Raw genomic sequence first — 72,089 nt, 5'->3', positions numbered from 1 at the left:
ATACACACACACACAGTATATTTTTAATAAATTATTCATCATCCATAAAAGAGTTTTGGCTTGTAAAAAATTTATGAGATAAAAATTCTTGGTAAAAATGAAAAGCCCAACCGGGTATTGAAGTAAGGTCATTTGAAGTAGACCTACAAGTAATGTTGCTTGACCAATAGGTTACTTTTAAAAAGGAAGTTATACTTCCGGAGTAATATTATTTGGCTATTTGATTATTATAAACAAGTAAGAACATCTGTACTATAATCAAATAAGATTAACAAAGAACCCGGTAGGTTACATTTTTATAAAATTTATACTTTATTAAATTAGTTATTGTAAATATACATTTTTTTATTAATTTTGTTACATAACTTTGATTATTTTTTTTTGTCAGTGGGGGATTCAAACCCAAAACCATAATTCGTAAAATATAAAATTAACATTTTCTTGAAACTAGTCTTGAATAGTAATTGTATTATAATAAAACTTTAAAACATTTTTTTAATCATCATTAAAGGGCTTGTTCTGAATTCTGAAAATATTAGCAATCACAAAGGTCGAAAAAAATATTTATGATTTAAATAAAATATTTCGCATTGTTAATGTCACTTAACAGTTTTATTAGGGGAGGTTTTACCCACGTAGTTCATTGCACTAAAAATAAATAAAATTCCCGATTATTTTTGAAGAAGTTGTAACACAATTACAACTTGTAAGTTGTAATATAATTATAATGGTTATAATTATATAGAAAATTAGAACTTTTTTAACTACTGGAAAGGTTAATTTAATTATACAGAGATAATTTTTGCGACGGTTACGCTAGTGTACAGCTCATTACTGTTATGGTGTTTATTATTAAGACGTAATAGAAACCAGTTTGTGAGTGAGCGTACTTACTGATGATGTACGTTTCCATGGCAACGTGGACTCACAAATTTTTCGCTCTCAAGTTCCCAGCTCTTGAAGTTATTTCGGTATGAAATACTATTTATGTTCATTTTTTTTTGCTTTCCCATTCCTTTAAATTTTTTTTTATTTTGATAATAATTATTTATCATAGTTAAAACTATATTTTTCAATATTAAGATTCAAATTATGATATTTCAAAGTTATTAACATTGTTCATCTTAATGTTTTCCTGTGTTCCTCTTTTAATTTATTATTATAAATTGCTGAATTCCAAATTTTTCTCAAATTTCTTAACCTAAATTATATTAATAATGAAGGAAGTCTTACGTTTTGTTTGAATTATTTTTTCATTTGATAATTTTCTTATTTCATGCATTTTTAAAATTTAATTGAAAAATTATACCGTAGTTAAATATAAAATTTAAATAAACCTACGTTAAATTAAACTGTATTTAATGTAATTAATATTTCAATTAAATGCGGTAGCAAAAAGTATAAAACAGAAAAACAATTAATAAATCATTTATGGATAATAGTCGATTTAGAAGTAAAATTTAATGGTGTTTTGATTACTTTGGTTAACTATTTTAAAATTAATGATATTACACATTAAAAACTAATCCTATTCGTATAATTATTCACTAAAAAAATTTTTTTTTGTAGTTTTTAAAGTTTAAAATTCATCTTTATGTTAAATTTAACTTACATTTGTTTAACATTTCAAATGCATAATAATTTTCTTAAAAAAAAATAATTTAATAAAATACGAAGAAAATTTATAAAATATATTGCTTTTTGTTGTAATATGTATCATTATGTTGGCTACATACATACAACTTGACCAAAAAATAAAAAAAATCAATAAAAAACGACTAATAAAACCTCACTGTAAGTAAGCAATTACAGTTTGACCTTCGGTGAAGCACTGAACAAGTGCCCATAAATGCCATAGTTTACTCATTATGACCTGTGTTTATAAACTCAGTCTATAACGATATGGGAGTAAAGAAATAACACTAGTCTCTCATTGTTTTTGTACACTAACAACTGGTAAAAAAATACATTAAAAAAAAAATTATGAATGAAACAATGATAAATTATGTTGAACTATATTAGGATATCCATAATACCTACTAGTTAAGTATTGTTTGTTTTTCTTCATACGTCACTTTTAATACATTTTCTTCTAATTTTTATGAATGTACTTAACACAGTGACATTTATATAGGTAATTATTCTATCAATGAAAGGCGTTATTTCATTAAATTTCAGCCTTTAGAAGATTAATAAACAACTGCTTTTAATGCTATTCTTTTATTTACATGAATGGAATGTATTAATTTGTCGGCACACAAAATATATACATATATATATAATATAATAATTGATTGGTATATTTACATATATAATATACCTCACTTTTTGAATTAAATAAATTGAACTCGTTATCGAAACTGAATTAGTAAAATAAAAATCGAAATGAACTACAAACCCGGAATTATCGTAATTAATCATAATAATCTGTTTACCCAACGAAAAATGTCTTAATAAATTATCAGTATTCTACACTGTTTCCAGGGACGCCGTACATCACTAGAATAACAACTACCTAGCAGGTACTTCAAGTGTATATTTAAAAAATAAACGAAAAGCTATCTTTGGAAAAATTGATAAAAGTACGCTTATCTAAAACTAATATTTGTATATTAAAAGTAGTGATGGTGACAGAGACAAACTATAGGCTTAAAAATATAGTAAAGAGTGAAACAATAAAGTATCTAACCCGTAATCATTGAAAGAAATGTTTCATCAGCAGTACGTTCCATCTGTTTGTTACGACATTGATTAGGACACAACATGTTCAGTCTGTGGATAGTTGCCATTGCAGCTGAGGCTTCATGTTATAAATTTAAATCGTCACTCAGCTCTGCATCAACCTCTTGTTTAATAATAACATCCGGGATTTTAAAATTTACGATTTTTTGAAAAATTATAACATTTACGTTGTTTTGGCTAATACAAAGAAAACTTACTAATAAATTTCATAAAAATCGGAAACGTATTGAGAAAAGTAACTTCAAAAATGCAGTTAAAAACCAATAAAAATATCAGTTTGTTTCTTTCTCTGTTTATTTTTCTATAACAATATGATAACAATATTGTCTATGACAATATATATATATATATATTGTCAGCTTAGTGGTAAATGTGATCAAGTCCAGTTTTATCTTTTTTACAGTACAATAATTTTAGCCATGTTTACCTCTCAGCGGATTTGTTTATCAGGACTTGATCATTTCATAAAGCTCTGTAAGTTGACACAGTAACAAAGTAGGAATTGGACACTTTTACCACTAAAGGATAACTTCATTTACATTACATTTTAACAAAAAGTGCAATTTAAAAAAAAAATGGATTTTGTCAGTTTTATCAGTAAGCTAAGGATATATACAGATATATTTATTTGTCTTTTTTTCTTGGTACATTAATTCACCACAGTAGGTTACGTAGAAGTTTTTTTTGTGGAAATGGAATTTTGTAGCGTATGATAAACTCTATTCCTGATCGGGATTCGAACCCAGGACCTTCAGATTAAAGACCGAGACACTACTACTCCGCCATGGAGATCAGCAATTATATTTATCGGCATATTATCAATCTATATATATATATATATATATATATATATATATATATATATATATGTGCGTGTGGGGTGGGTTTTATATTTTTACTGATGAGTATGAAGCGTAATAGCTTGCTTCATTATAAGATTAAAACATTATAAATGGTATTTTATTCAATAGATTCTATTAATCTGTACAGTTTTATCTTATTAATAAAATTAAACAAAAATTAATATTATATTTAGAGATAAATAAAGAATATTACAATATTTTGCTTAAATATTGCAATATTTTGCTTAATATATCTAACATATTATGTATTTAATATATATATTTAATTTTTGCATGAATCTGATAAAAGTATATTAGAAAACTAAAGCTTTATATTAACTACTAATAAGTAACCTTTTATTATTGTTAATCTGAACGGTATTAGATGAAATTTTTTCCAGTTATGGGTTATTTTTTAAATAATAATTATTTCAGTCAGAAAGAAATTATTTAAAAAAAAAAAATACTATTTTCAACACACTCTAACCAATTTTCGGGTTAATGAGTCCCGCAAGCAAAAATTATATTATTTTCTTCTTCCTTTTTTGTTTTTAAATAATAAATATAATTTGTTCATTTTTTTTTATATAATAAAATATCTACACTTTGTTCTCTTGGAACAGTGAATAGATAATTGAATGTATAAAATTGACCTGAAAGAGAGAAAGTTAACTAAAACAACAATTAACTACTCTCTCACATTTCGTTTTATTTTGACGGAACCCTGCAACAGCTACCGATAGAGGTAATGAAATGAATTTTTTTGTATATTGTGTGAAAAAATGCCATGTTCGATCGGTACTCGAACCCAGAACCTCTGGATGAAAGGTAGAAAAACTATAACTCCACCACGGAGTCGGCATTCATATATTAAAAGAGGTGTTGATAAAATTTAGAGAAAAATAATATTACTGTAAGAAAACAAGTATAGAGGTAACAAAATACATTGCTTTTTAAAGGAATGCTCCTTGCATATCGTTCGATAAAAAAATAAAAATTATTATGCGTTTTCTTACAGGACGAAAATTAAATTTTCAGAACATGTATTTTTTGTCTTCACACACATTATTGTAGTACTAATTTAAAATACAATAATTTCGTTACATGTTACGTGTAAAAGATAAATTTATGTTGCCTTAACATTCATTGTTATATTGCTATTTATTCCGCGTACACTTAAATGAATATAGAACCTTTAATATACAAGTGAGTATATTATCAAGAAACATGCATTATGTTATTGTTTTAAAATAAACACTATATTTATATTACGATAAAACGTGTATTATTATTCAGTGAACGTAAAAGATATGTTTTTATTTTAGTATTACAGGTTATTGTAGTCACTTTAAATACATGATAAGTCCCGTTGTCCACTGAATTGAAAAATGTTAGTTTGGGAATGTTTAAAATCAATAAAATAACGTAGACATTATACAGTTATTGTAGTATGAGGTGAATAAGGTGCGAGAATACTGGTAAATAAAAAGATTTTTATTGAGACTAGTACGCGAGCGAACTTTTAGACGTACATTCTCCCTTCCCCAACAAGATATTTAAAAAAAAATGTAATAAAATAAAGAGAAGTTAATTCAAAATTGTAGAAATTATAATTTTTACTTCCTTGTTCGAAGTATAAAATGGTTTCAGATTGCGAAAAATTTCGGCTTTCATATTTCAACGGAAATATCCATTTTGACTAGCTTCGGCGTGACGTCTATACGTACGTATGTATGTGGGTAAATATGTATGAATCTCGCATAACTCAAAAACCATTAGCCATAGAATGTTGAAATTTTTGATTTAGGACTGTTGTAACATAAAAAGTTAACCTCCCCTTTTGATTGTAATCGACTGAACCAAAAGTCTCCAAAAATGCTAAAAATCCAAAAAAATAAGGATTTTGGAATATTTCTTAACTGAAGTAATAAGACCTCATTGAGAATTTTTCAACGATTCATAACTGGTTCTTATTTTCATCGGTTTTAGAGTTATAGCCAAATGAAAATTTAATTAATGAAATATTTGGATCTTACATATCGGTTTGAATTAGACTTCATCTCCTTTTTTTTTACCTTATTTTAATTTAACTATATTGATTTATTAGTGATTATTAACCTATGATTCTAAAAAAAATAACGATAAATAATAATTCAATAATAGCAATAAAAAAAATTGTGAAAAAATACCAGAAGTTGTTAATGAAATAAAATTTTACGTACATTTCATTTAACAAAAAAATGTGTGTATGTAATTTAATAGGCGTAAAAGGAAGTAATGTGGGATCCACATTAGATTTTTTATTTAGTTGAAGTTCATTACAAAAAATTAAATAAGAAAGTCAATACTTGGGAGGAACGTGAAATTAATTACGAATATAGTATGATATATATTTATTTAATTTAAACATTATTTATATTCATATTTTCACTCAATTTAAATTTATATTAATAATTAAATATGCAGGCTAATTTACCAATTGAATTAATTAAAACTTAGGTCGTTATCCATTCGCCTGTCAATATGATTACAAAATTTAATTAAGAAATTATAATATTATATTTCATGGTAACTGGTCAACGGGTAACGGGTTTTCCTGTTACACAACAAATTTTACAAATAGATGTGAAAAAAAACAATTTCACGTCAAAACATTTATTGCTCGGAATTTTATTATTTTGTTAGGTTTTAATTAAATATTATTTTTGTATTTATTATGTTTTTAAATTCCTTTATAAATATACAGAAGATGATTGTTTAACAATCAGAATGTGCATACAGCTTAAAATGTTTAATTTATTGAAAAGGCTTTTGAGGTATTTATAGACTAGTACTGAATTTTAAATTCATACTACTTATTTCTATTAATTTCTGTTGAACTTCGGCAGCCATGTCATCGATTCGTCTTTATACTGTGTCATTAGAAAATGGAATTTTTTTCATTTCTTTGCTTCTTCATCGCCTGTTAAAACACTGACTATATCAATTGTAGCAGACAATATGAGGTTTTCTGCAATTGTGTGGAGTTTGAACATCTTAGCTACTGTTAATGCTACGAGATAAGATGCTTCAACTGTACTTTTATCAGTACAGCTTGATTTACAAATAAAATGTTATTGATTTCGCAAAGTATATAATTTTCTTTCAAAAAATTCCAAGGGTTTGCTTTTATGATCCTGATGTTTAGTTTCCAAGTGTCAAATTAATTTTGATGGTTTCATGCTTTTATCGGAGAGCACTTGAAAGCAAACAACGCACTGTGGATTTCCATCCAGTGAGGTAACACCATAATTAATAACTGTCATTGTATTATCTTGTCTTTTTACCAATTGATTCATTGTATGTACATATACCCCTGACATCGTTTTTTCAAAAATTTATCCAGTTTGCATAAGAATCTAATCTAAAAATTTACACCGTTTGACCACACATAAAAAAACCGAAACCTCAATTATTATTACTTCAAATAAAACTACGCTTTTAACAACTTAAATTAAGGCACCAGACTTGCGCTTCGCATTCGAAAATTAACTGACGTTCTGCAATCTCTAAAGCCTCTTTTATACTGCTTAAAGCGCGACGTGTTCAAAACAATGTTCGAATCAATTTGTCATACTGATAACTAGCAATTAGTCATGACTGGTTAATATTTTTATTTTTTAACTTTATTTTATTATGATATTTTAATTTCCTGACGATGGTCGAAGGACTGAAAGATCTGAAGAATTTCAAAAATAATTGCTGGTAAGGTGGATTTACACTTTTTAATAACAATGATCAAACATGACGCTCTCAGAAAATATTATACAACCAGACCAATTTACAAGGAGCACGTGCACGTCAATTGGAATTTGTAAATTGCTCGTTTGTATACTTCATTTACGCATGTTCAAACGCTATGAACGCGCTAGTTTTAACTAGGTTCATTGCGTTGTGGTTGGAGGCATCGCGAAATATTCATTATATATATATATTTTTTTTTTACTTTGTGGAGGTCGTGGAGCTAAAAAGATTGAGAATCACTGTCTTAAAGGCTTGGTAATTATCCAGTTAGAATTATCACTATATTCCTATTGGAGGTTAAGATATTAAAGAAAAAAAATGTAATCCATTTACTTCATTGTATTTCTGCTACCATGCCAAAAGAAAAAGATTTCTGAGTTCAGATCTATATGCTTTTAAATATTTTATTATATTATTATTGTTGTAATTGGCTTAAATCAGCACATCTAGCGAACTTATGTGGGCTTAGATTATTTATTTTGGCTGTTGATGTTAGATTGTCAAAACTTAAAAAAATATCCTTCAACAAAGAGAATTGACCATTCTTATTATTCTAAGTCTGTTAAAAGAATGAAAGTGTCTCTGGTCGTCTGAAACAAATTAAATGAGTGATTCTCGGTTAGTTGCTGATCGAGATCGCTATGTCCAGACTCGAGCTAAAATAAATTTGCAACGCGAGTCGCAGTTAAATTCTTCACGAGTTCATATTCGTGTCATTCTAGGGCTACCGTGGTCACATAAGGATAGAAATGTCTTGAGCTATAATATACAGATTACGTACGCCGATCATGGATATATTGACGGCATGATAGAAGTATGTTCATATTGTCATGTTCGGAAATGGGAAAAGGGAACCAAAAGGGATATGTTTGTCGACAGCAAGAGCGTATCAGAACTTCTACGTCAAGAACGAGGGATAAATTGGAAAGTATGCTTACTTTTAATTTAACTGGGCTCCTGAATAATCTCACTACCATTAGTAAATATCTGTTTTGATATTTCAATTTCGCTCGTATTCCATTTGAAATGGATAACATAGGAATGTAATATTAATGTTACGGTTATTTTATTATAATATTAACTATTTATATTGATATATATTTTCTAATAGATAAAAAGCGTAGTTATTTTGAAAAATAGGTTGAAATTATAATCGAATTAGTGTAAATTTTTATTTTTTTATTTTTTTAAAGATATGTGTTATTTGCTACCGGAGGCTTATGAGGTATAATATTATCTCATAGTGTAACAGAGTCGTCAGGCATTTAATTTTGACAACGGTAATGATCTCATTAAATAACATGATATATTTTCATTGAAGGAAGCTTCTTTCTTATTACAGTTCATTTATCTCTGCCAGTTGATACAATTATACAAGTTATAGCTACCATATCGCTAATTTTCTCCCATCATAAATATATTAGTTAAAAAAAAACTATTCACCCTCTCACTTCTAACCGTTCACTCTCTTTCTCCTTCCCTATACTGTTGGAGATAATCACTTCATAAATAAAGGTGTATTTTCTAACAGGAATACCTCTTTTTTCTATAACTTCTATCTAAACATTATTTCGATGTAGATTAACACTATGCAACGTAACCAAATTGTATATTTTTCGACAGTCGAGGTCATATTTCTCATTGCATTATAGCCTACCACTTTTCAACTATATTGTTTTTAATTACAAACAGCATAATCTTAACAACTATTTTTTATTTTTTACCGTTCTAGTTTATATAGTATTTTTCTCCCCGGTTACGTTTATAATTTAGTATTATTATTTTAGTAGGCTATTTTTAACTATTTTACTAATTAAGTTACAGAATTATTAACGTATTATAAATATAGTTTGTATTTTAATGTAGTCTACACCTTTTTATGTACATATTTATTGTAGAGTTTATTTTTAAAATAATTACTATCATATTTCATACAAATGGCTTTTGTTTAGAAAGTTTTAATTGTATTTAATTATTATTTTTGTGTAGTTATAAAAATATGTTTTTAAAAAAAAAATAAAAAACATAATGTTTAGCGTGATTATTACTTTTCAGTCATAAACGGCTATAATAACTACATTAAAGGGGAAAATATGGTGATCATATCGAAATATGTGAAATAGAGTTTTTTTTGCAAATTTTATGTTTTATGGTCCAACTAGTTCATCTAGACAAAAAAAGTATGGTATTAATGTAGTAGGCGATCTATCGCTGTAGTAAGTTAGTTCTTAGATAGCGCCACTGAAACCCTATATTGAAATAAGAAAATAAATAAATAAAATTATAAATATAAATTAACCTACGCTCGCTTTTCTCGGTAACCTTCGCTCGCTGGTCAAGGTTAGCGAGCGAAGCGAGCGTAGGTAAAGTTTGGTGAGATTATATTTATAATCTTATTTATTTATTTTCTTATTTCAATATAGTGTTTCAGTGGCGCCATCTAAGAACTAACTAACAAACTACAGAGGTACTACATTAATATTAAAAGTATTTGTATGTATGTGTGTAAATGTAAAATTGCTTTTGACCTTATATTTCAGGATTGACCAAACCGATTTTCTTGAAATTGGGCTCAAATATTTCTATAGATGGGGCAGTAACACTGTTCTCTATATAACTGGATAGGGGATCCCATGTATTGGAATTGGTAAAATTAGAAACATAAACTAGCCCTACTAAATGAGTGGTAGAACTAAATAAAATGAAACGGCGCATGCGCAGAGGTAAGTGTAAAAGTAGAGATAAAACCACTTTTTAAACCGATACAGTAGAAGTGTTCTGCTTTTGTATTTTGAACACTAATCTCTATATAACTATATATCTGATCTCTATATAAATTTTCTATAAATGTCCGTAAATGTTTGCTTGTATTGCGAAAACGACCGTTCTTTTGGTTATCTGACTTGAGTAAAATAAACATCCCTGCCATCAGATTATAGTCGCGCAAGCGTACAATGGTTTTATTTAGTTCCCAACGTCTCATTTTGCGGCGCTAGAGTATGCTTCAATATTGAACACAATTGTATTTTATGTCCTAAGGATCCCCTATCCTGTTATGTAGAGATCAGTGCGGAGTGATCATATTCATTTTTTCTCAGATTTGTTGGGGTGGTAGGAGATATTGCAAAAAAACAAATTTCGATTTCCTTATGAGGGTTCTAATCTATTAAAGAAAGTTTATTACTTATAATGCACGTAAATAATAATAATATAATTTTTTTTTGTTTTTCTCTATACCCTTCGATTAAAAAGTTTTCCAAAGTTTGTACTTCATATATAGAGCGATTAAGAAACGTTTAAAAATTTTTTAATTTTAAATCCCGGACCTTGAATGTAAAAATATTTTTTTGAAAATCTTCTTTTTCTTATTTTAGCATTTATCGAACGGGGAGTATTAGAGTTAGAGAAAATAAGCAAATTTATAAAGCTTAGCCTATATATGAATATTTTTATAAAACTTTTTCGTAAAATTCATTCCACCCTCTAAAAAATATATATCCTTTTATGTTTGCTCTCTTTTAATATTTATTATTATTAATAGCTGGGAAAGTCATGCAATGCTTACTAGATTTTTTAAAATTTTTATTTAAGTTGAAAAATTTGTTTTTCATGACACTTTTATAAAATTATTTTTTATCTATTGATTTCTATCAATTACCTATTGTTTTAATTTTCCCATTAATTAAATAATCTTTAAATTTATTTTTATTAATATTTTCAGGATTGTTTCTGATAAATCATTAATTACATTTATATATATTTTAACGTTTTTTTAAATTACTCTACATGTTTAAAATTTGGTTTGAAACCTTGTATACATAAATTTGAAATAAACTTTTAATATTAATTCTTATTTAATACTGCAGGATTTTCAAAATTTTGATTTTTTGACTTCAAGAAACTCGTTCGATTTTTTTAAAATTCAAATTATTATGAACCAATCTTCAAAAACATCCCATTTAAAGAAAGTACCAGTTTTCCTAATTATTCAGATAACAAATATAAAAATATTAGTTTTTAGGTAGTGCTTAGCTTTATTAACCCGAAATTTGAAATATTTTTAAAATAAAGGTTGATAATTTATTTTAATTGCTTTTTTTTATACGAATATTCATTATATGTATCACGGCAAATCGTTAAATTTAACAATTACAAAAAAAAATGAATGGAAGGAAAAAAAAATTAAATTTTAATCTAATGAATTTTTTATTATATAAATTAAAAAATAAATAAAGCTTTTCCAAAATTTATACCTTTTATAATATTACTGCTAAATAACAATACTGGGTTGGTTGGATCTTGAAGTGCATAATAATTGGTGGAACGGCAATAGGTATAGAAAAACTGATTTTGTCGCCAGCCAATCGGTTTTAACTATTAAAGCACATCTCCATAGCAACTATTATTCTTACCAATGATTTTATTTTTCTATTTATTTCCTGCTCAATAACCTATATATATATATATATATATATATATAATATAGTAATTATGTGTAGTAAAGTCATTTCAATTTAAATGGTGTTAAAATCTTCATTATTTATGGCTAAATATAATCATCTATTTTTTTACTTTGTTGTTGTATCAAGTAACATCTTATATAAAAAAGAAAAGTATGTATATTAATGATAGGTTTTGGTTTTATATAAACATCGTTCTTTTTGAAAAAAAATTTAGTCGTTATATTCTGTAAGGTAATTATAAATTTTACACTATTTTTCATAAATATGCATGTAAATACCTGTTAATTTAAATTTAATAATGTATGAGTAAATGAAGAGAACAAAGAAATTTCATAATATTAATGTTGTTGTTTTACTATTTAAAATGTAGTTCTAGAAATTTGCATGGTAGAACGATTCAGTTGCCGTCTAGAAAATATAATGGATCATGGTTATTTAAAGATTTCTTGAAGAACCTTTCAGAGTACGGTGTCCGATTTGATTGATTGAAATGAGTATAACAACGGTTGGCATGGTGTTACAATAAATAAAATAAACTCTGGTTGGCTTATACAAGCTCTGCACGGCTGTTTTCAGCTCGCAGCTGGTGTTTGTAATTGAACTTCGCTAGCACATGTTACTATACTTTAATGCAAAATTGTAATGATAATAATAATTATTTTTCTTTTTCTTCTTTGTTATCATCGTCGGCTTCTTCTTCTTATTATTGTTTGTATTTTCTTCAGTAATTGTCGAACTAAATTTTTTATATTAATAATACTAATGTAATATTTTTCTAATTGATGATGTTAATTTGTATTATAATTAATTTTTCTTTAAAATTATGAACTTTTACTTTCGTTACTAATGAACTCGTATGTTAACTATACCATCAAAAAATCTTTTTAAACAGATCTCTATGTTGAAAAATGGTTGACTTTCAATGGTTTTTATAGATCTTTACGAAGCTAGATTGGTCCAGTTGCAGTATAATTAATAATTTTATTGTTTGTCAATATAAGAAACAGTAATTTTGAATTACCCGACCTCCGTGGCTGAATGGGTAGTCTCGGCATTTCGTGCGGAGATCCCAGGTTCGAATCCCGCTCAGGCATGTCATTTTTCATACGCTATCCATTTCCACCGGGCTGATGACCATAGCTGTTAATGCCCGTTCTCTCATAAAAAAAAAATCTGAATTAAATAATATTACGTAATTAGCCAAAAAACATTTGATTTTATTTTTGTATGTTTTATTTTCATTTTATTTTTTCTCATTATAGAGAATATTCCTTTTACTAATGAACGGGATAAATTTAAAAATAAAATTGAGAATGTGTTGTAATGATTGTTTGTATTGATTTGTATGAATTCAATTACAAATCATTCTACAATGATTTATCCTATTATAGTAAGATAATTGATACAATTTTTAAAATTAAGTATTCAAATATTTAATAATATTAAATGAAATTAATAATTTAACTTAAAATAAATGTTCAAAAAGAATTTCTCTCTCTATTATCTTATAAAAAACCAAAAAAAAGTAAGTTATTTTTCCTCCTTCTTACTTAAATCCTCTTCACTAAAAGTGATGTGTAAAAAAACTAACATTTTTTGAAGATTTTATAGCTAGAAAAAATTAAACTAATTCAGAATTAAAAGAAATAATTCACGGGAAAAATATTAATTTTCTCAGATGTAATATTTAAAAAAAAATAAAATCGATAAATTATATTCAAAAGATAAGATTTTTACCAGAAAATTGTGAAAAAAACAAAAAAAAAAAAAACAATTTTTGCATATTATGATTATAAACCGCACTAAAATTTATTTATTGGTTTTCTAATGTGTTTAATGCAATCAACTGGTTAACAATAGCAACTCCCCATACTGCCCAATGAAAGGAGGATGTAAGATATGTAAATGAGGTGTAATATTGTACAGGCTCAGGTCGACTATCACTGAGTCGTGTGATTAACTGAACCCCAACTATCAAAGTACACCGGTATTCACTGTTTTGTATTCAAATCTGTATAAAAAAAACCAAATTTTACTAGGATTTGATCCTCAAAACCTTTGATTTTGAAAATCAACTGTTAAACAACTGATTTACGACCAAAAATTAACCGGTAGATTTGCCCGGTGGACTAAAAATTATTATAAAATATTATTTATAATAATTTGTCATTATATGACATTATTTATTTATTATATGAAATCTATTAATAAAAAATTAATATTTCCACTTACTGCATCATTATGTTTGTCTTTTTTTGTACGCTTAACGTTTCACAGAAATATCTGCTTCGGCAGATTGTATAGATGAAAATTAAAAATAACAAAAAATAGTTAAAAGATTTTTAAATATCAAGAGTAATCCCGGATAGGCATGAAATTTTTCGTAGGCAACAAAATTCCACTATCACATTCCCATTTACAACGTTCATTTAAGCTTTTGTGTTGAATATAATTCCTAATAATCAGTAAATTTAACGTCTCAATCACCGTTATAAAAATTATTTTAATTTCTTTTTAATATTTTTTATTTCAAATTCGATCAAGCCAGGTCATTTTTAAAATCCTCTGGTAAACCTCATTTCAAAGACTTTTTTATCCCTGTTGTCTACTTCTATAAAATACTATACTCCCACACAAATATTTTAAAGAATTTCTTTGTAATTTTTTTTTTGCATGAAATTTACATGTTATTCGCTTGTACCGTCTGTTTTTTTATTTGCGCTCTAAAAAATATATTAAGAAATCTATTAAATTGATCTTTTTTGACAGTATTGTAAATAAAGTTTATTGGCAAAGCAATATAAATAATTTTCTATTTCTCTACAAGAACTTAAATATAGATATATTTCTAGTAATAAAAAAATGTTACGAAACATTTACAGTTGTTGAAACCGTGATATTTTTGATGACCGACTAAATTCAAAGGGATTGTGCTTTCCAGATCGACTAATCTTATATTACCAAATCTTTTTTTTAGAAGCTTTTGAAAAAAAACAACTATGTATAATAATAATTATCACCCTAATATAATTTAAATGGTTTAGAAAAAAAATTAAATTATTAAAGCTAATTTATGAAAAAAGGAATCAACAAATACGACCGGAAAAATGAAAGCTAACCTCGAGACAGTCGGTGGAAGTTTTCAACAATCATCATAAAAGGCTACTCTAAAACTTAAAAAATCTATTTTAAATAAAATAAATATGTACATATTTTATAATTTTCTTAGTTTTTGGTTAGGTGATTTGATTTTGGTTTTTGGATTATCAATTGCACCAAATTTAGTAATTTTGAATCCTTAATAACAATATTGGTTCACAAGCCACGTCTTTTTTTTTATAAGAGAAAGAATGAGAATGAGAAAGAACGATTGCCACAATGTTTTCTCTTTTTCAATTCGTATTATAAAACCTGTTCATTTCATACTCTATCAACATAATTTTCAAAACTTTGGTGATATAACATTATACCTAAAAAAACGGTCTCTTTTTGGCTTCTAAAATCTTTGAAAAAAAAAAATTGAAAATAGTTCTATCAGATGGCAATTCGGTTGCTTTTTTTATTTTTATTTTTTTTTGTCTTCAGTTATTTGACTAGTTTGATGCAGCTCTCTAAGATTCCCTATCTAGTACCAGTCGTTTCATTTCGGTATACCTCCTACATCCTACAACCCTAAAAATTTGTTTTACATATTCCAAACGTTGCCTGCCTGCACAATTTTTCTCATCTACCTGTCCCTCTAATATTAAGGCGACTATTCCAGGATGCCTTAATATGTGGCCTATAACTCTGCCTCTTCTTTTAGCTATATTTTTCCAAATGCTTCTTTGTTCATCAATTTGCCGCAACACCTCTTCATTTGTCACTTTATCCACCCATCTGATTTTTAACATTCTCCTATAGGACCACATTTCAAAAGTTTCTAATCTTTTCTTCTCTGGTACTCCGATCGTCCTAGTTTCACTACCGTATAAAGCTACGCTCCAAATACTGTATATACTTTCAAAAATGTTTTCCTGGCGTTTAATTTAATTTTTGATGTAAATAAATTATATTTCTGACTGAAGGCTCATTTCTCCCGTGCTATTCGGCATTTATATCGCTCCTGCTAATTATTTTATGAAATCAATACAACTCTTTTGGAAATATGACCTTCCTACTCCTTGGTTATTAAAAGAAAAAAGAAATTTAAGCTTAATTTTTTCACTCACCCGTTAGTTAGGTTATACTTCCTTATTAACAGTACTATAGATAGGCTTTTTTCATGTGAATAACTAGAAAACATAAAAATTAATGTTATATTTCATAGCTTTCCTTTCTTTTTACTTATAATACTTATTAAAAACAAATTGTTAAGCTTTCTATCGGCAATATTCCAGTTTTATTGTAAATAAATGCGATTCGTTACCGACTTATATACACGCGATATGACAATTATTTTATGTAGGATGTAGCCTTAAGGAAAGTTTTAGTAATATTATTAGCTTGTTTAAGAAAATACTTTCTCTTAAACGTAGATTAAATATTTAATGTACAAATTTACTGATAAATATTGTATATAAAAAAATTCTTTAATTTAGATTAGTGAAATAAAATTCTACATATTTTTAATTTACTTTATTTTTACTTATATTTCATAACTTAAAAGAATTTACCAGTTTTTAATAATTATTTAATGTAACTATAAATTTTTCTATTGAAAAATAACATATTGAAATAAATAAAATCACAGAAAAGTATGACTGATATGTTTTTTTCTTTTTTTACAGCCACATCAATAATTAAAGTCATTAGGGACTTATCAGTGTAATGTAACTGTACCGGTAAATTTGTAGTCTTGAACAAACTCTGGTCGACTACTCCTGAGACGTGTGGTTAATTGAAACCCAACCTCCAAAGAAAACCGATATCTACGCCTAGTTTTGAAATCCGAATAAAACCAGCAGATATATTATTGTTATAAATTTTAATTGCTTAAAAAAAAAATGTTTTACAGTATGTGATGACTTTTAAGAAAAGACGAAATCGGGAAATAAAATCTCTGATAAACTAAATTAAATTAAAAAAATGTTATGTAATAAGACATTTAGCGGTTAATTTATTTAGAAAAGAATGAAGAAGCAATGCTGGTTATCGCAGTTATAGTGAGATTGGAGGCAGTCTAATATGAAAATTATTCACGAAAATTATATTTTCAAGTCTAATAACATCTATAACAGACCTAATAACAAAACTTGATCCGTTTTGATACAGAATCGATATATGATTACATCTTATCATGCAAATATTACAGAAATGAAAGTGATATTCAGGTCACTATTTACTGTCATCTTCTGGCTAGATCAGGAAGTAGTTATTTTAAAAAACTATTAATCTCAGAGAAAAGAAATATTAACTTGTATCTCAGATGTTTTAACAAGAAAAAACAGGAACAAATAATCTATAAAAAAAGTATCTCTTTCTAGGAGAACAACGCTTTATTTATATATATTGTTATTTACTCAGTAGGTGAAGGAATAGAAGTAAAGAGTAAATATAGATAATAATGTTTACAATAAAAAAAAAAAAATTGTGTAAGATGATGTAAATTTTTATTTAAACGTAAAATTAAAGTAAAATTTGTTTAAAACTGCACCTTAATCGTATTTGAAAGGGAAAAAATCTGTAAGTCACTTAGGAAAATCTAAAAAAAACTTTATATATATATATATATTTTAATGGATCATTATTGTAAACTTTTACATTAAATAAATACCGAGTAACTCCGTCCCTATAAAAAACTTTTTTAAATTTGAAAAAAGTGATTTATTTTTTAATTTTGTAAATTTTTCCATGATGGTAATACACGAGACATGTTTGTTTAAGTAAGTACCGATTTGATACAAGAAATAACTAGCAAATTTTTTTTTTTTAAATTATATTCACTTGAAAGCCTGGATCTTAATCTAAAATTCAACATAATTTACGCCTACATTAAGATACTTGTATCGTGTTATAGATCAGCTTCTACATTCCAACTTCATAGAGATCTTCCGCTTGAGAAAATACTTATTTCTGAAGTGCTCTTTTGATGTTATCATCGTCGTTGGAGCGCTGACTACCGAGGTGCCGTTTTAAAACCAGCAATAAGTGGTAGTCAGTAGGCATCAGGTCAGGGTTATACCCAACGTATAATTTGATCAATTTGTTCCCAGTCAAATGACGCGATGAGATTTCCGGTGCGAAGAGCCGTGTGTGGCTAAGCATTGTCTTGAAGCAGCGCGATTCCAGTATCGAGAATGTCATGCCTTCTATTTTGGATTGTGCAGTTTAGTCAAGGTCTCAGAATGTGTCTCGGCATTAATCATATCACCTCAAGGTAAAAAATCAATTGACAACGGCCCCTGTCAATATCAAAATATAGTTCACACGATTTTCCAAGCTTAGGTTGTTTTATTTGAACTTCACTTTCTTGGGAAATGTTAAGTGCATCCATTCCATAGACTATTGTTTTGATTCTGTTGTTAAAATCATCTGCATTTTTCCATTAAAAAAAGTAATTACTAAGTAATATTAATTATTAAGATTATAAATAATAATTACAAAAATCTATTTTTAATTTATTATCCATCCAAATAAGAAACTCTGATTTTTTAGTTTTTTTTTATCATGTCACCAGTCATTTGATTAGTTTAAAACTATTCTTCATTCCTCCAGGTTCTAAAGTAATCATTTAACTTTAAAATATTTTCTACAGCTTATATTTTCATTTATATGTTTTAAAAATTCCACTGTATGTCCTCAATAGTTTCTACCTTCTACATATGGCTTTGTTATAAAATACTTTAAACCTTTGTGTCTATACCTACATCCATCGGTGTCTTAAACTTTATTTGTATTCGTTTGGATATTTCTTAGACTCATTTCTTTAATTATTTTTTCTTCTTCATTCACTGATGAATTTTCAGGACCACGTGCTCATTTCCAGCCGATGTCTTACTGTATGTATCAAATCTTTGAATTCTGCCATTAAGAAGTGATTCTCTTGGGAAATAATAGAGATGGTTTCACGTTTCCTTCCTCCAGTTACATTTCTGTGCACTTTTGTTGCTTTGATTAGTCTTCCGACACTGCGCGTAAGGGATCTATCGGCAAATTTATTGGCTCCTGATACTAGCTCTGACACAGTGTTCTTTTCAGCTCCGGCACTTTATAAATACATGTTCATCCCTATTGATAATATCCTGCCACGCCTCTGATACTACCTGTTAACGAATATTTATTTAAAACATATCTGTTTGGAGCTAATGATCATATATAATCAACTGCTCCCGTACTGGATACCCGGGGACGCGCCCTAATGCCTGCTTATGTTTATAAACTTTATGATAAGGAACCCTAAATCGGACTCCAACAGAAAAAAGTTTTGGAATTATCTTGTTGTTTATAGAAAAATAATTCCGATAAATATTATTTACATATTTAATAGTTTATTATTGGTAAAATGTTATCAATGTTATTAGCACAGGCTAATATAACATTTTATTAAATGAAGTCATCTATTTTTGAAATCATTCATGTTTATAGAAAACAATTATTTTTCTCAAAATTAAATTTATACCCGGCCTTTAAAAATATTTATTATCTTATACCTAACAAAATTGACTAGAAAGATATTGTTGACACCTGATATGAAATATAAAGCGAACAAAATTTTTTGATTTAATTTAAACGTATTACACAATTATTGGCGATAAATAATATAAATTATTTAAGAAAATTAATGTAACATAAAAGGAAATAGTTGAGATACTCCATAATTACGTCGGGTAGTAAGAAAAACAAAAAAAAAAAATCTTGCGTACTTCTGCGCAAAACCGATTTTTTGTTAATTTAATTTGGTCTTAATATCTTTTTAATTTGGTTCAATATTACTAACAATAAATAACGCAGATAAAGAAACCTCTACGTTCCAACTTGCAGTATCATAAATAACTACGGTTCTAACTTGCGCCGCTCAAATTTTTTCGATTTAAATTTCAGTGTAATTGAAGAACGACTCAACGAATTTTCATCAACATTTATTATGAACAAATTGAGATACACTACTACAGCATATATAAATTTCAGTGAAATTGATTGAGTAGTTTTGGAGATTTTCGGGCCACAGATTTTATTATATATAGGCCTATACATATAAGGAAATTATATTTTAAGTCAGTGGTATTTTCATACTCCTCATACATCAAAACTCAAAAAAAATTCAATTCCTCTCCCCTATCACCACGCGACTGAAACTAATACCGTACTTTCTTCGAAAAGTCAGTAAAAAAAACAAATTTACGAATTCAATTATATTAAGAAAAATTTTGAAGGTTGTCATCATATGGAACGATTAAAAACTGTTTATTATCTATTATTGTATGTCTATTGTCTATTACATATATTTAACTTTTTTAAAGAAAATTAGAAATGAATAAAAGATTTTGATAATAGAAATGTAGTATCTTACCTTTCTTGGATTCAGTATTGTTTTGTTAAAAACAGTTTTATTTATATTACAGAAATTTTTGTTTTTTTGACGGAAGAAAGATATCTGCGAGACTTTTACAGTGGGGTTTATAATTTCACTGCAATTTTTTTGGATATCACTGCGTTTTGTTAGATTATTCTTTATTTTATTTATTTTTTAATGAATTACTGATTGTTATCTTTTGGATTTATTATTAAAATTTATTGCCTTAGAACAAACAAATTGAATTTCACGGCCAATTTTTTTTTGTTGATAGTCATATCATTCATTTCATACCATACTTTTCCCTTTTTTAATAAAAGTAGTGTAGTGACCTTTACGAATCGAAAATCCGTGATGTAATATTGTACTTATTACTTTGTAAGTATAAGCCTCGATTTTTATCATTAAATTCGATTGGTAAAATCGAATTTATTTCTGTTTTATTTATTCCTTTTTTAATAAAACTAGTATAATCTCTTGTAAACTAATACTTTTATTTTTGTAAAAGAAGTGATGGGAATTAAACAAATTGTTTCATCTTCAGTACTTTCATTTACATAACAGCATTTACTATTAAAAAAAGCTGTAGTATATTTTCTTTTAAATTTTTTTATTTCAAATACATTATCAAGTTTTTAAACGCTTCTTAGTACTATCAAGTATTGCTATCTAGCTGCGCGATTCGTAAAGGTACATTAAAAAAATGAATAAAATGACATATTCGAGTCCCGCAGTTCATCAAATGGAAAAAACGCTGTCTAACAAAATTCGAGGTATTTTTTAAAAGTATTCTTTATTAGAGATCTAATTGAACTGAAATATAATATTTTTCCGCTTGTTTTATTTTTTTACCATTTTCATTTCACTGTTGTGTAAGGTCATGTTTAGAACTGTAAACATAGTTCGTTGACTTCGTCGCCTCTTACCGACGAAGTTCTAACGAACTCCAAGATACTATATACAAAATTGTCACCCGCACCCTCTTTAATTATCCTGTATTAAAAACTAATGTTTGTTCAGCAATGCTTTTATTTAGGCAGTCGTGTTTTTTAATTTTTATATTTATCTCTTGTTTAAGAAAGATATTAAAAGAATATATTACGTTTAAATGCCATAATTCCTCATTTTGACTCTTCTATGGCCCAGAAAGTGACGAATTATGAAAACTTTATTGTTATAATAAACAGGTTATTAATTTCAAAAATAAAAATTAAATAAATTTTTGATAGAGTTGGTTTGATTAATGTTCCAGAATCACAAATAATATCTGGACTACCTCTACATCATTAGTTTTATTTAATTTAACCTTATCTTTTATTAATTTTTTTTTAAAGTTGACACCGGATAACAAGAAAGCGACTGTTTTTGTTTAAATTTATACTAAGAATATAAATACAAAAGTCTGCCTTCTAAAGTGTGAGATTATTGATATAACAAACTATATAGCTATGTAACCTTGCTTGGAAACCATCTTTGAAAGTGAACTTGTCTGATTGACAGTCGATCGTTAGATGGACTGGAACAGTAGCGTTGTCACTGATCGAATTCAAACCGTGACGGGAAAAAATAAAGTTGACAATTGTAAATATATTATAGCAATACGGATGAGATGAGGGTTTATCCCTTCCTCTGCCTTTATATTTAACCTATCCGGTATAATGTCGGTTGATAAATACACTCTCGTGTATCTATCTATTTATATATATATATATATATATATATATATATATAGTTTTGTTTGTATATTGCACATAATACTTCTTACAATACCATTTTATTTATGTAAAAGGAAATAATATTATCTCATTATCTTGATTAATATTTATTTGTTTGTTCATGAATTTCGCAACAATTACTGAATCAATTTTAATAAAATATACAAAGTTTATTTATTTTAACTGAGATCAGAATTACAGAATTAATTTTAATTTTTTTTTTTTTTTTTGCTTGATATCATCACATAAGCAAGAAGCTTTTGCGAGGGGTATGGAAATGGAATTTTATAGCGTATGAAAAATGCCATGATTCATCGGGATTCGAACTCGGGACCACCGGATGAAAGACCTAGTATTAAAAATACCAAAAAAATCTTATGTGGACATCACATGACTTCCTTGTATACCTCCTATTAAATTACATATACATATGTTTTAATTTTTTTTGTTATTAGTGAATTATTATTTACTGTAATTTTTTTTACAATGGGAGGTTAATAATTATTTATAAATCAATATATTTATATTAAAAAAGATAATAATATAGAAAAGGAGATGAAGTCAAATTCGAACTAATGTGCCTTCCACTAGTAAGATCCAAACATTTCATTAATTATAATTTTATTTGGCAATAACTCTGGAACCAATGAAAATAAGTACCACTTATGAAATATCATTGAAAAGCTCTCAATGACAGCTTATTACTGTTAAGTAAATTTCAGTTAAGAATTATTACAATTTAGTATATTACAGTTAAGAAAAAGCCCAAAATCCAAACGTTTTTGGATTTTGGGCTTATTTGGACATTTTTGGTTCAGTCGATTGCAATAAAAAGGAGAGGTGCACAACTAGATGTCACAACAGTCCTAAATCCAAAATTTCAACATCTTATGGCTAATCGTTTTTGAGTTATGCGAGACACATACGTACGTACAAACGTTACGCCGAAACTAGTCTAAATGGATTCAGGGATTGTCAAAATGGATATTTCCGTTGAAATCTGAAAACCAAAACTTTTTGCGAACATAGTACTTCCTTTAGTTCGTACAAGGAAGTAAAAATGGACACCACTTCTTTCTTAATATATGTATAATAATTTTAATTTTGTATTTAATCGCTTAGACATCCAGCACTGGATACAAGCAACATTCATAATAACCCTTGCTTTACTATTTAAATTTTGATGTAAATTTTATGAAAGTCTGGTAATAAAATATCGGAGATGTTTATCATTAAATTTAATCGCATATGGTAACATGTACTATTTAATCGAATTCCGGTACTTGTGGATAGAAAAGTGATAGTGTTGGTCTGAAGAGGGATTATTACCTACCTGTCTTTCAATGTTCAGGTACGCACAGCGCGCCAAATATATTTCGCTCAAAAGATGAAGACAAGGAGAAAATATTTTACTTATTATTTTATAAACCTGTATGTGATGCTAGTTATTTTTAGGAATGGCTGTGATATCTCTAGGAATGAGATTAATTCTTTCATTTGTTTTATCTTTCATTTAGTTTCCTATATAACCGTTTGGAATCTAAAAAGACAATTTCGTTCAAGAAATAAGTGTTTTAAAAAAATAAATTATGATTAAAAATTAGCTTCATAAAACCTGAGAAGTTATATAAATTTACTGTAATTTTGTTGAATATTATTATTACTTTTTTATTTTACGGTATTTTCTCACTTATATTATAAGTAATTCGGAGAAAATAAAGAAAATTATTATTTTTGTTGGTAGCTTAATATTTCACATCTTAAGTTTTGAGCGATTTCATTCTCAGCATTTGTTTTCAATAAATACGAGAATATAATAAAGAAAATCTTTCCAGGGTTCACTGAAAAGTCTTTTGAATCTGTTGTACATTTTCCTCTGAAGTGTGTGGTCGCCCTGAATTCTTCCCTTTACATAAACACCCTGATTCTTCAAATTGTTTATACCAGAGACGATTATTCTTAGCCGACGGTGGATCGTTCCTGAAACGCTTTGAAACGTTACTACGGACTCTGCCTTGCTAAATCATAGAACACAGAACGCATTATATTGCACAGACACCATGTTTACGACTTACTGTACGTTTAAGCCCTACTATTGCAATATAGTGGACGGTATTTGAAACTTTAGGACACGCACTTTTAACTGGTGCAAATTTCATTCGCTCATCGCGAGTAGTTGCACAGGTTAATGGTTTTGAAATCGGGACATTCTATTTTATACATGCTGTATATTTCATGAAACTGGAGGTCCGTTTTACTGAATGGATAGAGTATCATAGGTTCATTGAAAATGAATATATTAAAGAAAAAATTATTATAAAAGAAATTATAAATTTTGGAAGATTTAAAGGAAAATTATTTGTCCAAATTAAACGATATGCAGAAAATTTGAAATTTTTAAAATTATTTTTATTAAACAAAAACTAACTACTTCCAATTATCATCTGTATTCTGTAATGAATAAAAATTATGATATATCTGAAATTGATGTTATAATATGAAAGACGCCATTTTGTTTCTATAAATCCTAGAAGGTTGAAATTTTCACATAACATTTTTAGAACTTTTGTTAAAAGGTTTGTAAAGTTTCAATAGAATCGGTGCGGGAATGGGCAAATGATGTTACAAAAGCGTATACTTTTTTGTGGAACATAATAAGGTATATACATATATATATATATATGTGTGTGTGTGTGTGTGTGTGTATGTGTGTCAATTTAATTGATTAAGGAGGGTATCAGGAATCAATTAAGAAATAATTTGAAACAACTCTTATAAGAAAACTCTTTCCAGTATCTTCCGTGTGGGAGGGGGAGAAATTATATTTTATTAGGAAGAGAAAAAAAAGTGTGAAAAATTAGTAATTTAGAAATTTTGTTTAAATAAATTCGAAGGAAGCAGAGTAACACAATAATTTAAGAGGAAAGAAAATGTATGTTAACAATTTTTATTCGTGTTTTTTATTTTATCGGTTCACAATTTTTATTTATTTGGTAGTTTCTGCATCAGCTTATAGTACTAATACTGTAGTTAACATGTTCTACATTCATCTAATCGTAAACATAAAAAAAAAGTTTCTTATAGTTATATAAATATAAGGCATTTGCACGTGTGAGTGAGTTTTTCAATGTAGTAAATGAGAGAACAACTTTTTAACTAGGATTTGACATTAAGATAACTTCCCCACAAAAATAAACTGTAATTTAGTCCATTTTTTTTTATAGTAAGTTAAATCTTATATTTCCTGAGGGTTTATTTTAATTTCCATTACACGTTGTTCAGATATTAAATATACCTGTCTTATTGTTATACCGATTTGATCAACTATGTCTCAGCACTGCCTTCTTCATCATAATGCTATTCTCCACCTTATTTTTTTTGTATTATAGATAATATACTTACACTCGGCAATTCAACATGGAATAATTAATTAAATGAATAAACTACTAATGTTACAAATATATCTGTACACCTTCTGCCCACGTAGGCCTACACTACAAGGAGATAGACTCGAGTCTTTTATCTTTTATCCTTTAACTGTCAAGATAATTTTAACCAGTAGGATCGCGAATCTGTATACGCCATTTATTAAATGATCTTTATATTTTTAATAAAGTATATGTTGGACTGAAATCCATTTTTGCATTATCTGTTACTATTATTCTTTTAATTTATCAGCTTATATTATTCATTTTTACTTTAATTTATGTAGATTTTCTTGTTGTAGATTGATTGTAATTAGTAAATCAGTATAATTATCAAGTGTTCTACTGACAAGTTTTTATTTGTTAACAGGAGGGCAAATCCTTCATAAAAATATTTTTTTTTTTTTGAATACTACCACTTTAATTTTTAGTCATAATTAATAACAGGAAAATTTTCTCAGTCATAATTCTATTTATATTATGAAAACAATTAATTTCTGCATTAAAGCTTTACTATATACAAAATAAATTATATTCCATGATTGCAATTTTATTTTGTAAAGGTGGTCCTGTTATAAATTATTTCTGTGTGAATTTCTTGGAAGAATTTTAAATAATAACTACATTAGATATATAGACGTTTTAAAGGCATATTTTCTGTCATTTTTTTGTTTTACTCTTACTTAATCAAATCTTATATAAATGCAATAGTTTACGGATTTGTCTTTTGTTTATTTGTAACAGTATCACGCAAGGACCACTGACTGATGCTTTTAAACTTTCAGGATATATTCTTGTTATCCCAGGAAAGGTTTGAAGCCGTAGATCGAGGTCCTAACTCCCAAGGGGGTTAAGATGTTAAAAATATTTGTTAAAGAAACAGAAATTAATCCTTTTACTTCAATATATTTTTATCACCGTGGTAACAGAAATATAATAAAATAAAATGACTAATGAATATCAGTAAAATATTCAATATTTTCACAACTATGAGGACAATGAACACGTCGGAGGTCTATGGTGGCAGGGTCCCGTGGTCAGTCGGTCGGGCGACGAAGCGAGCCCTGAACGGTTTGTATATTATAGAATTATCTGCTTGAGACAGGTCCTTTGCATCATATTCGTCTCCATTCTCCTGTATTGCCAGCTAAACTTTTGAGTTACTGATAAGTTACCGGGTTGGTCTAGCGACGAACTCGTAATCGCAAATCAGCTGATTTCGAAGTCGAGAGTTCTAAGGTTCAAATCCTAGTAAAGACTACCAAATACTAGCATTTGACCTTTATATGGATTTGAATAATAGATCGTGGATACGGGCGTTCTTTGGTCGATGGGGTACAATTAACCACACATTTCAGGAATGGTCGACCTTACTTTTTTATTTTTATTTTTTCGGTGAGTCGGAGGAATACCATTTACGTACTGAGTGTCGGGCTCGCTAATAGGTTCCGTAAGACGTCATTAAGAAATGGTATGTGTATCTGCACTCTACCGTCTAAACCTCCTATCTCACCGATCCTCCCTTCCCGGTGGCGGTCCAGAAATTAAACATTTATCATCCCCGGGGGTGCCTTCAAGCTTAGGGGTTCAGGACTCCTTGTGCCTCATCACCGACGCCCATTCTCGAAAACGTGGTCGAACGGCGGCTTCGCAGAAGGCTGTCATTCACCCCTTCGCTCTTCAGCTCTATCTTCTCTTATCCAGTCTTCTAAGTCAGCTAATCAGCAACCCATTCTCTGTGCTCTGCTTCTTTGGTTTGTGTTATGCATTTCTCTACCGAATTCCATTCTTGTAGCCCTGCAAGTATGTGTGTTATAATAATGCCTGTGTTGATCCAGTTTAGTCCAGTTTTTTCTTGATTTGTAATCACTTCGGGCAGGCGAAAAATGTATGTACAGGGGAGTCCTCCTCCCCACAGTATCCCTTTATCCCAAAATGACAAGGTAAAGGAATCCTTTATCCCAAAATGATGTAGATACACACCGAGCTCTTCATGCCCGGACAGGAATTCTGTGAGGTAGAATGGTCGACCTGAGACTTTACAAGACTACACTTCATTTACAATCATATCCTCATTCATCCTCTGAAGTAATACCTTACGGTGGTTTCGGAGGTTAAATAGAAAAAAAGAGTTCCTGATGGTTCGTTTTATTTTAGATTGTTTGTAAGTTTTACTTTTTTCTGGAATAACTTTCTTTTGTTCCTTCCACTTATTTTTATAGCAGTGTATTTGTTTTTAATCGATTCTCCCATCATGATATGTCTCAATTACTAAGCTTATCTATTTTGAATAAATCTGATTAATCTTCAATTTCCGATCACTCGTCTCATTACTTTTTCGGTTTTTAATTTTTTTGATCCATTTAAATTTTCTTGATCTCCAGAATTTTAAATGCCATTTTATTCATTTAAAATGCCAACATTTTAAAATTAAAGTATACATATTCAAATTCAATTCCTTTTTATAGAAGTAGGTAAATATAATAACAATATAATACTAAAAACCTGAAAAAGGCATTAAGAAGAAAATGGAATGATGAGCAATCAAGTTAAGAAAATATTACCAGGTGTTACATTTAATATAGAAATATAAATAATTTTTGACCTAATTTTTTGTACAAAAATTCTTTAAGTATCAAAAAGGCAACCATTGCATATAATTTATTAGTTCAATTATTTCAATAATAAACCATTAAATCAATTATGACAAATAAAAAACTTTAAAATCGTAAAAAGGAGACATTATAATTTTTTAAAAAATATCGTTCACTTGTTACATTCATAAAACTTTCCTTCTAGATTACTTAATGGACAGGTTCTATAAAATTAACTAATAAAATGATCGGAATAGGTAAATTTTGTTTTAATCAGTGCTTGAACATAAATATAAAAAAACATATATAAATCGAAATGAAAACCAACCTCCTTTCATTATTCGTTTATGTTGTTCATACATGTACTACTTGCTAGGAGAGACAGAAATATAGACTGACAGACTCATCATTAGGCAGACAGACAAACATAGGCTGGATCCAACTGCATTCAGATTGGGTTACTAGAAAAAGATTCTTATCTGAATTCAAATGTAAGGTGATGTGGGGTTAGGGGTTAACAATCTAACATGCATATATGAATATTTGTAGCGCTGTATTTTCTAATAGCTGTCCAGATTTCCAAAAATAAAAAAAAAACATTTTTAATTTGCAAATGTGACGATGAGTACAAATAAAATAAATAGAAATTTATAAAAACATACAAAATAACTACAAAGTGATATAAATATGAATTTAAAAAAAAATTATTAACTATGAAGATCATTTAATAAATACGAAGACATAGTTTTACAATATTATAAATAATAATAATTTTTTTTTTTTAACCTCCGGGTCGACCGTTAGGTATTGCTTCAGAGGATGAGATGAATGATTTGTAGCGTGTGTGAAATGCCATGCCTGACCGGAATTCGAACCTGGGACCTCCGAATGAAAAGGCGAGACGCTACCACTCGCGCCACGGAAGCCGGAAAATAAATATCATTTGGAAAAAAAATTAATTTTATCAAATTTTTAAACCTGGCGTTTTCATGGATACGTTATAAAAATCTTTTATGAGACTGGAAAGGAAGTAATTTTGGTTTTTACATATTCAGCGCTTTATTTTCGTTTTGAAGGCCTCTATGAGTGTTCTGATATTTTCTTTAGGAATTTGATAGCTGAAAGTTTTAAAAGAAAACTGTTCGTTATTATGTTTGCACTTGTAAATTCATGGTCAATTTTAACATGCGAGGAATAAGTATTTTTGACATATTTTATTTTTTTATTTTCGTAAAAATAAGAAAACTGCGTGGCTCACAAAGATGTATGTGAACTTTATGGTGTTTTGTCCAACAGAACGCTTCTCAGAATTAGTTAAAAAAATTCTGTTCTAGGGAGTTTTCACTCAAAAATGACATACTATTTAGTCATACTACTTTTTACATCTTTCTGGTCGCCCTACTGAAATAGATTGGAGAGGAAGACGAAGGTATCACCTATTAAAACGCTTTTATAGGTGAAGGACTTGATAAAGACCAAATCAAAGCCATAATTGAATCGAATCATCTTATAAATGCGCAAGAAACTGCAGAGGAGGTTAATGAATCACACATAACAATTGAAAATCACAAATATTATGGTCTTTTAAGAAGTTCTATATTTGGGTTCCGCATGAATTAAAAGAGATTCATTTGACACAGCAAATCAATATTTGCGATGTGTATTTCAAACGAAATGAAGTCAATCGTTTTTTGAAACTAATCTTCATTGGTGATAAAAATGAAGCATCTACAAAAACATCAATCGAAAATGATCATGGTTTAAGCGTGATGAACTAGTACAAGCCACATAGAGAACTGAATTGCATCAAAAAATTATGATGCTATTAATTCGGTGGGATTACAAAGGTGTTGGATATTTTTAGCTGCTTTCCAGGAACCAAATGATTAATTCAGATGTTTATTGTCAACGAATAATAAAACTGGAGGAAATAACCAAAGAAAAAGCTAGAATTGCAAATCGCAAAGAACCGTGTTCCACCAAAGCGTCACACACATCTCTGGTAACTCATGGAAAATTATTAGGCTCGGTCGAAAAGTGATATCTCATATATAAAAGTGATATCTTCATATTGTCCTGAACTTACATCATCAGATTACCATTTATTTCAAAGTTTGCGAAACCCTTTAATTGGTAAAAATTTCACTAATGATGAAATTGCACTTGGTTCAGCTTTTTGCTGTTAAGGAACAGATGTTTTATGAGCGCGGAATCAGAAAGTTGCCAGAAAAATGGCTAAAGGTTAACAGACAAGAAGAAAAATATATAATTGATTGATGTTTTTATTCTTTGTATAAAAAAATTGATTGTTATTTCCCACTACAAAATCAAATTACTTTCTTGCCAACCCAATGTTAATAATGTTTGATGAAATTAATTTTGTTACTAGCAAACTTCGATAGGAAAGATTTTACTAATGACATTGTTCAACAGTTGTCGGAATTAATATCGGTTAAATAAACTGTTGATTTATGATTAGGATAACAGCCAGATGGAAACGAATATTTTTATAATGCACGGTATTAAAAAACAATATTCCATCATTTTTTTATTTTATACGAAACAATATTTTATGTTTAAAATTTGTAAAAAAAATTAATCTAAATTATTTACTCAAAGAAGATTTTATGTAATTTCTAATCAATTTTTTATTTTGTTTTTAATTTTAGGTCCAGATATTCCAGGATTCCTTTTACAACCGTTTAGAAAACCGAAGAGAATTAGAACGGCATTTAGTCCCAGTCAATTATTAAAACTGGAACACGCCTTCGAAAAGAATCATTATGTGGTCGGTGCTGAAAGAAAACAATTAGCCCAATCACTAAGCCTCACGGAAACTCAGGTATTAGTTAAATACTTTATGTTTTTTTTTTAGATATTATTACTTTTTTTATTTATAAGTAAAAAATCCAATTTTTTTTAATGAAATAGAACAGCTGACTACAAAGTTATAATATTTGTATTATATATATATATATACTGTATAGTTGAGGTACTTTTCTGGCGTTGGTTATTTATTCTGATATAGTGGAAAAATAGTTATAAATAAAAAAACTTACGTAAGATCTGTTTTTTTTTTTTGTAGTGGGAATAATTTATGATGAAGTTTTATTGTAAAATTTACATATATTTTAAATAATAGGTATTTTTAAACTTTGATCAGCCCCTCATACCCCAAAATTACACCTAAAATAATTCTGTTTTTTGGTCACTTTCACTTACCATGTCTAAGAAGACATTAAAAAAAACTCAGTTAAAATGTATGCAATAGATAAACTGAATAATATTTTTGATTTTTGCGGAAGGGGGAAAATTAAAAAAAAACATAAAAATGAATGATAAACATGCGAGCATTTACTGAGCTTAATATAAATTATTTGCAAAATTTTTAGATAACTGACTATTGGAAAATTCCTCATCTTCTGAAAATATTGATCCCAAAAGTTTACCGAAAAATTGTCCCATATACACGAATCTGTGTAGAAAATTTCATCAAAATTGGTTTCAAGTCAAAAGTTATTAAACTTAAAACACGCCGATACACGTAAATACGTTCGTATGGACATATTTTTTTTTTGTTTTTTGGAGTTCTTGGATCATAAAACTTCTAGGAAAGCAAAATATATCACATCCCATTTTTTGACTGATTACTATACTTTCCTTTTTGCACCGTAGATCTATGATGCTAGGAAAGTAAAACGAAATAAGTTTTATTATCTTGGGCTGCTTTTTAAACACATTTTGTTAATTTTTCAATCAAACCATAAAAGTTTACTAAACTTTTTAAAGATATTTGTTATCAAACCACAATTTTTCTTCTATTTTTAATTTTTTTAATCGATTATTATTTATTTTTTATTTTTTTTTTAAGTAAATTGGTCACATAATTTTTGATTCAGATTTTATGCAATATTACTTAGTTTTTATAATATCCTTTTCTAACGCATTAGTGCAAGAATTACTACACTGTTTTTAGTTAAAATGTTTAACTTATTTGTTTTGATCTTGAGATTAATGCTGTGTGTATATGTCTGTACACAGATACATATATAAATGGTTTTGCTAAAAAGAAGTAGTAGATAAGACGTGCTGATTACATTGTTTTTCAAAGTCATTTCATTAATATATTGTTAATTTAAATTTACATAGTTTAATAAAATTCGAATATAATATATTATCTTCCCACTGTCAATTTTTTATTTATTATTAATTTGTAACATTTAATAATCTTTATAGTAAGAGTATTAAATTTTCAGTCAAAGAGAAGAAATTAAAAAAAAAAAAAAGGTTTAAAGAATTAGTTTAAGAACTTACAACAAAAAAATTGGTTAGTCATTTTTCTCTTACAACAATAAAAATATAAGTTAGTTAACCATAGTGTATTTTTAAGAAAGTAAAATTTCTGTTTTATCAAGAATAATACTGTTGTTTACACCTATTTTTCAAAGAAAAGTTTTTTCTCTAAATTATAAAACATTCTTCAAAATTAATTCAAACAGAATCTCCGTAATACATTATGTTTGGAAAGTTGTTATGCATTGGGTTTATGGAAGTGTAACGATTTTTAATTATTATTTTGTATTTTTATTTCATTATTTTATAGAAACAACAATAACTAACAACAATAATAAATAACATTTTTTTTATGGAAATTATAATAACTCGAATAGTTTATAAAAGCTATTGAAAATGACCTCCTCCAACATCAATAAAACAAAGCAGACGATTCAAATGGTTTTTAAACACTTAAACGGTTGATGTACTGAAATGACTTGAACGTATGAAATTATTACGGTTTTTAGTTCATCAATCGTGCATGGTCTGTAGCGATTCACTGCTTGTTTCGCTACCCTCCATAAAAAGTAATCTGGGGGAATCAGATCGGGTGATCGTGCAGACCACATACCCCTCGAAATGATTGGTTTATCAAAGACATTTCGTAAAGAGATTATTGACCTGTTAGCTGTGTGGACTGTGGTGCCATCTTGTTGAAACCAACCGTGATTGATTTTCACTTCTGTTAACTGACTAATGAAGTTTGTTGAACAATACAATAATAATCACTATTAACTGTATTTTCAAAAAAATATTGGACCCACAATGCGCGTTCTACTCGCATCGACCCAGATTCCAATTTTCGTTTCGATTAAAAATTGTTCGTGTAATTCATGGAGGTTAGTTGTCGACCACAGTCGTTTTTTTGTGTATTAATATACCCTTCCAGATGAAACCACGTTTCATCTGTAAAAAAATGTTATGTCGAGGATACTTACGGAATTTTGGCCAATAAAATGTTTATACCATTGACAATAATTTAGTATTTTGGAATGATCTGTAAGTTTCAGTTCTTGAAAACACATTAATTTGTAGGGGAAAAGTTCCCGTTCTCTTCTTACAACTTTATATTCCGTAAGAAGTCCAATATTCTGCTGCTGTGCTGACTTACGAATTGACTCAGATGGACTTTCGGCTATAGCATCCGAAATATCTAACAATTTCTGTTCGCTTAGTTTAGGTGGTCTTTCACTTCGATCAAAATCATTAACTAAGCCTGTTGCCCGAAATTTTTCGATAAGAGTTCGAATTGTATTGGGGTGAGGAACAGGACTATTTGGAAACTTTTCAGAAAACTTGTGCTTCTTGTCACCTTTATAAAAGACATGTTCTACGAGAAAAATGCATTTTTCTACGGAAAAACCATTACGTTTCACGCAAATGGTTTGCATGAAACGAAACAAAGCACGTTCAATCACAATTTAATAACTGTCGTCTTAATTAATTACTGAGCAACGCCCAGTGAATCCACAGGGCAACCAACCTAACGTCGAAAGAACAGAATGTACCACATAATTCTAAAGCATACTGCACTGCGACTTTCCGAACGTACTGTATTTTAAATTGAGTTTTTTTACGATGTTTATGATAAATTAGAACAGCACGCGTTTAAAGTTGTGCTAACTCTAATAAATTTGTACTGGGTTAACAATTTATTAAAGAACGATTTTTTTTGTCCGTCTTAAAAAATTAATCCTTTCGTTTGTGAAATAATTTAAAATTGTTATTTTCGGTTTTATTTATTTTTCTTTTTTTTATTAATTTATTCACTATTTTATTTATAAAGAATAGTTACTGAATATGGTATCTGCCAAGGATGTTTTGGATAATTCGGTAACATTTAATTCAATACCTAAAAAGAAAATAGAATTTCTGCCGTTCGTAGATATTTATTGAGATATAAGGATTTCAATTCCACACAGTTCATTAATATGAACCTTATATAATGTTATGCACTCTTTTAGGTAGATTTCATAAGAAAGCTATCTATTGTAATGGGTACCATGACTTGACTTCCGGAGAATTGCGACATATGTTTGCGTTTCACATCCCCCAAATTACAAAACCACCGTCAGTTTAAAAGTTTATATATATAGTTTATATATACATATATTTCACTTTCTTGTGGACACAATAACTGCGTAATTTTTAGTCAATCACTTTCAAATTGTTCCTTAAAAATAACTCGTCTCAAAATCTCGGTCGAGTTCGTTAACGGCTAAAGTCGGACCATGGGGGTGGAAATGGTGTTGTTTAAAAAAAAAAAATCACTATAACTTTCTTATTAAGTAAAATATCGAATTTTTTTTAATTTCTTACTATTTTTTGGATAAGAGTCTAAAACTTATGTAAGTAAAGTTTTTTGATATCACCAACCATTGATCCAGGGAGTGGAAAAAATGGGGTTCTGAAGACAAAAAAAATATACTTCTTTAATAGGCACAGTATCATACTTTTATAGGCATAGGTATAGTAAAGTGGTCGTTAGTCCTTTAAATATTACCTAAAACTTTTGTCTGAAATAATTTTTGATATGACCAACCCTTACGTCAGGCGATGACCAAAATATTGCTGGAATTGTAAGAAGATGAGGCTTGTCGTATGCTAAATATGTGAAACTTTTTTCACATGCAACCGTTGTTGTATTGAGTAAATTTGAAGTTTTTCTTAACTTTAAGGTGGAAATCTTTTTTACCTCCTACTTAGCACCTGTGAAATCTACCTCCGCCTTCCGGCGTGCTGAAAGTGATTTTTTTTTTGCGCTGTTCATTTATACAGCGCATAAGTACACTGCACTAATATTCTTTAACTTTTAGCACTGTATACTTCTCTTGTAAGTTCGATTAAATGATACAATGTTTCATGTTTTATTAATTTCTTAATATATTAAAATCTTTATCCGGATTTGCTCTAAAATACTTATACCTTCAACATATCGGTAGGTAGAAATTATTAATGGATAGGCTAGTATCTTAACAAGTTTTTTTTTATTGTAAATAATATACTGGTTATAATGTTTAAATTTAAATGAAAATATTTAAAAAATAACGTGGGAGTGGAGAAAAGTAAACATTAATAAATTACCGGATATAAAATTAAGTTATATTTTTGTAAATATAATAAAAAATAGTTAAATATAAGAGAAATACAAAATAATTAAGTCTATAATAATAATAATAATAATAATAATAATAATAATAATAATAATAATAATAATAATAATAATAATAATAATAATAATAATAAAAATCATAATAATAATAATAACAATAATAATTTTTAAGTTTTTCACTGGAAGAAAATTTCAATTCTAAGTTCTATTCAAATACAAGAAAAGTTCATAAAAATCATTGCCAGTTTTTTCAGATGGTGAAAGTTAATTATTAAAATAAAGTTCAGAAACAAATTTAATAAATAATTTAGTTATTAAGATTAAAAAAATAATAATAAATACTGTAAGTTTATTTATGACAAACAACTAGTTAAAAATCAAAATAAAACGTTCTTAGTTTACATGGATATATAAAGGGAATGTAGTCCTTATAATCTACTATGATTAACATTAAATTAACATATCAAAGAAACTAATTTACAATTGCTTATATATATATATATATATATCACCATTTATTTCATTATTGCCTTGTGTAATAATTCTTCTAGATCTTCATTTGCATAACAATTATTATATTTCATTAATTTATAACAACAATATATAAATAATATAATAATTATAATAAAAACAAAATGCTAATAAATGAATTTTAAATAAACATAAGTAACTATTAATAAAATTTTATGTTGGTTATTAAAAATGTTGTAACATTAACAACATTTTGAATTTGTTATTATTTGTAGTTACAACCTTAAAGTTAACAAGAATAATATAATTTATTTTCTATTTTATTATTACGCTATAGTTAATGAAATGTTTAATATAACCTGAATGTTAAATTATAAAGTGTATAACTTAAATAATTTTAATATTTTATTGTTGTTACAGCAACTTTAAAAATCTAATTTTTTTAATATAATTATTATTTATCAAATATTCATTTGAAATTTATTTATTGTTAATATTACTAGTTTTCTAGTGGTTATAATTATAATTTTTTATAATGAAATTTTTTCTATCAGTAAACGAATGAACTTTCTCACTAATTTTTGTATTTCTCAATATTATGAAATTCTTTTTATTCAAAAATACTAAAACCTAGGTTAAAATATTTTGTATATCTTTTTATGTATGTTTGTTGCCCCCTTTATTTAGCTATTTATCTCAAGAATAGGTTAATTTATAATTATAAGATTTCTTTTATTTTTTTCTAATATTAGTGGAATTGAACAGATTAAATTTAAAAAACTCAGTTATTTAAAAACATTAAAGAAGTTTAATAAATAGTTTAGCAAGTTAAATCGTAAAAGTTGAATATAATTATTTATAAAAAATTTTTTTCATTTATTTGCCGATCTCCGTGGCGGAGTTGTAGCGTCTCGGCCTTTCATTTGGAGGTCCTGGGCTCAAATACCGATGAGGCACGGCATTTATCATATCTCTCCTACTTCAAAACATATAAATATGAAAGATTCGGATTAAAATGTTTTAATAATATAGAAAGTAATGTTTACCATCTCAGTCGCTAAAGTAAATGGGTTTTAGTGGTGCTAGTACATATTTCAAGTATTATATATTACAACTATTTTTAAATATTAATTAATCTGAAATTTCAATATTTGTAAATTTTAACAGCAGAGTTCTCTTATGTAGCATTCATTGTAGAGATGATATAAAAAGAATTAAGTAAATAAAAATTTATTTTAATAAATAGTTAATGGAGTGATGTATCTGCAAAGGATTTTACCGAAAAAAATAATGGCATTTTTTATCATTTGGGGTTAAAGATTTAGATATAAATAGTTATAAATTTGTAGTATTTACAAATAGTAATTTAAAATTAAAAAAAAATAAATAAACATTATGATCTTTTAAATCAACTATCATAAGGAAAAGCACAGGTATCAAAATTATATTAGATTTTTTAAGATGTAATAGAAAAAATTCAAACCTAAAAATTAGGATTTTTATAAATTTTTTAACCTTTTACTGTTATAGCCTAATATTATATATATATTTTTTATGAATAGACGTATTCAAGATGGAAACAATTTTCATCGAGATAAGATTAATCAATTATTAAAAATGAATTATTTGTGATAATAATTTAAAATAGTGCTAATTTTTTTTCTTTACGAGCCCATAAAAAAAAAATCGGAAATAAATGATTGAATTTTTTCTAATTTTTAAACCTTTATATTGGGTCAAAAAATCATTCTAGGTCTTTTTTATGAGTTTTTCGTTCTTAAAAAATAAAAGCAAATTATTAGTAAGAAAAACTGAAGGCGGTACTGTAGGTGTGCCGGCCTCCGTGGCGCGAGTGGTTACGCGCTTGGGCCTTTCATCTGGAGGTCCCGGGTTCGAATCTCAGTCAGGCATGGCATTTTTCATACACGCTACAAATCATTCATCTCATCCTCTGAAGCAATACCTAACGGTGGTCTAGGAGGTTAAAAATAAAAAATAAGTACTTCTTCAGAAATATAAAGGTAATGTTCAGTAATATTTTTATCATTTATTTTATCTGAATTTCGGTTTTCAAATCAGATTAAATAATAATGTTTAAATAGTAATTAAATAAATAATAAAATTAAAAGTATCATTAAGTTCTTACACAATCTAGAATTAAATACCTCCTTTATATATATATTTTTTTTTAATAAATATGGAAGTGAAGTAATTAGTGGTTTATGATCTTATGTTGCTAAGATAAATTCAATTGATTTCGAATGTTTCTAAAAAAAGATTTAAAAATTTGAAATCTATTTTTCTGAAAAATAGTTGTTGCTAATTTGAAACAGATTGAGGAACATTTTCTTATCTTTGCTATAAGATAAATCAGTTGCTCTTTGTCAGATTTTCGAGTATTTTGCAGTGAAATCCCCTTTTAAATAACACTATAACAAAAACAACGTAAAAACTTTCAATATTTGTAAATTTGAGTGGTATGTCATTCTTCTAATTCGTTTATTGTTTTTACAAAAAAAAAAAAAAAATAATAATAAATTAATAAAAATAATGTAATTTATTATAATGTATTAGAAATACAGTTTTATACATAAAATGTCTTTCAAATTGAATTTTGTAATAATTCTTGATCTAAACACATAAAAAAAAACTGTTTTATAAATTATAGAGACGAATTTAATCTTTGAAACTAACAAAATTGTTTTTATAAAATTTGTCACAAATTCACTTTGCATAGTTTTTCTCGTACCGTTTTCATTAGTAAAGTACATTCTGAATAAGTATTGTAATATATTAGTAATTTAAGCAAAAATTGTAATATTTAACAGACTTATTGCATAGTTATATAACTAAAAATTAGAATACATTGATAAGTTTATCCCTTTCCAAAAATATCACAACAATTGAATTTAGACTTCACACTTATCAGTGTTTTAAGAATGGACTTAGAAGAGTAACTTTATATAATAATTCAAAACAGGCAAGAAGAGATCAATTAAGAGTATTATAACATTTTATATTATATTAAAATTGGTGGATGATAAGAAAAGATATTTACTCAAGATGGAACAGTAACTTTGGAAAAGAAATTCTAACATCACGTTTGCTAAGTGTTCCACAATTAAGAATGATTTGGTTCAAGTCATCCAAGGTCGTCTGGGTAGATCAGAATCATTTTTACACAAAATGGGATCTGTAAATTAATTATTAACGATCTTTAATTGGCCAACCTAAATTTATATTGCAACAATACAATTTTTTTTCTCTAGAAATTAGAGCGTTACAAGAGAATCGTTAGGCTTATTAAACGAACATTTTTGCTCATCCTTGTAATTTTTTGGAGTATATAAATCAAAGTTTTAAATAAATCATTGAGTTAAATGTTCTATTCCAAGTGATAATGAGTGTATTAATTGTAAAAAAAGAAAACAATAATTATCTAATGGGGTTGAGGAACTAGGTCTTTTGTTAATATTTCAGCTCTAAAATTTCAGTCAAGGTCAAGATGATTTATTTCTTCAAGAAGTAACCGTTACAAACGGTTTTTAAGTTCTTTCTTTTCGAGTTAGATTATAATGTTAAATTTTATGAGTAAAAATTATATTTCCTATTAAAAGAAGGAAGAGTTTAATGTACGTATAGTTAGATTCAAAGTAGGTATTGTTTAGGGAAGTATTTGTAATAAAATTTTATAGTATTGATTGCTATATAGGTTATAGTATAAGGCTATACTACAATATAGTTTATAACTAGTACGAATGGCAGTAATATCTATAGAGTGCGGTCATCTATGTACGATACGAGAGTATAAACTCGTTTTCTATTATTCTACCCTATGAGGAGGGATACTAAACCTACTTTACCACGACCAACGATCCACGGTCGAGCTATTAGCTATCATGATTGTTGCAAGAGGACAATGAGCCATCTGCAAAATTTAGGGTAGCTACCCTATTGGTCCAATTTTAATTTATTGTCATGCTGATTAAGGGTAATTTCTATCCCCCTTTTTATGTAAAATGGACGGCAGATGATTTTGATATAAATGTGTTATTTTTGTCTCCTATACGAAGAACCCTTTTTAATGCTTGTATGATGGCTGATCTTTTACAATGTTCATTTTAAAAATAATCTCATCGATTTGTTAACTATTATTGTAAACAATTCTCCCTTCAATAAATTTGCTTAACGTCTTTATATTGTGTAGGCTATGTGTATTCCTTTGTTGTTGATGGTTATATAGCCTTCAACTTTGTTTGTATCTTATAAATTAAGTGTAGTCTATGTTGTTATAAAATAATTTTATTACTTATAACGGGAAGAAATCAACTGTATAATATTATTAAATTGATTGAGTTATTGCTAGATTAACAAATAAGTTAGTCAAAGTATTTTTTCCTTTATTTTATTAAGTCACGTTTCATGTACTCGAATTAATGACAATGAATATAAACAATAATAATGTTAATAAATTTATTTCTAGCTTTTTTGTTTTGTCAATACTTAGAAATATAGATTATGAAATTTTTTTTAAGACAAATCGCAAATAATTTAAGATGTTACGAATATGTTTTATTAACATCAAATAATGTTAACTACATCAATAGAGATTTTTCAGTGACATAGCAATTTTAGTGAATTATAATATTACTTACTACAAATTATTGTAGAATATATTTTTAGAAAAATAAAAAACCGCACTATTTAACTAATTTATCTCGTATAGAAAAAAATAGTTGAAATAGTTTTTAGAAAAAAAAATTAAGATATTATTTTGACTTTTTTTTAAAAGAAAGCAAAAAGCTTGATGATATTGCCATATAAGCTTGAAGCTTGTGCGTGGGATACGGAAATGCAGCGTTTCAAAAATACCGTGCCTGTCTGGGATTCAAACCCAGGACACTGAATGAAAGGCCGAGACGCTACCATTCGCGCCATGGAGGCCAGCAAATTTCTTGTATACTCGTATATATCTCGGTCGGCGCTCCATCTCCTGGAGCCCCGGGGCTCAGATCAGCCCAGACGAAGCCCGGAGCCGATCCAGGGGCTCCCCGGAGCTACGAGCTCTATTCTAGGGCTCTAGAGCTAGTTTCGCTCGTCGTTCCCATCTAGCTAGAGGGGTCTGCCCAGTGCCCCCCCCCCAAGTTTTCGCTACCCTCATGGTTGTGAGAATAATACTAATAAATGACAGTTAAAGTATTCAGGCTTTATAAAACCTGAAATATAAATTAAGTTTTTGAAGACAGAATAGTAGTAAATTTGGTAACTAAAGTTACAAACCATAGATGTCGAAAAATTCACTTTATATTTTGTTGCCTTGGTGACAGAAATATAATAATGAAATAAATGATTAATCGTTTGTTTTTCTTTAATGAATAAACAAAAAATTACATTAATTTCTAAAAATCTTCTAAAATTACGGAATAATTTTTCCTAAAATTTTGATTTTTTGGAGTCGGCAGTAAATTAACAGTAACAACCACCAATAATAATATATTTGTTTTTAATTTGATAACTTCAAACAATAAAAATTAAAAGAATTTAAAAACTATAACAATGTTTTTTTTGTTTTTTTTAGTGCATTTAAAGATTTTTATTTTTATTTTTTTTAATGGTTTTAATTAATAAAATATATATGTGTACAAAATATTTATGTATTTAAGAAAAGAAAACTTTTTCAAGAAATAAAAAAGACAAGACTATTTCATCTTGATAAAAAGACCGGTTATGAATTGCGTAACTTTCCTGGCTACACAGTTATGCAATTCATTTGTGAAAACCTTTTATTTATTTTTTTTAATTTTGGAGCTTCTCCCTCAGGGGAGACGTATTAAGTTATTTCAGTAACATCATTGTAAAAACAAAAACAAAATATGTTTTGAGCATTAATAATTTGAAATTGAGAATTTTTTTTAATTTTGAGGGCTTCCACATTCAAGGGGGTAAGAATTCCGGTAAAATTAATTTAAAAAAATTTCCTAATTGGTAGTAATAGATTGAAAAATAATTTAAAAAACTACAATGATGCAGCCATAATTATAAATAAGTAAAGTTATAATTTTCTAGCTAATTTTTTAATATTTTTGGCTAATTTGTTTTTAAAAAAAATAAAAAGTAAGGGGAAAAATTAAAATTGTTTTAATTTTATACGCAATGGGTAAATTTTAAATGAATTTAAATCTAAATAAATTAAAAAAAAAAGATTAAATAACATTCTTTGTTACCATTACTGGAGTGGAATTAGAAGAGAATTTTTATAGTGGTTTGAAGGCCTATTGATGTAGAAAGAAGAAATGCAAAAACCACCCATAACTCTTTTTTAAAGCAAGATATAATTAAAAAAAAGAAAATTATATAAAGTCGTTTTTTGGGGAGAGGATGAATAATAAATAAAAATGTTTGGCAATTTGTGTTCTTGATAAAATAAAACGTCAACTTTTGAAAGAAAAACTTTTGCTTAAGTACACAAATGAAGAACTGAAATTTCATTTCAGACAAAAAACCTCGAACCTCTTTTTCCAATTTTTGAAAAAGTTGATTACATTCTTTCTCTTGGAAGGTAGTACCTGTCTACGAAGATTGAAGAAGATCGGTCTACGGGATCCAGGAGTTATAAGACCAAATAGAGGACAACATACATACGTGTATACCCACAAACGTCCGTCTGAAAAAAATAGATTTTTTTGGACTTAGAAGCATTAAATAATTTTTCTGTAGCAGATTATTTACATCTTATATAAATCTATCTTTTTTAGTTAACATTTTATTTTAAATATCTCCTTAAAATACAAATATTAAAAAAAAATCTTGTTTAGACTTTTGTTTACTAATCTATGTACTTTGTCTTTATAACAATAGCGGTTATAGCAGTATATATATATATCACTACAGCCGAGAAAGTAATATTACACGAAAAATATAATCTATATGTATATAAAACATGTCGTGAATGATTCATAATCAACGTCCAGCAAAGACTGCTAAAGATAAATTGATGGAGATTTATATATTTGTTCTTCCTAAGGTGTAAATGCAAATTAAGGATTTTTTTAAATTCCTAGTTTAAAAGATTAAAATGGAGTACAATGAAATTTACTATTATTTAATTTTTCCGTAAAAAATGAAGATATCAACTTGATTTTTGGTGTATGTAATCTTAATGTGAATATATAAAAACGAATTTCTAGATCTTTTGAAATTCCGAGTTTAAAGAGTTGAAGAAAGGTAAAAAATTTGTAGAATGATTGCAAATTTTCCCCATTTCCGATTATACTAAACGAGATATTTCTTAGATTTGGGCTTGCAAATTACTCTTCAGATAAATATCTAAAAACCATTTTTGGGTTTTTAAATTTAATTTTTTAAGGGGTGCGATGCTGCACGGTGCCGCGGCTCAACTACGCAGCCACTGCCACTGTTACTGTATATGACTGGCTGCACTGCCTCCGATTAGTTAAATAAAAATATAAAATAAAGTAAAAAATTGACCGCGATGGGAAACGGAAGTTACCATATAACGGGGTTGAATTCGCGAAGGGGATGCTAGTAAATATGTATAATCATAAATTAATGAGGCGAATTTATATAAAATATAAACAAATTTCCTGGAATTGTTGTTTTTAAAATTTTTATCACAATATTAATATAATTTTTTTCGAAATTTTATTAAAATTTCTCTTAAAGAGACAGATATATTAGAATTATTAGAACAAATTGTACATAAAATTTTTACGTAAAATTACAATGCTAAGGCAATGATGATTTCATTTAAAACAAATCTACTAGCAAGTCATCAACAGTAACTACTTTTTAATGAAGTCATTTATAAAGTAAAATAGGAGATCGTATTTTGGTAAAGGACATTTGATAAAAAAATTACGATTGAATATACATAAAAAGCAAATTAAACTATAAACGAAATATATTTTTCCAGTTCTACTTTTAAAATTTCGATTTAAACAAAAAATAAAATTATAAAAAAATTGCAAAATATAGTAACGTAAAAGTAAAAGGATATTTAAAGATTTTCTCAAATCGTTTGATGAAATAAAATAAGTTACGAAATGAAATAAGTTCTAGCACCCATGTTTTTTATACTTATGCTAGTAATTAAACTTCAACTTGTAAGTAAAAAATAAGATTAGACTAGAACGGAATGAATTTTGTTAAAATTGAATCCATTATAGCTTTGTTTATTAATTTCAAAAAATCTGATGTGGAATACATATGACTTCCTTGCACGCCTAAATTATATTTATAAATTTTTTTTTAAAATGAAAAGTACATAAAATTTTATTTTATTAAAAACGTCTGATATTTTTTCATATTCTTTTTATTGTTATTTCTGAATTATTATTCATTGTAAACCTTTTTTTTTTTTTCAATGAGGTTAATTATTAATTATTATAGTATATAATTATTAATAAATCAATATATTTAAATTAAAAAAAAAAAAAGTTAAAATAAGGAGATGACGTCTGATACGAACCAATGTGCCCTTCCCATTCTAAGATTCAAATATTTCATTAAATAAATATTTTATTTGGCTATAACTCTGGAGCCAATGAAAATAAATACCACTTTTGAAAAGCTCTCAATGAGGGCTTGTTACTAAGTCCAAAATCCTTCTTTGTTTTGGATTTTAGACTTTTTTGGAAACTTTTGGTTCAGTTGATTGCAGTCAAAACGGGAGGTGCACAACTAGATGTTACAGCAGTCCTAAATTCAAAATTTCAACATCCTCGGCTAATCGTTTTTGAATTATGTGAGATACATACGTACATACAGACGTCACGCCGAAACTAGTCAAAATGGATTCAGGGATGGTCAAAATGGATATTTCTGTTGAAATCAGGAAACCGAATTTTTTGCGATCGCAATACTTCCTTTACTTCGTACAAAGAAGTAAAAATATTTCAAAATATAAAGTCAAATCATATCATGGATCTTGGTATTGTTTTGACGTTCGAATTATAAATGAATTTTCTTCTGATATTAATACCTTACCCAGTATAAAAAAATTAAGATAATTTATTTATTAAAAAAAAAACAATGATATTTTTAATAATTATTTTAAACCGGAATTCAAACCAAGTATTTTTGACACATCAGTCGGTTCCTCTACGGTTAGAACGCTAAATTTATTTAATTTTGATTTTTAATTAAAGTTATGACGTAAATCGAATCGGTTAAAGCGATTTTATTTGTAAGTTCAACATAAATCAATTATTTTGAAATATTTTTATAAAAATATATTTACAAACCATATGACACAACTTAGAATTAAATTTACGAAGCATAATGTAACTTTGTTTCTTCCTTTTAGCCGTTTCAAAACGATTGGAAGGGGATGGATAAAGTCAGATTTTATTGGGGATGATATTGTAATGTCGACCCCGGCTGACGAACAATAGGGGAGTTGATATGAGGGTGGGGATGTTCTACTACGGAAACAGGAAGTCGCGAAAACTCTGTTGCCTTAGCAACGGTAGGGTGTAATGGACCATGAGACCCCCTCCCGATACGCAGAGCTTCTTCGGATCACCGAGGGCGATGTTCGGGCATCCTAGACTTAAGCTATAAATTTATTCCGAGTTCTTAACTGGAAAATAACCCTCAAACTACCACCTCATTACCAAACAAAACTAAAATAAGATACTGTCATTGAAATAGCTACCCTGTACCGGTCTATATTTATATTATTTCAGTGCATTTAAAAATACATTAAATGTAAAATAAAATTTAAAAAAGCTATATCTTACAGAAGTGGATTTGAATCTTTATTATTGTTTTATAATTCTTTTCCTTTTTTTTTGGTGTGTGAGGTGATCATCAGTCATTTCATTGACTTGGTGCTTATTAACCATTCCCTTATATGAAATTTGTTTAATCTACATTTTTTATTATATCCTGTAGCCTTAATTGCGTATATCTAAAATCTTATCTTTCTTATTTTTAGCGGTTTTTATTCCTACATTATCAAATAAATAAAATACGGAAATATTTATGTGTTACCTAGTAATCCAGAACTTTTCTTTAGAAGATTTTCCAATTTTATCCAGTTTATTTTAAAAACATTTCAACACAAAATCTATCTTTTAATTTTAAAAATTCGTAGTGAAAAACTAAAATTCTTGAATCTTTTTCATTAATAGTTAATATTTTTAATTTCTGAAAGTGTAATGTCTTGTAGTTGAATTTTTAGAATTTTGTTAACGATTCGATCGCTAGTTGGGATTACTAATGTAGATTTTTTAAAATTAATTAATTTATTTTAATAAAATTAACTTTAGAGATTTGTTTTATTTATTTTTTGTTGTTGTTGTTGTTGTGAAAGAGCCGACATCAACATCAATATTTATGGTCTTAGTTCGGTGGAAATTGGTAGCGTATGAAAAGATGTTATGCCTGATCGGGAAAATGCCGAGACGAAATTTATTTTAATTATCATACATTCTTTATTTAAATATTGTATTATTTGCATGTTTACTTTACTTACAGATATCACATTTACAGTATTAAAAAACTAATTACATAATGAAGTAATATGTATTTATTTATTAACAAGGTATGAATTTTGTAATATTGATTGCATATTAATTAAATAAAAAAAATCAAAAAATGAGCGTTATATAATCATTATCGCCAAATAAATTTAAACCGAAAAAATCAATTATTCATCGATTTAAAATTTTAATCGATTTTTAATTATAATTAAATTTTAATTAATTATTTATGGTATCTGGTCCAAGAGAATTGGACCAAATACCATTAGAATCTGGACCAGATACGATTTTATCAAAAAAAAAAAAATAAATAAAAAAAAATAAAAATTGTAACAGAAGAATGAGGGTTAAAATTAATTTATAGGAATTATTTAGGTGAGTATAGATGTTTTAAAACTTTCATATAGTTTTAAAAAAGTTGCTTGTAAACGGAAAAGATCAGTATTTTATAATGAATAAAATTACATCATTTTTTTGAAGGAAATTTATTAATAAGATTTTAAGATTTCGACTTCCTTTTCTTAAATAACAATTTTGTAATTTACCCCCTTTTTTTAAGAGGTCATAAATTATTTTGTAAAATTTATTTAATATCCTTACATAAGATTTTTTCTAAAAATTATCATAAAAAAATTATGGAAATGATATTAAATATTTTTTTAATTACACTTTTTTTAAAGGAGAAGACGCATTAGTTTATAATAGAAAATTGTGCAATTTACACTATTATTAACTTTTAAAAACTTAAAGAACAACTAAGGTCTCCATCGCGCGAATGTTAGCGTCTCAGCCTTTCACCCGGAGGTCATGTGTTCGGAAAAACCCAAATAGGCTGTGTAGAGAAATTACGGAGATTTTGATTTTCAGAGTAAGTTGTAATAAATCTTAATTAACATATATTCACTATCATGTCAGGAATATTTTAACAAAACATAAAACTGTCCTACACTCCCACGCTATTAAATAAATCGTCCTTATTTGTCCTTTATTACCTATTTCTTAACTTGAATACAAATGATTTTTTCATAAATGTATGTGATACAAATAATGGACGGATGCCAAAACTGTATCTATTAAAGTTATATTTTATTTTAATTTCCACTTTCATCTGAGAGGTTTTATTTTTGAATCCCTCCCGGTCAATGAAGGTTTTCCAACTCATTGTAAATATTCCATTTTATGGTAGGAAAAACTTTAAGCTTTTAAGGAAAAATATAATTTATACATAAACGTTATAAAGAGAAGAAAAAAAACCAAATAAAATTGCTACAATTAATTAAATGCAACTGAAATTCAATCTTTTTGTGAGATTTTTTCTTCATAAGATTTGAACACGCAGAAAATATAACTAAAAAAATTATGTAATTTTAAATACTGCCACATATATTTAAAGTAATTTGCAAATGTTGTAACGATAAAAAATACTTACTTCTTTTGGATGTAATGGTTACTGAAACATTATGGTTTTAGATACAGTCGTTTCAAAAATTGTGATATCAAAAAATAATAAAATTTTGTTTTTCACTTTCACTATATTTATTTTACCTTTTGTGCTTAAAAATTCTACATGCAAAGCTTGCATTAGTGGTACACCAGGTGTAACATTGTATTTCAAACGTTAAAATAATTTTGAACGTTCAATTTTACATACGCAAAATTGAACTTTGAACATATCAAAATTCTAATTCGACTTTTTTTTTACTACTTTTATTTGTAGCCGCATCAAGTAGTCATTAATGACTTATCAGTGTAATATAACTGTACCGGTAAACTGCAGTCTTGAACAAACTCAGACCGACCATTCCTGAAATGTGAAGTTAATTGAAACCAAACCACCAAAATACATCGGTATCCATGATCTACTATTCAAATCTGAATAAAGACAACTACCGTTATTAGGAATTGTTCCTGAGAAATTCGACTTCGAAATCAGGTGATTTATGACAAGTTTACCAGTAGACAGACCCGGTGGATTACTTGACTTTTAGGTAGATTTCATAAGAAAGCTACCTATTGTAATGGGTACCTTGATTCGACTTCCGGAAAATTTCGACATATCTTCGCGTTTCACATCCCCAAACCCTAAAACCACCTCAGTTCAAAGGTTTATGTATATATATATATTTCACTTTCTTGTGAACACAATAACTGTAGTAATTTTGCGCCAATCACTTTGAAATTGATACATAAAATATAACGACTCAAAATTTCGGTCGAGTTTGTTAGTGGGCAAAATCGTACCACGGGGGTGGAAATGGGGGCTTTTGAGAAAAAAATATATCGCTATAACTTTCTTATTCAGAAAAAAGTATTCGTTTAAAGTTCCTACTATACTTTGGTTAAAGGCCTAAAACTTATCTAAGTAAAATTTTTTGATGTCACCAACTATTGGCCCAGGGGGTGGAAAAAATATCGTTTCTAAGACAAAAAAAAAAAAACATACTTTCCTTAATAGGCACATTATCGATCGGTTTAAAGTGGTCGTTAGTTCTCTAAGCATTACTTAAACGTTTGTCTGAAACAATTTTTGATATGACCAACCTTTACGCCAAGGAATAATTAAAATGTTGCTGGAATTGTTAGAAGATGGGGCTTGTCGTATGCTAAACATGTGAAACATTGTTTCACGTGCAACCATTGTCCTATTGAGTAAATTTGAAGTTTTTCTTAACTTTAAGGTGGAAATATTTTATATCCCCTACTTAGCATCGATGAAATCTACCTCCGCCTTCCGGCGTGCCGAAAGGGATTTTTTGTATTGTAGTTGCACACCATTAAAGAGAATTATGGCTGGAATATTGCACTATTGTGACGTTACCTGATAATTATTAAAATACAAATTTATATATTTTTTGTATTAATTTATATTAAAAAAAAAATTATAAATTTATTTAAAAAATGATTATTTAATTAATTAATAAATACTATTTAAAATATCAGCACTTTAGAGAATTACATATAGTCACACAATTGAAAAATATAATGTTTGTTAATGAAAGAGATGATTTTGAAATTTCAATCGTGATGGCAAAAACAAAAAAAAAAAAGACAAAAACTATTAAGGAACATTCGAATTTCTATTGGTTACATGAAACGGACCATTAGACAATGTTAATATAATTTTATTAAGCAATATTTTGTCCCAGTATATCTGAAACTTTTACACGAATTTGAATACTAGATTGTGGATACCTGTGTTCTTTGGTGGTTGGGTATCAATTAAACGCACATCTCAGGAATGGTCGACCTGAGACTGTACAAGACTATTATTCTTCATTCACATTCATACACATTATCCTTTGAAGTAATACCTTACGGTGGTTTCGGAGACTAAAGAGAAAAAGAGGGAGAGCGAGAGAGCGAGAGTATATTTAAAAAAGTTAAAAAAATACATTTTTTTGTCTATATATGCACCAAAATTATCAACACTATTTGATTTAAAAAATTATCAGAAGTCTATTTATTTATAAAAGTGAGTAAAAATTACATTTTTGTTGCTATTAAGTTAGAAAATTTGATAAGTTAAAATACTTAAACAGTTGGAGACCTGCTTTAACTATCAGTAGTTTTTAGTTCTCAATTTTTCCAATTGTCATATTACAGATTTTCAGAGATGGGTGAGGTTTTTGTTTTAAGAGCCTTTTACTTGTTCTTGGATTGAACTTTTAATTTTTGAAAAAAAAAACAAAATCCAGTAATTATAGAAGAAAATATTTTGTTATATTTTATTTCCTGTCTTACATTTTTCCTAATATATAAATGAAAAAAGCGAAGGGTATTCTGACATATATATATATATATATATATATATATATATATATATATATATATATATTATATATATTAACTTAAATGTATTTTTATTTAAGTTTATTTTCCTCTTGATTGGATAGAATTAAATATAATAAAAAGACATATTTTACTTAAAAATATTACGTTTATTAATTTCTTGGGTTACCAATCAACTATACAAACTTTTAAATTAAATACACGTTTCATACTGTATGTAATACAGTATGTAAGAGAATTTTGTATGAATGTGTATTGTCACCCGAGGAAGCTTAGAGAATTCTAACTGAAACGTTGTATATTTAATTTATTAGTTTGTATAAATGATTGGTTAACCCAAGAAATTAATAAAGGTAATATTTTAAAGTAAAATATGTCTTTTTATTATATGTATATATATATATATATATTTTTTTTTTTTAAATAAGTTTTTCATACTGTTTTAAACACGGTGTTGTAGAAGATTTTACAGTAATTTAGTAACAAATTGCTAGTGATTTAATGCTGGAAATAGATATAAAAGTCTAGGTTAAAAGTTGATAATGGTATATCAAGTTAAAACACTTAATTATTATTATTAAATATAGTTTAATTGCAAGTAATATTTTAATGTATTCTTCGGTATCTATTTTTAAAACAATTAAATCTTTCTCATAATTAAAGTTATAAATCTTTTATTACAATTAAATTTATCTTGATAACAACATACTTGTGAAGTAATCAATATAAAAAACAAAGCACATTTCTTGTTAGTAAACAATTATTAAAAAAAACAAACAAAAAAGCACTTAATGTAAGCAGTAATTAAATTTGTTTGATGAATTTCTTTATTATGTTTTATTATCTATCAGAATATAAAATGAAAATTTGTCATTTATTCTCAATATATTACCGGTTGTTTTTTTTTTTTTTTTTTTTTTAGAAATGTTTAAGAAGATATACATTGTTAGAAAATAGTGTTATGAGACGAAATTATTTCAGTATATTTGAAATTTTTTCAAAAATGACTCTTAATCGAAATTTGATATTTTTTAACGTTTTCGGGTACACTGAGTATAATGTAGATTAACATATGTATATGCCAATGTTTATTTGTATTACCCTATATTTAGTTATTATTTTAGGGAAAATAATAACCTAAAATAATAAAATTTGGTATTGACATTTTAAAATTGGAGCGGATCGACTAAATTAAATTTAGCAAGTTTCGTAAAAATATTATCAATGTTTTTTTCTTTTAACTTCTGGTTGCTTTAACGTACATTTTTAAAAATAAATTTGTGAAATTTTTTTTATGATTTCAACTGATCGACTCAATTTTTTTTTTAAATATGTAATTTAAAGATAATAAAATTATTTTTAAATATTTAAAATAATTAATTTCTTGTTCAAATAGCTAAAAGTATTATAATGTAGATGTTTTGAATTACTCTTTTTATATTTTAAAATGCCTTAAAATAAAGTACCTAGCCATAGAGATGTGCTAATTAATTTTATTTTATTTTTACTTTCTGTTTTTACTGATTTTACAAATCAGTTAATGAACCTTTTTTTTTATTACTTATAAAAATAAGTAAAAATAAAATAAATTTTATTATTTTATTCTTATTAGAAAATTATTCGGTCACTAGCAGGGGTCCAGGAGGGATCCACCCACTTGACCCCTGTTCGTTTCCTAATTGTAGTGAGAATAATACTAATAAATAACAATTAAAACCTGAAAAGCTCCCTTTCCTCCAATATTTCCCTCGTTTTTGACGCAGAAGTTCATATACGCTCCTGCTTTTGACGAACATATTTCTTTTGGTTCCCCTTCCCATTTCCAAGGATGACAATACGTACATACTTCTGTCATGATCACCAATGTCCATGATCGACCTACGCATTCTGTATATTATACCTAGTACCACTTCTATACTTATATGACTATGATAGCTCTACAATGACATAAGTATGAACTTGTGAGGAATTTAACTGCAACTCCCGTTGCAAATTTATTTCAGTTCGAGTCTGGACATAGCGCTCTCAATCAGCCGCTAACCGAGAATCACGCACTCTAGCTGTTTTTGAGACCGAGATACTCTCATTCTTTTAGCAGACTTTGAATAATAAGAAAGATTACTTGTCTTTCTTGAAGGCATATTTTTTTAACTTTTGACAATACTTACACCCTGTAAGTATTCTCAGTGCTTGTGTTTAAATGTTCTGTGTTGATAATTTTGGTATTTTTAAATAAAATGTAAGGGCGTTTTACATCTTTGCATATGACGAACCTGATGGTGATTCAAATCTTTTTTAAAGAATGTGACGAGGGCTAATGATCGAAATAGTCGATGTCCATTCATCCCCTCCCAAAAAAAAAAATATTTAAAAGGATGGTCAGGAATGGCATATTTATACGCTACAAAATTCCATTTCCTTATCCCATGCACAATCATCAAGCTTATGTGGAGAAAAATAAAAACATAGATCTGAAAAAATTATACACATTTCGGGGAAGTCATATTATATGCCAGTTTATTTCAAAGGATGAAGATAAATGATTAAAATCACAATAATATTTACATATAAATGAATTAATAAATTAGAAAAAAGTTGTCATAAACAATTTAATGTTATTTTTTCTTTGAAATAGGTTAATTTTCAAAATAATTTAAAAATATCTTGAAATTAAAATGCTAATAAACATTAATTTTTTACATTGTTATGTTTTTATTAATGATTTAATCTTAGTTTGTTTATTATTATCATCAATATTTTTGTAAATGATTTATTAATAATATGGAGATGCTTTTCAACCATTATGACAGACGTAATTTAAAAAAAAAAATTATTAATATTTTGCAGTGTTTTTAATTTTGTTTTTATATATTTTAAGATACACTACGTCAAGATATCGCTGAGATCGTCTGTATTTTACCCATGGTTTAACAAACCTTTACAAGAAGATTTACATTATTTTCTTTTAGAAAATAAATTGTTAAACAGATATATAAAATAATTAGCTTAATAATATTTTTCAGTTGTGTAATTGGGAAAGGATTTAATTTTAAGGTTCATAGAAAATTTGAGAAAATTCAACATCATTGCCAGCTTAAAGAACATAATAATTAATTATTATTATTTTAAAACCATCTAGAAAATAATAATATGTTTATTGGAATGAAATAATATACTTCCAAGCCATAAAATTTATAGTTGTACACCTTAAATAATAAGTAAAATATAATGTATTAAAATTGTTGTCTGAGCACGGTAGTTTGCTATAATAGTAGCAAAGAATGGAATACGATGAGGGTGAAAGGGGAATCCATCTATTCTTAGTGATGCCGAGAACAAACACCTTATATATAATATAAAGTTGATCCATAACGGAATTGCTACGCTCATCCCTATGGCTTGGGTAAATATTATTTTTCAATCCCGCGATAGAATTCTGCTACGTCCCGCCTGACGTGTCATTTCATAAACGTGCCCCACTGTGGACCTCAATCCAGGCTTATATCGCAATAAACACACACCCTTTTTCACCGGAAACCAATCTTAAGCCGTATTTCTACTGTAATCCAAACACCTGTCTATAACCTTATACCGTTATGATGCCTTTTTATTTGATATAAAAATATTTTTCTTTAGCATAACGCGTATCCAACATAAAGTAAGCTTCTATCACTTAAATTACCTTATGTATACGTATATATATGTTAAATGTCTTAGTGATCCTGCATTTATAAAGACGTCTACCGGTAAAACATATATGTAAATTTAAGAATTAGTAAGAAATTATTTATAGTATTTTTATAGATAATTTTATTTTATATTAAGCGTGTGGCTTACAAATGGCATATCCGAAGACAAATGTAAATATAGTTTTTAAAAACTTATATAGCCTTGATTACAAAAGTATTATGGAAAAGAATCAAACAATTCATTTTTATAAAATTTCATCATTATGTAATTTTATCAGATGTATACAAACCGATAAATCTGGCAACGAGTTGATTAAAATTTTAAAGAATTTAAAATTTAATTCCAGTAATAAGGATGAAGATTATTATTACACTTATTAAGTTTTATATATATTGTTTTTTCCAGCTAGTTTTCCAGCTACTACTGGGTCTGGGTATGTGTGCATGTGTTGCCATCCGTTAAATCGTATCCGACCCTCGGCGACTCTATGAACAAGTTTTATCCATTCGTTTCTATCCTAGACTGCTTCTTTCAACAATTTCATGACCATGCCCGTGTCAGCTTTGATGGTATCAAGCCAACGGGTCCTTTGGCATCCAGGTGTCCTTTTGCCGCCGACCGTACCAAGTATCATTGATTTTTCTAAAAAAATTTACCGCATGACATGTCCGAAGTACGAGAGCTTCAGCCAAAGTATTTTACCTTCAAGGACCATGGCTGGTTTGACCCGCTCTAATACTACTTTGTTGGTAAATTTGGCTGTTTTGTAATGTGGGTATAGGCAAATGCAATTATAGCTACCGGCTTGCCAGGCCTGATAGCTACAGTGCAATAGTAAATGTACCGGTAACATGAAGTCTGGAAGAGACTCAGGTCAACCACTCCTGAGACATGTGGTTAATTGAGACCCAACCATCAAAGAACACCGGTATCCGTAATCTAGCATTCAAATCCAGATAAAAGCAACTTTACAAGAACCCGAATCTTACAACTCTCAACTTCGAAAATCAACTGATTTTGCGGTGTGTATATATATATATATGTATAAAACATTTCTATAATGATTTGTTAAAAAAAAAAATTAAGCAAAAAGAAATTCGATCCTGTCACCTACTGTAACAAATGTAATTATAAAATAAAAATGTTTAAGGATTAGACAGAATTCAATAAGATTCATTAAAATCTAAGAAAGTAATAATACTAGTTTCTATGTTTAGTACTGCTTACCTTTCTTAGCTTTATTTTTTTATCACTTGTCGCGATTCGGAACCACTTCATTGTCAAAATATTATTGTACTATTGTTAAAATTTATTGTACTAATACAATAAGTATTGACAATAGTCCAATAATTTTTGACAATGGAGTAGTTTCGAAACGCGTCAACAAGTGAAAAATCACTCGCTGATAAAGGACGTAGACGCCTTTAACTGTGAGGTGGATTTGGTACGTAATATCCGCAAGACGGTTGGAGAATCAGTGACGATAGATGTCCTCTCCCTGCGGTCCTCATTTGGGGAATACAAAAGTGACAACAGTGGTGGTTCCGTCTCTACTCGCGGATAAATTGCTGAAGGACGGCCGCATCCATATTGGGTAGGTGTCTTGCCCGGTTTTAAGAAGGCAGGGAGCGTTGCTATAGATATTGGGAGATTGAGCACCGGGCTTGGTCTTGCGACGGTCCCGATAGGCGAGGACATTGTTTCAACAAGGAATGCGGGGCATCAACGTAAGGATTGGCCAACGGAGGCCAAATGTACCCTTTGTAATTCTCGGGAGCATTCTTTCGGGGGACGCAGCTGCAGGACCAGGACCAAATAATGAGGTGCTTTTCCTGTGTTTTGGGGAAGACCTGGGTTGGGATAGCCCTGATAGGGAGGGGTGGGCCGCTTAGGTGTCCCATTGCTGGTGATTGGACAGGGACTGCCTTAGTGTTCCGATTGGACTTCGATGAGGGGGCAAAGTAAGACCGTTGTCTCGGTGGGGGATCCCTTTGGGGTTCCTCATTTGAGAAGTGGGGTCAAGACCGGAGTCTCATTAGAGGCATGGCGACTAATTAAAGACCGAGTCCCGGCAATATGGGGGAACGTCAGTTCTCGACTAGGCAGTTTGAGAAGATGGCACTCCGTGGAGCTGTGTTTATGCTTGGTTTCGGGTCTGGCTCCAGGGGGGGGGGGCATAAAAGCTGATGAACTAAAAAAGAAAGTGATAAAAAAGTGATGCTATGAAAGGTAAGCAGTACTAAACATAGAAACTACAGTGATCTTAGCAAAAACGATAACATTAATTATTATCTTAACAATTTTAAAATAATACTACTCTATTTTAGATTTCAATTTAAAATTAATCCCAAATAAAAAACAAACTACCGTGGATTTACTAATTAATTTTGCGCCCACCTCAAAAAATCGAAATTTAAAGATCGAATTAAAATTTTTAAAATTAAAATAAAACAAAAAGTACATGTCTACATGCAAATTCACACTTACATATGGTAATATATACTTATATATATATTTTTAATAATACTTTTCCGTAACCTTTATACGGATTAAAAAAAAAAAAAAACTCCGCTGGTTTTAATTTTCCATATTTGTTTTTCATACGAGAAAATTGCATGGATTCTATTTATATTGAGGAGATTATAACATGTAAATCTACCATAATCATAGTATTTTCTTTTCATTCTGTTATAGAAATGAAAAAAAAATCTTCCAATAATCTCTGCTTACTGCTTATTTTCAAATATTGTAAAATAATATAACAAATCCGTTTTAAAAATTAATCTAATAACTAAAAATCTCGGTTTTTTTCTTTTTTTTATAAATCACAGCCATAACAATGCGATGTACATCGTATATCATAATTAACTTAACGTAACTGATTGGGAATAGTTAATCTAATGAATTGTTTACTCACTCAAACGGTAATATTAAGATATCTCTTTTCTTTTTTTATTTATTCCAGTGTTTCTTATAGTTGTTACTCATGTAAAGCAAGTGATGTATAAAAGTCGCCAAATAGAATAGCTTTCTTTGTTGGTATTGATGTTTAACCGTAGCAAATTCCTGAGATTAACAGAGTAAGCGTATTACTTGTATAATCAAATATCAACTGCGTTTAAGTGGATTTAATATGGTGATATGGTACAGCATATTCCGTTCACTGATATATATTTTGGGAAAACACTTCACTCATTATTTTCCTTTAAAAGCTTGTCATAATATGTTAACTATTCTTGTAGATGACAACGCTATTTTTGGAGTATCAATTCCTCAAGTAAAGCTGCCTACAACTGTTCTGATTATAACTTTATATATATATATATATATATATATATATATATATATATATATGATTTAAATAAAACTATAAAATTAAAAATATTGGTTTCATAGATTATTTTTTATTTTAAGCTTTTTTTCAAAATTTTAAGTAGCTTGAAGTTCGAACATTGTAGATTGTCCGAAAAGTCTCGCACCGTAAGTGAAATCATAGTATTTTTTTCAATATGTCAAATTATAGATAAGCCTGTAGGCAGAAGAATTTCAGGTAATATAAGCCCCTGGGTCTATAATGATTGTCTACGGCATGGCATTCGTTCTCAATCTTAATGCACAGGTGGGTAAATTTTCACATTATACACTCTTGACTTCAGATACCTTTAGAATGTAAAGTCCACTATATTCGTATCTGGTGACCATGGAGCACATTGAACAGGTCCTTTGTGACCAATCTACTGTTCAGGAAAGGTTTCATCTAGCTAGATGAAACATTAAATAAGCATTTGCGTATTATGGTGAAGCTTTGTCTTGCGTCAACTATTCCGGACGCTCTCCGGTGATATCCAGCGTTGTCATCAGCAATTCTCAAAGCGTTTGCAAGTATTTTAAACGTTCAAATTTCCTTGAAGGGCCAGTGATACCATCATTCCAGATGCCATACCTCCTCATTACCCATTAAACCCCTGCTATATGGAAGGGTCGTATTGACGGAGGTTCTTCTGTGATCAGTGGATTTTATCTCTTGATTTCATCTTTCGTTTAAAAATTAGCCTCATTTTAAAACAGTACAGGGAATCTTCTCATCCGAAAAGTACCCACATATTTCCATCATAAGATCAGGATCATCTTCTGTTAAGTGTTACAGGAGTTGGGGTTTAAAAGGGTGAAGGTTTTCCTTCCTCGGGATATCGTGAACGATGGATCGAGGTACATTCCAGTTCCTGGTCGGTCGACGGGTTAACTTCTTTGAACTGAAGATCTTGACAATCACAGCTTCTTGTAATGCGTCATCAACCCGTTGGTTTCCCAATCGGGGCAAATCGACAACATTACCTGTCTCCTTAAACTTATCAAGAAACCTTCCCACAGCGCTATCTGATTACCGGTTGACGTCGAATAAACTCATTACAAACATCACTATGTAAACCTTAATGCCCACACAACAGGATGATTTTCACAGGTTCCTCCTGCGATAGCATTAATACACCTGTAACCTGACAAAACAAAAGAGAAATATCAGAATTTTGCCTTAGTGCAGGACTTTTTGAACATTGTATTTTAGTATTCCTGTGTTTCTTTTTTTAATTAAAAATTAATTTTAAAAGGATCAGACAAATATCGGTAACACTTTTTAAACATTCTTCTTTTATGGTAATGAATATTAACGCTAGATCTAAACTATATTTTCATTAAGAATTTTAATTTATCAGAAATTATTTTAAAGACCGATATCATTTATTTTTTAATTTCTTTTACTTTCTGGGCTCAGTCATTTTACTAGTATAATATTATTCTCTGTTCCTTTCTGTTTTTGTGTATTAGTCGTTTAACCTCAGCATATTTACTACCTCTACATCCTCACTGTTTTACGTATTGTAATCTTCTTTTCCTCTATAGTTTTTACTTTCTGTTCGTCAGCTCTATGATCAAATTAAGTAAACCTGATTGTTGTGTTCACCAAAGCAGTTCTTCTTCTTACAATATTTTATCATATTTTTCTTTTTTCGTCTAAGACCTCTTCATTTTGAATTTTATTGAAAAAATCTAACTTTTTAAATTCTCTTGTACCACCTCATCTCTATTCTTTTAATTTCCTGTTTTACTATTTTCTCTGTTTCATTCTCATAAAAAGTTGTACTTAATAAATATTTCTAAGAATTTCTTTTAATTTTTAGATGTATATTTTGTATTAGCAGACTACTTTTTTGCATGAAAGCTTTCCTTGGTTGTGCCAGTCAACTTTTGATGACTGTCTTCCAAATTTTGTAATTTTATAACCTAAATAAAATTCTGGTACAATCTGCCTAAATGTTTAATTACTTATTAGCTTCTTCTCTGTTTCAAGTTATTATTATAGTCTTCAAATCGAATACAAGATACATTTTTCTCTACAGAATGTATTTTTCGAAATGCCGTTAAACGATTTGAGATATGCAAAAATGTTAATGATTATCACGTACTTACCTTAATAACAATAATTCAACAATTATTACTATTAATTTACAATTCTATAAATAAAAATAAAATTTTGTTTTCAATGTGATTTGTTAAAAATATTACTGGACTTTTGATCTAACCAGTATTAAAAAATATCTCGTTTAAGACATTAAAACCCAGTATTAAGAAATCTTAATCACGTTTACAAAAAAATCGGCCTCAATCACGCTTAAATCACGTTAAAAAAATAATACGCTAATATCGGTTCAGTCATTCTTAAAAGATATGTTTGTCAAATAGATAAACATAGAATTTACCTTCATGGACAAACGTTTTTCAATTTTCTGTGCATGAAACGTTCAAAAAAAATAATATTTTGGCAATATGCTTACTACACAAATAAAATTTCAGTTTTTATGAAAAAAGGCTAGTTATAGATTATTAAAATATTTTCAGTTATTTATTTTTTTTGGTGCGATAAATATTTAAAACGGAAAATAAGTTTAGGTTACCGAACCTTTTGTTGGCAAAGGTACATTGATTTACTGTTATTGTTAGTATTATTGTAATTATTTACAATGATATAATAATATTTAACAATGATATAATAATCAGTTTATATGGAAGATAATGAAGATTCAAGTTCATTATAAGCTAATGATAATGGGATTGTATATTCCATCTGGCGCTTCAGTAAAAACATAAGACATTATAATTATGTTATTTTTGGATCTTTGTACTGTATAATAATAATAAAGGAAACGGGAAGAGAATGAGTGTATCTGGAAGAGGGAATAGTGTTTATTTTGAAAGGAAGCGGTGAAGAGGGGGGGAGTTTAATCCGAGTTAGGAGCCCAAGTATAATATTTTAATGGAAAAATAAATTGGCTTGTGCAAGATAAGGCAGTTAATCTCACTCCATCTTATCGGCCATTAGAGAAGTAAACAGTGCCCCGCTTTAAAAACAACTGGGCTATTAAGTGTCCCCTAGCGATGGGGGGAATTACAGGAGCTCTCATTGGTCCATTTAACGGCCGGGAATGTTTTATCCAGCGCCGTATTGGACGTTGCGTCGCCATGGTGACGTAGCAGTGCTCCCCTTATCGAGTCATTTATTAATGCGCGCTATCCTTCTCTGCCCTATGTCGTTAGGAAACTGTTAGCACAACACCCCTGTTCCATCGACGTTCCGCAGATATTCATTATACAGGCAAACACGCTCTCTCGGCAACCCTCTTATTCACCCTGCTACAAATCTTCACTCCACTTAGACAATACTCTTTTGAAACAGAAAAGATTTTCGTTTTAAATTATACCGAAGAGCTTTTCTTTTATTTTTCTTCATTTATCATAAAACTGAGAAAACATAATTTCTGATATGCACTCTAAATATTATATGCCTTCTGTTTATCCCTAATCTAATTTATTATAAATTCGTTTAAAAATAATAATAATAATATATATATTTATATTATTATAGTTGATAATAATATCATAAAATTAGTTCATCTATTCATAAAATTATAAGTTATATATATATATATATATATATATATATATATATATATATATAACTTATAATTTTATTAAAAATATTAGTTAAATATAAATATATTTGTATAGTGTGATTGATATTAAACAATTATTAACAAAATTTAATAGTCTTACAAAGGAAAAACATTTAAACGAAATAATAGTGCATTACGCATGATTATGACACACAACAAAAACGTCAATTCAAGAGCTAAAAAAAATTATACTTTACCTCCGTTGTTCCAAAGTAAATCGTAAATATAAAGAAAAAACATAACATAATTAAATAATTATTTTAAATTAAAAATAGCTAACAATAATCTACTAATCCTTAATCGGAGCCGAATTCAAAAAGTGAAATAAAATAAAAATAAAAGAGTATTTTTATTTATTTAGTATTATTTATTTTTATTTTTTAGGTATTATTTTTGTTAAGTAGATTTCATAAGAAAGCTACCTATTGTAATGGGTTCCATGATTCGACTTCCAGAAAATTTTGACATCCCCCAGGCCCCAAAACCACCGTCGGCTAAAAGGTTTATATATATATTTCTCTTTCTTTATAGACACGATAATTGCCGTAATTTTGCGCCAATCACTTTCAAAATGTCCCTAAACATAACTCATCCCAAAATCTCGGTCGTATTTGTTAACGACCAAAATCAAACCATGGGGGTGAAAATGAGAGGGATTTTTCGAAAAAAAAAACAACAAAATATCTCTATGTAACTTTCTCATTAAGTAAAATATCGAATTAGTTTAAAGTTCCTACTATTTTTTTGGATAAGGGTCTAAAATTGATTTAAGTAAATTTTTTTTATATCACCAACCATTGGCCCATGGGGTGGAAATAATGGGATTTCGAAGACAAAAGAAATCATACCTCCCTTAATAGCCATAGTATCGAATCAGCTTAAAGCGGTGGATAGTCCTCTACCTAAAACTTCTGTCTGAAACAATTTTTGATATGACCAACCCTTACCGCAAGAGTTGACCAAAATGTTGGAATTGTAAGAAGATTGGGCTTGCCGTACGCTAAACATGAGAAACTTTTTTCTCATGCAACCATTGTCGTATTGAGCAAATTTGAAATTTTTCTTAACTTTAAGGTGGAAATCTTTTTTATCCCCTACTTAGCACCGGTGTAATCTACCTCCGCCTTCCGGCGTGCCGAAAGGGATTTTTTAATTGGAATGGGTTTTATTAGTTTTATTTTTTTAATTGAAAATTTATATTAATTTATATGTTTTCTAGTTTTATTTAAAATATAGATAGATCTACAAAAACGTTACCCATATCACAAAAACTAATGTATCTATGTATCTATATAAAACCTGTATCTTGAAAAACTTTATCTCTAGAAAAATCCGTACGGAAAAACTGTTAGATTTCGGGTGTGGGCAAAATTAATCTGAAATGTGAGAATATAAATAATTCTATTAATTTTATTGATTTTGTATATATATTTATGTATTCATAGATACATACATACAGGTGACACATAAAAACGAGAAATTTTGAAAAACGCAACAAAAAAATTTATTGACAGTAACTTTATTCATTAAAATTAAAAACTATGAAAGAGCAAATCATCAAAAACCTAATATCAGTTTTAGAAAATTACGTCAAGTAGATAGTATCCTCCTGTACGTATGCACGCTGTCAATCTGCCGTTGAGTTTCCCCATTGCTCGCTGAAACATCTTAGCTGGGTCGACACGAATTTTGTCTTGAACTTCTTGTTTCAATTTACCTAGTGTCTTTGGCTGACTCTTATAGACCACACTCTTAAGGTATCCTCACAAGAAAAAAATTAACAAACTGAAAAATCCGGTGATCTTGGAGTCCAGGGAATATCACCGAATCTTGAGATTACACGGTTACCGAATAATTCTCACACAGCTGCCATCGATTGCCTTACAGTATGCGACGTCGCACCATCCTGTTGAAACTAGACTTCTTCCTGTGGAAAATTGTTCAATGCAGGTGCATCAAAAGATTGCACCATGTGAACATACTGATTTGAAGTGACCATAGTCGTGATCTACACCTCATTTTCGAAAAAGTATGGTCTTATGTCCCCATGTGATTAAACTGCACACCATACCGTTACCTCGCTGCTGTGTACGTTCATGAACTTCACTGGAGTTGCTCTTTGACTACAATTCTTTGGAGTTTGCCCAGTAACTACAATTCTGCTTGTCACGTAACCTGTGAGATTGAAATATGCCTCATCTGACATCCACAACCTGTTCAGAAATTCATTGTTCTCATTATTAAATTCATTATACATATAATGTTAGCCATAATTTATTGACAGAAATCAAAGCTAAACTGGTGAACGTTCTCCTTCAGTTTTTGTACGATCTGTAACTTGTAAGGATGCAATTTTAAATCGAAATGAAGAATTCGTCGAACATCATCTCGGGACAACCCGACTTCGGCTGTTTGTTTACAAATTAAACATCGTGGGCTCTGTACGACTGAAACGCGCACAGCCTCAATATTTTGAGAAGTACAAGCACTTCTTGGTCGTTCTGTCAGTTTCGTTTTCAGAGCCGATCCAATCTTCAAAATTTTTAATCCAGTTTTTATCACGTATTTTTATGGAATACGCCCTAAATTGTAACGCTGTCGGAACTCCCTCTGTGTACCTTCTAAACTATCGCAAAAACTTTTACGGCCAAGCACATTTTGACTGTTTCACTGTTCCATGATGACTGAGTGACAAGGTTGCCTCTGAATAAAGCAGTCCATCCAATTGTACAAGGCTGCCACTAGGCATTTCAAAAGTTCCCGTTTTTTTGACACGGGTGTGTGTGTGTGTGTATATATATATATATATATATATATATATATATATATATAATGCAGTATATATTTTTTATACTATAATTTCTAATTAATAAGATACAAACACATGAACAACTAATTAATTATTGATTAATTAAAAATTTCATCTATAAAATGAAATTGTATTAATCCTAAGGATCTTAATCTTAGTATTAATCTTAGTATTAATCTTCATAAAGTAGTTAGTATTTATCTTAGTATTAATCTTCATAAACAATGTAATTCTTCAGTTAAATTTATGTCCATATATATGGTATGAAATAGTTACAAAGCGCCACCAGAAGAACTTTTGTTACAAAAAAGAAATATAAAAATATTAATCCATTGGTGAAAAGTAAAGCTTAAAATTTCATAAAAAATACGATTACTTAATTATACAGTAAATCAAATTGCCAACCTTCTTGTTTATCACTTAAATACACAAAAAAGAAAAAAAACTAAAATTTTCATGTAAAATTATGTTTACCAAAAATTAAATTTTCATATAGATATCTAAAAACCTATTTCTAGATTTCTCGAAATTCGACCTCGAACGGGGAGGAAGAAAAATAAAAATATTTTTTAGGATTGCAAATATTCCCCATTTCCAATTATACTAAACGAGATATTCACTAGATTTAGTGTTTTAAATACTTAGATAAATATCTAAAAACCTTTTTCGGTTTTTTAAAATTTCGATTGTTTAGTGGTGTCGCAGTGTATAATGCGGCAGCTCAACCAACACAGCCACTGCCACTATTAAAGTATGTACGACGTGACTGGCTGCTCCTTCCACCAATTTACTTTACTAAAAAAAAACATAAAATAAAATAAATTAAAAAATTAAAAAAAAAAATGAGAAACGAAATACAGTCGCTTCCTAGCAGTGTTTCTCGGGTAACGCTAAAAACCGGACAAAATACATTTTACCCTATGAAGTATGATAACCAGATATAACTACTATTTTTAACAAGTTAGCCGACTTTTTTGAAAACCGCATTCTTCAGATCGCTCAGAGTTTCGGGTCCTGTACTGACCAATGTGTTGTTCTTAAGAAATTACAATACAATCATATTTTTTATAACAGGCTTTAATTTTATTTATCAATATTATTCTCACAAACATGAGTTTAATAAACACAGGTTAGGTCAAGAGGACGGAGTCCCAGGATAGACGGGAAGGAGTCTCTTTGCTTCCCATGACAGACTTGAATAGATATTAAAAAAAAATTATATTAATCTTTTTTTATAATTTTTGAATGTTTTTTCGTAATCCTCATTTGGATCTTTTGCAGTAATCTCTATTTTATCTTCTAAGTAGCGATTCATTCATAATTACTATTTTTACTGTGTTGTATTAATCTGCCTCATTTTGTAAAGAAAAACTGTAATTTTATAATTTTAAGGTTAATATAATATCAAAAGTTAGTATAACTGTGGATATTATAAAACTGTTGTAGTATAAAACTGTAAAAAATAAAAATCTAAACCTGCTTGATAAAAGTGAAAAACCTAGAAGACTGAAACAACTACTTAATATAAACATTTCTTTTTCCATACTTTTTTGACGTTGAAGCAGACTTATTTTAAGGAATTTCTAGTTAAAACATGTGTTCCTTTATCTAAATCAATTAATGTTTCAATACTGCCAATTGTAGTAGTAGGCTTCTCAAAGTTTTAAAACCTATGTAGATTTTCAGAATTTTCTTATTATTGCATTACATTTTTATTGTTATGAATAAAAAAGAGTAATCAGATACTTCTAGATTTTCCTTTAAGCATATTCTAATATCTCTATTTATCATTCCTACAGAAATTTTTCTTTGTAAAAGGGTTAACGTAAAACGTGAAAAAAGCCATTAAAAATTGATTTTAATAAAATAATCTTATTTCAGTGTTATGGTGCTTTAACTAGTAGCAAATTTTAGTTAATAGTGTTATATTAATTCGGGCTTCATTTATTTTTTTGTTTTATTTATTTCTATTCTACACAAAGAATGTTTTATGTACTATATTTTTTGTTTATGCAATTTACTGGAAAAATATTAGGATTACGATCATTATATTAAAGCGGAACAGTTGTTAAGTGTAGGGGATGCAGTTGAAAATGTATGTATGTGAACGGGAAACATAGGGAACGAGACAGCACGTACAGAACCTCGTCGTATGTGTATAAAGGGATTACATTATTAGATTGGCTCTATTAATCCGGCCTCCCGGAGGTGTAGTTCTGAGTGGTGATTGGTTGTTCTTCAAAGGGTGGTTTCCCTTAATGCAACTTAAACTCCCTCCTGCTTTTAACCGGAGTTAGGCTCACTCTGTTACTATACTACTAGATTATTACTCTGTTAATGCCTTATACTTGCTTGGATATTGCTTCTTGTAACCACAGAGCTGAACCATATCCGATCAAATAAAATGTTATGAACTGTTGGTTTATTACAAAATTCTAAGCTGTTATTTAACTTTTGCTACTACGTATAATATAGTGTTAAGTAGCCTAACTTGTATTTGTATTATTAAAATAAATATGCATATTTCAAATTACGATAAAAAAAAACATTACATAAATTGGTTTTCTCATTACCACACAAAATTGTTTTGTAATTTGGCGTGTATATAAAAAAATAAAGAAAACATGATTTTAGATTTTGTATTAAAAATCTTAATTTTGTGATAAATAATTGATTATAAAAACGAAAAGATAAAAAATAAAATAAAATATTAAAAAATTATCACGTAGACATAATTTTAAAAAGTTGACAATGAAGCTGTAATATATCTTGTCATAGGTTATTAATTCTTATATGGTGAAAAAATTGATAAAATAAAATAAAACAAAAAATAGTTTTAAAGTTAAAAAAATCGATATTTTTAAATTTTGATCGACTAAATATTACCCCTAAAATATACTTTTTTTGGGGTCGTTTGCATTACTACTATGTATACTACTAGTATAGTAGAACATTAAAAAACATTACATTAAAACGTATGCAATAAATAAAAAGATAGTTATTTAAAGTTTTGGGAAAGGGGGAGAACTTTGGGGTCAAAATTTAAAACAATGGTAAGATAAGCGTACTTATATGTATTGAGCTTAATCTAAAATAAAGCTATGTTTGAAAAATTTGGAAAAAACTGACCACAAAAAACAATTTACCCTACTCCCTGGAGATATCGACCACAAAATGTTATCAATAAATTGCCCCTTGTATACGGGTCTTTGCACAAAATGTCATCAAAATCGGTTTATCCAGTCAAAAGTTAATAAACTTCTAACACATAAATATATGATACATTTATATACGTACGAAAATTATCCGTTACTTTTTATGGTTTTTGGGATTCCTGGATCATGAAAGGTTGAGAAATGGAAAAAAATCCATCACCCGTTACTTTCCTTCTTGCAGCTTAATTCTAGAGCTATAATGCCAGGAAAATAAAAGAATTTATTCTACACAATTAAAACAAAAAATAAGTATTATTTATCTCTAAGTGTGTTTTACGAATTGACTAATACAAATTAACAATAACAGAACTCTTCAAGGGATTTTTACTTTACGATGTCACAAATAATACAACTATGTACTTAAGATAATTCTCTTATTACATGCCCCTTCGTTGTTAGAGTGAAGCGCGGGAATCGCTCTTTCACGAAACGGTTAAATAGTTGAGAGGACTACAAATTAACAGCAAGTAAGCGAAAATGTTTGTAGGAGCCTACAACAAAGGGGATAGAAAAGTTAAGTTAAAACAATAATGGAAATGTCTACCGAGGCATTTTCATCAGTGGCATTCTGACAGAGGCCGCACTGATGACTATGACATGTAAGAGTTAGAGGGTCAATAAGATAAACTTCCAGTAAAGCCCATCAGGGATAGATTGATGGAGGTAGTGGGGCGACCAGAATCGTCACAAGGTGGGTGTCTTCCCCTACGGGAATCAGGATTCCTCTACACTGGATCTATCGGATATAGTGAATGGGACTGAATTCAAAGTCCACGTGACTCGGCTTCGTGATCAGCAAGCTGATCCATATGCGGAAACTAATGAGGATTTCTGGTACTTCGTACCGCTATTAGATCCCAGTCAATAGAAATCAAAGTATCCTCTGTTTAAGATTATTGCATTTGGTCTTATAGGTGTAGGGGTTGTTCGTGTTATATGGGTAGCTGGAAATTTAACCTACTTTAAAACCGAAGGCTTTTCTGAACTGTCCAGGTCATCTTGTGTTTCAACCTGATACTGTAAATGGTACCCCGCTACCTTGTGGCTCTATTGGCCAGACGTAGATACCATTCCACTTAGTAATTACTTATGTGCTTGTTTAGATCTCTGTGATTAGTTTTTCATCGGTGGAACGACTTGAACACACTAGTGATAGTACCGGAGTAGGAATTGGTCGTTTCCAAAGCTATAGGTGATTTCCAAATTAGTTCTAATCATAACAACAAATGTTGAATTCTTTAATAAATTCAACACGAAGTATGACTCCCAATTGAAAGCCGTCAACCGCTAAAAGGAGTTTGGCTCCCCCTTTGTTCCTCAGATGGATATAATGTGTACGTGCTGATTTTTGATTAGCAACTGGGATTTCCAATGGGTAATCTTCTATTACCCAAGATCGCATGTCGGACAGCTATGAGCGGCCAGCCTTAGGAGGTTGGCGGCGGGGGCTCCTCGGAGTCGTCGTTCACCAATGATCCCCTGGGGACTTTGCTCTGGCTATTCTAAATCGGTGACAAGAGCGCCCGTGTGGTTGCGCAGGGACTGTGTACATACGGATTAGGTCTGTTCCCTGCGTGACTAGAGGAGGAGGTTTTTTAGCGGGTGAGAGCCTCGCCCTTGCCGTCAGAACAAGTCTGGCGAAGGCTGGCAGAGCTTTTTCTTCCTCCTATTAAAAAAAAAGATGGGATGTCAGTAGCAGGAATGTAATTGACAGCTGATTAGAATGACAGCTATTGATATATATGTTGGTTTTGATGCAGCCGAAGAGTTCGGTTGATCGGATTCTAAGGTAGGCTGGTATTGTTATCCGGATAAGCATATATATCTCTCTGCAACAAACGACTAAAATACATAAGTTTTTAAATAATTTAACCATATAGATATTATCTATTATATATCGATATCTCGATTTTGCATTCAATATGTTACTAGTATTCGTAAAAGATTTTGAGAAGAGTTAAACGGAATTTTTTTGATTTCCAAGTCCTCAAAACTTCCACTGTAAAATTATAAATTTATAGGTCTTTTTTAAAATCCATTAGAGTATACGGTAGGCAAAATTATTGTTGCTCTAAATTGTCATCTACTATAAACTATACTGAAAACTCAACACCGAATTATCCATGTGAATTTTACAGATGTTAAATAATCCTTATTTCTGTGCATCTACCTTAGCAGTATGAAAATTGAATGAGTTACGGACCAAAAAAAAAAAAAAAATGTTTAAACAATTTCAATTATATTAACTCGTTTAGAATTTATTAGCATATAACGGCTTATTTTTAAGATTATTAGCTCATAAATGATCTGGATAAAAATATTTTATAAAATATTTAGTATTACCCAAAAAAATATGAAGTAAACAAACTTGGCCCTTTCAGGCAACCTATTGAAGAGTATAATATGAAAATTCTAACATTTCGTTCCTTTATGTTCCAAATTTCATTTCGTTTTACTGGATTAAGTAGATTGGTTTACTCGAATTGATTTTTTTTTCAGTAAATGAATAAGAAATTTTATAAAAAGGAGTAGACTTCTATGTTATACTGTTAAGATAATTTTTGTAAAGTTAAAATCATTTCATCTTTCCTTCATTTCAAAATTTAATGATGTTTAATGCAGTTTAATGCATTTTAAGTGCATTTATGCTTTTGTGCATTTAATTTATAATTAAGATAGGTTCGAATCCAAGAGTCGAAATATTTTAAATTAATAAATCTTTACATATAATTTTTTTTAAATTATACAACAAATTTACTGAAGTTTTTTTATTCCAGGTGAAGGTTTGGTTTCAAAATAGAAGAACGAAACACAAGAGAATGCAACAAGAAGAGGAAGCAAAGGCGCAACAACAAGCAGCGTCAGCGAACAAGAACTCACATCACGTGACAAAATGGAAGCAAGAGACTGCGCAACAGTCTCAACATCCACTTCAACAGCATCTCCAAAGACACGTTTCAAGAGACAACGATGGTTGTTCGTCAGGGTCGGAAACATAGCCGGCCACGACCACCACCGAATGTGATTCACCTATTCTGCATTACACGACCCACTTTTTACACGAATTTGTAAACTGATTAATTAATTATTTTTAACTAGCTACTGTTTACTATTAATTATGTGTTCATTACGAATATTAATATAGTTAATTTATTATTATTAATTATTATATTACCAATTTATTATTATTTTTATACAGCTTGTTATATATATATATTTTTTTTTTTAATGAACGATTCTAAATTGTGTAAAATTGCATAATTATTATCAGTAGGACCTTACATAGTAAACGATTTATAAATATGCAGATTATTATAAGTATTATCCTTATTATTTGGATAATTATAAAAATGTGATTTTCTAGTATTAATTAGCATTAATTTCCATGATTTTTTTCTAGCATTAATTTCAGTATAATATTACACATATTATATGGAAATTAATTTACATATAAAAATATAGAAGCCTATTATGAAAAACGTATTTCAACTACCTAATCTGGTATCCAAAATAGAAAACAACTGGACAGATGGTATTATTAGGATCTCTTTTTGAGAAAAAAGATACTTATAAATTTCATAGAAAATTAAATTTGGATAGTTTTGCCTTTAATCTAGATGGATCGATAAACAAACAAAAGATTCCAGATTTTTAAATTACGGCCAAAAAAATAAAGTTTATTGGAATTTTTAATTATTTAAAATCAAACTTACTAATTAAAAATAATACCTAAAATCCCATAATGAGGCAAAATGAATTTGTGTACAGTCGATTGTCTGTACCTTTTTATACCATGCCAATATCTTAACTATAGTAAATCTTTTAAATCCCACATTCTGGATTATTTTTTATATAATCTAATCTTTGTCTTCTTCCTCTGTTATTTTATCTTTTACAAACGGAATTCATTAGTCCTTAATAATATTATTTACGATTGTTTTTTTTTAAGAGGTCTTTAACTTCTCTTTTCTCAAATTTTTCTTAAAATTTTTAATTTAATACAGTATTAGGAATATTTACCAAATTTTTAATATTCTCCAGACACATCATGCCTTAAACATTTTATATATTCGCTGGCTTGGATCAGAACTATTTTAAGTCCAAAAATTCATTTTTTTTTCAGGAGAGCTCAATTAGGCTACTTCTGCAGGAAGGAAATTAGTATTTTTTTTGTAGAATTCTTCTGTGTTTTTTTGTTCTTTTTTTTTTAGAAAAATAGCTTCCTTTTTGAATATTAGACTCAAAAGGTATTCACCCAAAGAATATTCACACTGAATATCTCGGAACTTAAAATCTTGGACTTAGCATAATTCTAATCCAAGCCAACATATTTATTCCTGCTATCACATTTTGCTGCTATGAAGCGATATACACTACACAGTTATAAGTAAAAAAATTAGTAATTTTAAATCTATATTTCATATCGATAAATTATATTTCTTCAAGAGCTTTTTAGGGTTAAAGATTTACTTTATTTACTTAGTCCATTCTTTATAATTTTATAACAGTGTACGTTATAAAATGCCACTTTTATATTTTGAAACTGTTACATTTGTAAAAGTTTTACAATTAATGTTAAAATATTTTTTCATAATTAAATATTTATCCCACGGGCTTGTTTACCAGTAAACAAGCCCAGGGGATTTATTCCTCACAAATAACTTCCTTAAGAGCTGATTTTCGAAGTCAAAGGTTCTGAAGTTCAAATCCTATTAAAAGTTTGCTTTTTTATACTTATTTTATTACTAGACAGTGGATACCAGTGTATTTTAGTGAACGGGATTCAATTAACCACACGTTTCAAGAATCGTCGGCCTGAGTCTGTACAAGATTACACCTCATTTACATATCAACCTCATCTCATTGGGCCATGTTAGGGGGGGAGGGCGTTGCTTATTGTTCACTAATTGAATAGATTGCAACTTACACTTAGGATAATATTTAAATAGTTAACACGTAACATTTTATGTTGCATTTATTCAAAATCTTTATTTTTATTTTCCTTATTAAAGTGAACAAAAAAAAAAAAAAAAAAAAAACGGGATTTCAAAAAATGAATCCATACTATTTTAAATCTCTTTACATGTTTCACTCAAAA

At 28.5% G+C, this 72,089-nt stretch overlaps 1 protein-coding gene across 1 annotated transcript; it reads left to right on the top strand.

Moving 5' to 3' along the window:
- The first annotated feature begins 28,302 nt into the window (after positions 1-28,302).
- On the top strand, positions 28,303-70,034 carry LOC142317601 (homeobox protein EMX2-like). Its single transcript, XM_075354157.1, has 3 exons — positions 28,303-28,315; positions 30,728-30,900; positions 69,769-70,034. Exons 1-3 carry the CDS (start codon positions 28,303-28,305, stop codon positions 69,988-69,990), a joined length of 408 nt encoding a protein of 135 aa, XP_075210272.1. The 3' UTR covers positions 69,991-70,034.
- The last annotated feature ends 2,055 nt before the right edge of the window (positions 70,035-72,089 follow it).

This window comes from Lycorma delicatula, chromosome 1, assembly GCF_047948215.1.
Source record: "Lycorma delicatula isolate Av1 chromosome 1, ASM4794821v1, whole genome shotgun sequence".
Lineage (NCBI taxonomy): Eukaryota > Metazoa > Arthropoda > Insecta > Hemiptera > Fulgoridae > Lycorma > Lycorma delicatula.
The sequence above is the reverse complement of the archived record's forward strand: the minus strand, read 5'-3'. Positions and strand labels throughout refer to the sequence as shown.

Bases quoted from the DNA above. Each gene is read 5' to 3' on its own strand.
- LOC142317601 (XM_075354157.1), top strand. The intron at 30,901-69,768 runs GTATTAGTTAAA...TTTTTATTCCAG, and splicing joins TAAGCCTCACGGAAACTCAG to GTGAAGGTTTGGTTTCAAAA.